Raw genomic sequence first — 72,089 nt, forward strand, 5'->3', positions numbered from 1 at the left:
TACTTAGTTTTTCTAAGTTAAGACAACTCAAATAAATGGAGTTTAATAAATGGTGACCCTGAATCCTCCCTTAGTTATGCTGCAATAGACAGGCTGCCGGGGATTCCCATGATGCATTGAGTTTTTCCCTTCCAGTCACCTTTCTCACTCACTATGTGCTAATAGACCTCTCTGCATCGAATCATATCTGTTATTAATCTCTGTCTCTCTTCCACAGCATGTCTTTCATCCTGTTTTCCTTCTTTCACCCCAACCGGTCGCAGCAGATGGCCGCCCCTCCCTGAGCCTGGTTCTGCCGGAGGTTTCTTCCTGTTAAAAGGGAGTTTTTCCTTCCCACTGTCGCCAAAGTGCTTGCTCATAGGGGGTCATATGATTGTTGGGTTTTTCTCTGTATTTATTATTGTGCTATCTACTGTACAATATAAAGCGCCTTGAGGCGACTTTTGTTGTGATTTGGCGCTATATAAATAAAATTGAATTGAATTGAATTGAATTGAGTTTATCAGCGTTTTTGCATAAAAAGTACTGGTAACTTATTTAAATTGAGTTCTAATAACAATTTGATAAAAATTGAGTTCAGCCTATTTAATATTTTTAATTAAACACAATATTACATTTTACAGTGTACAACATTCAAACACTTGGTATGCTCCCCACACTAAAATTACAGCCGCCAATTTCCTTGTTTACACGAGGAGTGAGTGTGAAGTTTATTTTCCTGGTCGACAGGCTTCTCAGAGTGAGATGTGCGTTTGTAGTGGTAAAGCAATGGTATTAATGACACCTCTTTCAAATGGTCTTTGATCAGATTGTCTTGTTTAATATCCTTGTTGTACTGTACAAGCTGACACTTAAATGACAAACAACCGTAAAATACAGCCAACATAAGTTAATTTGACAAAATGATCATAAAACTTATTAGATCATTTAATCTTCTGTGTACTCAGAAATACTTTCTTACGCTTGGAAACCAAATCTACCAAACTAATGTGTTGTGGACATTGCTTCGTGATCCCTGCAACACAGCTGATGTCTTGTATTCACACAACATTAAACATATATGTCATGACTTGGCTTGTGGCAAACTGCAAACAGGACTTCTTATGGTTTTCTGTTAACAATGGGTTTCTTCTTGCCACTCTTCCATAAAGGCCAACTTTGTGCAGTGCACGACTAATAGTTGTCCTATGGACAGATTCCCCCACCTCAGCTGTAGATCTCTGCAGCTCGTCCAGAGTCACCATGGGCCTCTTGGCTGCATTTCTGATCAGCGCTCTCCTTGTTCGGCCTGTGAATTTAGGTGGACGGCCTTGTCTTCGTAGGTTTACAGTTGTGCCCTACTCCTTCCATTTCTGAATGATGGCTTGAACAGTGCTCCGTGTGATGTTCAAGGCTTGGGAAATCTTTTTGTAGCCTAAGCCTGCTTTAAATTTCTCAATAACTTTATCCCTGACCTGTCTGGTGTGTTCTTTGGACTTCATGGTGTTGTTGCTCCCAATATTCTCTTAGACAACCTCTGAGGCCGTCACAGAGCAGCTGTATTTGTACTGACATTAGATTACACACAAGTGCACTATTTAGTCATTAGCACTCATCAGGCAATGTCTATGGGCAACTGACTGCACTCAGACCAAAGGGGGCTGAATAATTATGCACACCCCACTTTGCAGTTATTTATTTGTAAAAAATGTTTGGAATCATGTGTGATTTTCGTTCCACTTCTCACGTGTACACCACTTTGTATTGGTCTTTCATGTGGAATTCCAATCAAATTGATTCATGTTTGTGGCTGCAATATGACAAAATGTGGAAGAGTTCAAGGGGGCCGAATACTTTTGCAAGCCACTGTATGTGGTGACATGTGTGCATAGTAACCTGTTACCTTGTAAACTGCTTGGGTGTTTTTGGGAAAAGAGACTTAAACTTACTTTTAAGATCTATTTATTTTTTTTACTGTAAGATTTAGACTTGACAATTTTTCAATTAGATCCTGAATGATAAAAAGTGGAGTTACCTGTGCTGGAGAGCGCCCAGAGGAGAATCAGAGAAGTCAGCTTCATTGCAATGAACAGCTCAGTCCTGCAGTGACTGTGATACTAAAGCTTAGACCTGCACTTTATATAATGAACGTGTAATCTCAAACTTAGATACTCACCTCATCTTTTGTCAAATTGTCATGTCAGCTTTACCGCACCCTTTTTTTCTATTTTCCATTTAAACAAAACAGGTTTGCTAACATGTTTTCATTTCTAAAAATGAATAGATGAGAATGACCTTTAATGCGTCACCGACACTTCATTTTCACTTTTGGTCTGTGAATTTGTTTTAGATAGTTTTTTGTTTTGTGTATTTTGCATTTTATTTAATTTACTTAATTAATATGAGTCAGTGAATTCCTCTTAGACTTAATAAAGGCTGGTACCCTATAAACTTCAGTGAGGAAATATACGGTGACTCTGAGGAGGGATCTCACCACTGTCACACACCACTGACGTCTTATGGCTACAGTGTTGCACCATTCCTTACAACAGCAGTTCTGACCACTTACTTTTACTTTTATTCCGCACTGTTTTTTTTGGAAGAACAAACAAAATCAGGTTCGAAAATATTGATAAATACACACAAGTCATGCACAGATTTACTTGTGGAAGTGTAGATGGAAAAATCATATAAGCCTTATATATATGAAGTAGGCCACATCTGATGCAAGTCTTTTATAAGTTTTTTCTATTTCTTTTCCATATGGGTAGATCCAAAACCGAACCAAAACGCACATTTTATGTATGTATTTATTTTATTTATATAGCACCAAATCACAACAACAGTTGCCTCAAAGTGTTTTATATTTTAAGGTAAGGTAAAGGTAATAACTAATAATTCACTAGCTGGGCCTAATGTCCTCATTTTAGGTTTGACAGCATTTACGGAAAGGTGAATGCTTGGACATGAATTGAGCTGCGGTTTGAGGAAGGCCTCGAAGGGGACTGGCAACGGCTCCCGGGCCTGGCAAATCCCCATGCACTAAATAGAAGTGAAGAAGTTAAAGAGGTGAAAACAAGGAGGGAGAGAGGGTAGGGCACGTGAACAAGAATGAGCAGCTTGCAGAACTGGGGGAACCTATATAGATGAGGCATGGTCCTGCTCCTGAAATTCTGATACATAATCTCCCATAAAATGCAGAGAGGTGCATGAAAACATATGTTACCAAACCAAAATGTGTTAAAAAAGTGACTGAAGAAGAAACACTCAATCCAAGCAGCCTAGACCTATTGCAGCATAATTAGGGAGGATGCAGGGTCACCTGATCGAGTCCTAACTATATGCTTTATCAAAAAGGGAAGTTTTAAGCCTAATCCAGTATAGGAGAAATCTGCTCTCTCTTTCTAGTCCCTGTCAGTACTCTTGCTGCAGCATTTTGGATCAACTGAAGGCTTTTGTGGAACGTTATAATAAGCCTTAGTGTATCAAGAAGACTCTCCATTTACATGAAGAAATTGGAGTCTCTAGGATAAATATGATTCAAACCACTGCAGCGCAGTACCTGTAATACCTACAGCATGCTCTAATCGCTCTAATAGAATATTATGGTGGACAGTATCAAACGCAGCACTAAGGTCTAGCAGGACAAGCACTGAGATGAGTCCACTGTCAGAGGCCATAAGAAGATCATTTGTAACCTTCACTAAAGCTGTTTCTGTGCTGTGATGAGCTCTGAAACCTGACTGAAACTCTTCAAATAAGCCATTCCTCTGCAGATGATCTGTTAGCTGTTTGACAACTACTCTTTCAAGGATTTTTGATATGAAAGGAAGGTTGGAGATTGGCCTATAATTAGCTAAGACTGCTGGGTCTAGAGATGGCTTTTTAAGTAAAGGTTTAACTACAGCCAGCTTGAAGGCCTGTGGTACATAGCCGATTATTAGAGATAGGTTGATCATATTTAAGATTGAAGCATTAATTAATGGCAGGACTTCTTTGAGCAGTTTTGTAGGAATGGGGTCTAAGAGACATGTTGATGGTTTGGAGGAAGTAATAACTGGAGTTAAGTCAGAAAGATCAATTGGAGAAAAAGACTCTAAATAAATATTAATGTTACTGAGTAGCTGAACTTAATTTTAAGTAATTGTTGCTCTAATAGTTAAAATTTTACTTGAGAAGAAATTCATGAACTCATTACTAGTTAAAGGAATACTTGTCTCAAAAGAGCTCAGACTTTTTGTCAGTCTGGCTACAGTGCTGAAATGAAACTTAGGGTTCTTCTTATTTTCATCGATCTGTGATGAATAGGAAGATGTTCTAGCTTCACCAAAGGCCAAAGGTAAATGATGATCTTCTAGATTAGTGAGACACTTGCTGCCACACACCCAATCGGCCTGTGCTTCTAGGATTCTGTATAACTTGGAGGTGTTGATTCATTTAAACTAACATAATCATCCTGCTGTAATCAGGTTTCTGTTTGGCAGAGTAGATCAGTTTGTTGATCAATTATTAATTCGTGTACTAACTGGGAATTAGAAGGAAGAGACCTAAAGTTTAATAATCCACATTTTGCTGTTTTACTATTAGGTGCCGATGTGATAATGGGAGGAGAGAAGCTGCAGCGAGGCGTGTGAGACTGCAACTCTCCTTCCTGGTCTCAACTCTGGACAGTCACTTTTTAGAAATGAGAGCTGCTACATGCAAAGTGAGATGGCTACCATCTCTTCTAACAAGATCCATTTTTCCCCAGAAAGTTTCCCAAGCATCTATAAAGCCAACATTGTTCTTTGGACTCCACTCAGACAGCCAACAATTTAATGAGAACAGTCGGCTAAACATGTTATGTCTTCATGTAGACTTCCATCCATGCAAAGTGTTTATGGGCCAACTCTCACTTGTTGAATGTTTGTCACAGAGAGACTGTGGGCTGTTCCATTCAGGATCTGGTTGCTAAAAAACTAACGAGAAAGAAAATACAAAGAATGTTTATCTCATTTTCTTATCATTCAAAGTAAGTTTAAAGAATTAAAGGCAAAGCAAACTTGTTGTAAATAAGAGATAATTAGGCCTACCTCTTGAAGAAGTCTGATGATTGTTGCATTGCTGACCGCTCCATAGGTAGTTATCCTCATCTTCATATGTGCTAGTGCTTGCAGGGCTTTAGGGTTTAAAATATTACAATTAGAATTGAATAAAAGAACATAAAATTGTGGAACTTGTAATTTTTTTGTCTTTTCATGTGTGAAAAGTGTTACATATCAATTACAAGTGAAAACTTCTATCAATTTGAAGTTTACCTTTGTATTTGAGCCCTGCACTAAAAAAAACAATGGGGCCAAATTAGCTATATAATGTATTGTAAATGCAATTCAATCTTACTTTGTAACATATTTATGGTTATTTTTCAGTTGGCAGCTGAAACTGGCAGGATTTTGGATTGTCCATCCTGTAGGTTCCTCAAAACTTGTGTTACTGGGCCATCTAACAGCAGGATGTGGTTGTGACACTTGGTTAACACTGTGTATGCACAGGATGTTTAACTTTTAAAGCAGTGACTAAAGCATGCTTCCTGAGAGTGGTAGCAGGACCATCTCAAGGCTACGTGCCTTTCTGTAGCCACCCGCTCTTGTCTAATGCCTCAATGGGGACATGGAAGCTTGCTGGGGCTTCGCCTGTTTTGAAATTTTGAAATCAGCGAGGGGCAGGGAGACAGTTTGTGCAAAGGTCTCTCATGGGTCTTATCTTTAGAATTTTTAAAAATTATTTATTTCTTTATTTTTGTATTTTTTTTTTTGTAATTTCTGACTGAGGGTGCATTTCACTGTTACGGAACATGGATGGTGTTAAAACAAACAGATGCCTTAAAGCTGAATAGATTCTTCGCTAAGTCTCTCTATTATATCATATGCTCTGTATATTTTTTCAAATAAATTGGAGTCACCTTCTGTGGTGGTTGTTTTTGTGAGTGGTGCTGAAGTTGTGATAATTGAAGTTGCTGCTGTAATGAATGTTATTGCAGTTGTAGTGGTCGGTGCAGCAGTTGTGGTGGTTGGTGCAGCAGTTGTGGTGGTTGTTGTGGCAGCAGTTGTGGTGGATGGTGCTGGTGCTATAGTGCTTGGAGCTGCGGTCATGTTGATTGCGGTTGGTATAGTTATTGCAGTTGTGGTGGTCGGAGGTGCTGTTGTAAGGAATGGTGCTGTAGTTGTAGAGGTTGGTGCAGCAGTTGTGGTGGTCGGAGTTGCTGTTGTAATGAATGGCACTGTAGTTGTAGTGGTTGGTGCAGCAGTTGTGGTGGTCAGAGCTGCTGTTGTAAAGAATGGTGCAGCAGTTGTGGTGGTTGGTGCAGCAGTTGTGGTGGTTGGTGCAGCAGTTGTGGTGGTCGCAGTTGCTGTTGTAATGAATGGCACTGTAGTTGTAGTGGTTGGTGCAGCAGTTGTGGTGGTCGGAGCTGCTGTTGTAAGGAATGATGCAGCAGTTGTGGTGGTTGGTGCAGCGGTTCTGGTGGTCGCAGTTGCTGTTGTAATGAATGGCACTGTAGTTGTAGTGGTTGGTGCAGCAGTTGTGGTGGTTGGTGCAGCAGTTGTGGTGGTCGCAGTTGTTGTTGTAATGAATGGCACTGTAATTGTAGTGGTTGGTGCAGCAGTTGTGGTGGTTGGTGCAGCAGTTGTGGTGGTCGGAGTTGCTGTTGTAATGAATGGCACTGTAGTTGTAGAGGTTGGTGCAGCAGTTGTGGTGGTTGGTGCAGCAGTTGTGGTGGTCGGAGTTGCTGTTGTAATGAATGGCACTGTACTTGTGGTGGTTGGTGCAGCAGTTGTGGTGGTCGCAGTTGCTGTTGTAATGAATGGCACTGTAGTTGTGGTGGTTGGTGCAGCAGTTGTGGTGGTCGCAGTTGCTGTTGTAATGAATGGCACTGTAATTGTAGTGGTTGGTGCAGCAGTTGTGGTGGTTGGTGCAGCAGTTGTGGTGGTCGGAGTTGCCGTTGTGGTGGTCGGAGTTGCTGTTGTAATGAATGGCACTGTACTTGTAGTGGTTGGTGCAGCAGTTGTGGTTGTCGCAGTTGCTGTTGTAATGAATGGCACTGTAATTGTAGTGGTTGGTGCAGCAGTTGTGGTGGTTGGTGCAGCAGTTGTGGTGGTCGGAGTTGCTGTTGTAATGAATGGCACTGTACTTGTAGTGGTTGGTGCAGCAGTTGTGGTGGTCGGAGTTGCTGTTGTAATGAATGGCACTGTACTTGTGGTGGTTGGTGCAGCAGTTGTGGTGGTCGGAGCTGCTGTTGTAATGAATGGCACTGTACTTGTGGTGGTTGGTGCAACAGTTGTGGTAGATGTTGCTGGTGCTATAGTGTTTGGAGCTGCGGTCATGTTGATTGGTGTTGGTGTAGTTACTGTTGGTGCTACTGATGTGGTAGTCACAGCTGCATTAGTTGTTGTTGGAGGTGCAGTTGTGGTGGTTGGTGCTCCAGTTGTGTTTTGTGCTGTTGTCATGACTGTTGATACAATAGTTCTTTTATTATCAACAGTTTTGAAGATTATCATCAAGCAGTGTGACTTTCCAAACTTTACACGATTCTTTACTGTATCATTCTCACTTTGCCTAAAAGTTTCTCTTGTACTGTAAATATGCATTTTGTTAGTATATGACAGTGTTAAATATTTTCCGTCTACTTTCCTTCAACATGGTTTAAGGTGCTTTAGAGCATTCACATTATTAGGTACAGTTGAACCGCTTTACAAATTAAATATATTCTCTATAATGTAATTAGGTTTATTTAAAAAAAATCCTTAAACTGTATTATGTCTGCAGTAGGTTCTATGCCATAAAGCACATTTACCCTACATCTCAATTGGTATTGATCATTGCTTTACCATCTTTTTTACCATTTATTTTATATAGGATCTTTGGTTTTCTATGCACCTTCTGTCTCCATGGCTATTATCCAAAATTACATAAAGTATATAAAGGCAGTTGTTGATTATTAAGTATTATTATTAAGTAATATATTGTTTTATACCTGTAATCTTTTTGCTGTCAATACCCAATTTGTGTAATAGGGCTTCACTGATTCCCGTAATGTGAATAATTTGATTATTTTAAAAAAAATCACAAATTCTTTGCTTTGATGCTTAATGCATGGATCTGTAGCGCTCCGCTGTCACCATGAAAATGGAAGTTTTTACCCACACTAAAAACAGACATGCAATAGAAATGTATTTAGGAGCAGTGTATGAATTAAAAGTTCAACAGAAAAAACACAACAGCAGCAGTGAAGATGATGGCACTGTTTAACGTGGAGCTGGAGTGTTTTGCGAAGAGCAAAGAGGCGGAGGCATTACTGAGAGGGTGAGCCCAGGCTGAGTGAAGAAAACACGGTTCTAGCGTCTAAAACTGCAGCACTGTTCCTGATCCACTGGCGAAAAAACGATCGGGAATCCTTCATAGAACAACCTAATTTTTTTTACACAGCAAAAAAAATCTGTTGTAAGCCTCCAAAAGTATATTAAAATACAGACGAACTGTTAGCTTAGTCTGATACCATGTTTAAACTATATGATATAAATTATGACGCAGCCATCCTATTTTACATGGAAGCGACACCTGCAAACAGTGGTTAGTCTAAAGCAGAGCATAGGGTGTAATAGACCATATTCATTTCAAGGCTTTCATGATTTTTTAGAGATTGAAAGTGAAACAATATAAAATATTGTGTTAATTAAATTGCTTTCATATTTTAAAATATAAAAATAAAAGTAATTAATGTCTACACCATTATAAAGTCTCTTTGTCACCGACACAAAAACTGGTATCAAAGCACAGAGCAAACTGATATGCTCGCTTTTCTTCATTGCAGCCACTCATTCACTTTCACACTTAAATTTAGCCTTCCAATTTTGTTCAGATTATTTATATATTGTTGCATTTAAGAAAATGCTTTCTTTAAAAAATGTAATACAGTCAAAGGTTTAAGGTTTTTTTTGACAGATGTTGTATGCAGTTAAACTTTAAAAAATCGCAGTTTCTAAAATGGAAACTAATGTGCAGTTCATTTTGAAAGAGCTGTGTTTTTTATCTTTTGAATATTCATTTTTGCTCATTATTAATCCCAAATGATTTCTTATCCAATTAATCGATGGAATAATCGATAGAATACTCAACAGACTACTCAATTACTAAAATAATTGATAACTGCAGCCCTAATGTCGAACAGAAAAAAATACAATTCAGTAAAATTTGGGTCTTGTTTAGAGTAAAACGGAATAAATATGGAAGTCATCTGGACATTAGTTGACATTTTGTTTTTATGAGAATATTAGTTTTTTTTTGAGGATGCACTGAAAGCATGCAAATATCTAGCAACATTTATTTACTTTATAATAAACATTGTTTAGTTATTAGTATCCCACATTGTAATAAATACTTACTCTGTGCTGCATGAAAATGTCCAAGCAGTATTATCCAGCAAATAATTTTTCTTCCCATGATGGTTGTAGTTACTTGTCACTGCTCTCAGGACAGACTGTTTTTATGTCTGATTATGCATTGTACTTAGATCATTAAATGCTCCTCCCTCCACTATTCAAAGGGAGTGTTTAAGAATTAGTGACAGAGACTACTTTCATAGAAACTGAAACACGGGAAAATACATGTATTTGTAATGTACAACAAATTATTTTTTGTTTTTTATTAATAATATTAAAATGCATTACACTTTAGAAACATCAGAAGGCCCTTACACTATGCAGCATTACAGGGTGACAGTCCAGTTTTTAACAGTTAATGTCACTGCAATCTCTACTAGTTTAACTTAGTTTGTCATATCTGGTAGTGTCTGATTTGTAGCTGCTTCTTGATCTTAATGAGTAAAATTTTCATTCTCATTGTAGGCTATGAATGGAAGCACTCTGTAAGAGTACATCACTTAGAGTTTATGAGTCATAACAAAGATAAAATTAATAACACACAAAAAAACAAATTGTAAATTGTATATTAGACTTAAGAAATGCAAACATTATGTGTGCATAAAGTTGATTTAGTTGTTTTATTTTGACTTTAACACTGATGGGCCGGTTTAAAATAAACTGAAAGTATGCAGCTAAAGCTTATTCATATAACCAGAATTTTGAAAGCACAACTGGGTTAACGTGCTTGTGCTGTCAGCCAACTAAAGTGCCATTGCAATTAGCAACTAAAGCTATTAATGTGGCAGACGAACAGGTTTTTTATTATGTGCTGGAGGTTCTCCCTTCATAATGAGTTTTACTCAAAGACAAAGTTTGTTACAGTCAACTTTATTAATTCTATGTTTCTTTTATTTATAGCTACATTTATTCCATGATGTGCCAAATGTGTTCAGTTGGTGAATTGTCTAGAGTGCACGTAGAGCAGTTTAGCAGCCAGACTCTTCTACCACAAACAATGATCAAATCACCTGAACTATACTTATCTAACTAAGCTACTCTGAGCTGCAGGTTCACAGATCAGGCTGGGTCAGTCCCTCCCTCCCTGTTCATTATACTTACTTACATCGGTATTAAGTAATAATTACACATAATAGTCCTCAGCAAAACCACAGGATTATGTGTATGATGAGTCTTCTTGTCTTCCTGCATTCTTCCAGACACACAAAAAACAAGGTTGAAGCTGACTCATGCGCGCGCGCACAAACACACACACACACACACACACACACATACACACACACACACACATATACATACACACACACACACACACACACACACACACACACACACACACGTTTCATTAAGAATAAAAATGCTTTATTATTAGAAAACAGGGAAAAGCTCTGTTTTTGCACTTTGATCATTTTTATTCACATAAGGCTCTCAGCTCTGATCACAAAGGGCAGGGACAAATCAGTCTTATCAAACTCTCTGTGATTAGATCCACGATGTGAAGTTCACATTGTGAAACAAACGAAGTTGGTGAACTGCTGTGCTTATTTCTGAAATTATATGAATGTTTCTAAACTTATTTTTCTAATACTCATTTTATTAATTTACTGTAAGTAAATATTAAAGTGGACTAATAATTCTTGTTAGAACATATGTTAATATTTACACAAGAGTCTACATTTGTATGCTGAAATCAAAACTGTGGAACCTGTGTTGATGGTAAAGAAAAAGTAAACATATGTTTTCTGTCATGGTCCCTGTGTCTACCCGGCTGGCTCCTCAAGGCTACATGTTTTGTTTTGGTTTTGCTCTCTCTCTCTCTCTCTCTTATTGCTCTACCTGGGTGGTGCTCACTGTGATCTTCTGCTCCTTTGGCCCATGCTCCTGCTCCTAATCACGCACTGGTGATACATCATGTTCTCAGGCCACTTCTTAAGGCAGTGGTTCTGAGCTCCTCGTTGTTGGACTATTGAGTTTTGATACATTATTGTAAATCCAGCTTTGTAAATTTTAGTGTGTTTGTGTGTGTACCTATTTGTGACTTTCGTCTCTCAGTGCTTATACTCCCCGAACCTTGGAACCTTAAGCGTGGATGTTTGCAGTTTGGAGTGGCTTGTGTGTGGGATGCCTCAAGCAGAGCAAACGAGTGAGAAGAATCAGTTTCTCTTCCCCGAATCTTTCCCGTGGACCACTGGAACCCCTTATGGCATCTCTGTCTGGCAATTCTTCAGATGATAAGCATTTTAATCAAGCTATTATTGTGAGTTTGGAGAGTCACATGTGAGCAGCAAACCCACAGAATTTGAGTTTGATTATAGCTTTCCAGAATTGTCAAATCAGCATAAAAATTATGCTTTAAATCTCTGTGATGAGTATGACACATATATTGCATTAACTGGTTATCCAAGACCGGTTTCACAAATTCTGTAACATGATTATGTGGCTGATGTATTTAATTTTGTGTTTTATTTTCAGTTTTTAGTGCAGAAAAAGTGTCAGTTCAACAGATACTACTGGAGAAAAATTAGCAAAAAAACCAAAACAAAAACAGCAGTGCAAATTTAATATCAGTTGCTCTGCTGTGTAGAAGGGAGCCTTGCATGGTTTCCAAAGGATATCTTATGATCGCAACTTGATGATCTGTAAACAATTCTCAGATAAAATAAGCAAAATTGAGGAAGAGGTTGATTTAGGTGGATGATCTTTTCATCTATCTTCAGAAGGGAGCAACAGAAGAGCTGCTGAGGAGATGGTTGTTACCTTCTGGAGAGATTTTTTTCCAGGATGCAGAAAGTTATTGACAATTTAGTTTACAATAAACACATGTAACTATTTAGTTTAGCATTTCTGAAATTTTTATATTACATAACATACTTGTATAACAGTGACTACACAGCTTCCACTGCTCCTTAATTATCCTCTCAGTTGTAATAACATTGTTACATATACATTTTTACGTAGACTGTTGAAAGATGAAACGCATGAGTTACTAAAGTGAAAGGAGGAAGCAGTTGTGTTTACGGGCATCTTTTGTAACTGGGAGGTTGGGGATCAGACAGCTTGAAATTGTCTTTATTTGCAAATCATTCACTATAAATAAACACAATGAACTTAGACATCGTGTCTGCATTTTGTGTCCATTCAGGAAAACAACTCAGACATGACACACTGGCAATTGATTTAGGCCAAATGAGATAATATAAAGATACCTTAAAGCATATTGTTTTCCTTTTCTGTTTTGCAGAATAAGAAGGACCTTCCAAATTACAGAGGATATTGGCCTTTGCAAAAAGAGCAACTATGGTGCCACCTACTGGCTTTTTCCCAGCACCCTCCATTGAGCTATTCATAGAGGAGATGACTTCTTTTCTACAGTAGTTTCCCTCTTGGCGACACGTTTGTTAACTGCATTAGGTTGCCACTGACCTTTCGTTCTTGCATTACGTAACACTTCCAGGTCTGACAGAGTATGAACACATTATGCTGTTTGAGTTGTCATGTTTCTCTTTTGTCTTAGTCTCTCTTGGAAAAAACAAAATTAAAAATGCAAAGCCATACTTTCCCTGAAATTGTGCATTAACTTGTCAAGGTTTTAATATTTCCAAATTCACCTGCCTCAGTCAAGTTCCTTGTCAAATAAATTAATTAATTAATACAAATAAAATCAATATAATCTATAATGTAGCTCAATCAGTGAATCCAAAAAGTTTAAAATACTTATATGTCTTCATACAACTCTGAGTTTAGTTTTTCATGTATTTTAGTCTTTCAAGTGAGTATATGATAGTTTGGCTGAAGCCATCAACACAGCAATGCAGGTCCAAGCGCCATCTAATCAACTTGTGGTTGCCATCAAAATGAGTGTTAAGAGATCAGAAAGCATTACTACAGTCCAGCATGTTTATTCATATTATTTAGTAGCAAATTATAGAAACCTGTATTTAAACACAAATTTGATTGATGAAAATTTTGTGCACGTACTTCAACAACACCACACGTCAGTGGCATTAATGATATTTTTCCACACTACATTTACCTTGCACAATTGATGTTATAGATTACAATTACGATGTAAAATAAAAGATTAAGCAACTCAGCAGTATATACATTAGAAGACATGTAAATTAATGTACTAAGAATCAGAAAGAATTGTTTAATATACTTAAGGCAATTATTGGTTTTTGTTGTTCATTTACCTTATGTTAATCATACATATTACCTTCAGTAATGTTTTGAATGAAGGGCCCTTAATTATACTGGAGTCTTTTTATATATTATGTTATTACCTTTAATCACAAAGCATGACCACTTCCTTCAAGCCAGTTTGTCATGTAGGCCTGTATGGCAGGAAGGATTGGACCCAAACAAAGGAATGAACCAAGGGAGGCATCTTTACTGCTGTATCAAAATATCTTAACATAAAACTCAAAAAACTAGAAACACATAACTCAAACTAGGAAACTACGCCAGGAACAGAGAACTAGAAATTACCAGGAGCACGGAGGAGAAAGCAAAGCACAGCAATGTGGGGTCGCAACGCAACAACAGACAGAGAAAAACACAGGGCGTAAATACACAAGGGAGTAACGAGGGAATAAGACAAGAGGAGAGCACAGCTGGGAGTAATCACACATAACAAGACAGGGAAGAAGGAAAACTGAAAACAACTGTTGCCATATCATTTTTTGATTGGTCGACATGGTACATTTTTCCACCAATAGGAAAGGGTGGGGTTTTGGTTTCGTTTTTGCTCACAGGCGGAGAGTGCTTTCTAGCGTTTTCCTTATAAAACGCAGTTTTTACCGTTTCTTCCCGCAGTAAATATAAACAACGATAGTATTCAGGAAGAAAACCAAACATTGCATATATTTTTTATCATGACTCTGGTTTTACGTGGCCTATCAACACAATTTAAAAACTGGTATAAAGTCCACACTTTTTCCGTCAATTGTTCCGTCTGTCCTGCTCACATCTCCAATGGTTGTACACGTTGTCATTAACGTGGCTTCACTCCACATCAGCCACGCCGCTTTGCTAGCTAAAACACCAGTATCGGCATATAAGGACGCTGTCATAGCCTGTCAACGTTGATTAGCTGCGTATATACGAATGTGAATCGCATTATTGGCTGGACTATGGGATAAGGTGGGCGTCGTTCTAATCCCATACGGGAGCAGCCAGTCACTTACTGACTAACACTGCAAAACAGAATTGTTAAAGTTTTAATTTTAATTTCAATTCAGGTTAGATTTTTTTTTTCTGTGCGCAACGCAGATTTTCTGTGCGCAGAGACCGTGCCAGCGGTGCACAATTGCGCACGTGTGCAACTTAGAGGGAACATTGCTCACAGGTATAGGCATTAGTTCACTTTTATTCAAATTTATCCTATATCAAAAGAAGCACCCAAATAACTTAATTTTGTCTAATATGGTGGGGATTGCCTTTTCTGGCTGGGTGATATATAATAACACATCATCTGCATAGAGTGAATTATTATAAGTGTTGCAACCCCCCCAAAAAATTGGATCTTTATGTATGCTTCCATATCCAGTCTTATCTGGGTGTACTCATCGTGTTTAAAAGAGGCTTAATCTATTGGTGAGTATTTTAGAGAATAGTTTCACATCCAGATTTAGTAAGGAGATGGGAAAAACCAACATTTTCAGCATTCGGGTTTTTTTTTTTATAATTAACAGTTATAATTGCCTCTGTAAGAGTGGAAGGGAGGACTTTCTCAACCAAAGCTTGAGTAAATCTTTTATGCAGGTATGGGCACAAAATCTCACTGAGTGTCTTGTAAAATTTGCTCGGGATACCATCTGGTCCAGGAGACTTACTGTTTTCTCTTCGGGCTGTTGCCTCTTGATATCTTGTATTGTTATTTTTGAGCCATGCAAGTTCATCCTCCTCTAGGTTTAGAATGGTGCTTTTATCCAAGAACTTTTTCATAGAGTCACAATCTATATCATGTGATGTTGATAAAATTGGAAAAATTGATTGTTAAGGTCTCTGTCAGGGGGCTGGTTATGTGACCCAGCATTCTTGAAGTTGTTGTCATTTTGTTAATTCTTTGTGTTTGGTTTACATGGCTTCTCCCCATGCTTTGTTCCATGTCTCCCCTGTCTATCATGTGTATCCATGTATTTTTCTGCAGTATGAGTGGCAACAACCCGCATTCATCAAGAATCTAATATGGAATTACATCATACTATATTGTTGTCATCAGGTGGGGACAAATTAGCCTGTACATATATGGAATTATGCAGTAAACAAAAAAGTGTGAAATAACTCAAAGCATGTTTTATATTTTAGATTATTCAAAATAACCACTCTTTGCTTTGATTGTTGCTTTGCACACTCTTGGCAATCTCTCAATGAGCTTCATGCGGTAATCCCCTGAAATGGTTTTCCAACAGTCTTGAAGGAGTTCCCAGAGATGCTGAGCACTTGTTGGCCATTTTGCCTTCACTCTGCAGTCTATCTCATCTGAAATGCGTTTAGGTCAGGTGACTGTGGAGGCCAGGCCATCTGGCGCAGCACTCCATCACTCTCATTATTGGTCAAATAGCCCTTACACAGCCTGGAGGTGTGTTTGGGGTCATTGTCCTGTTGAAAAATAAATGATGGTCCAACTAAACACCAACCGGATAGAATGGCATGTTGTTGCAGGATGCTGTTGGAGCCATGATGGTTCATTGTGTCTTCAATTTTGAATAAATCCCCAACAGTGTCACCAGCAAAGCACCCCCACACCATCACACCTCCTCCTCCATGCTTCACAGTGGGAACCATGCATGTAGAGACCTTTTCTGCATCGCACAAAGACATGGCGGGTTTCACCAAAGATCTCGATTTTGGGCATATCAAACCTAAGCACAGATTTCCACTGGTCTAATGTCCAGTCCTTGTGTTTCTTGGCCCAAACAAATCTCTTCTGCTTGTTGCTTTTCCTTAGTAGTAGTTTCTTAGCAGCTATTTGACCATAAAGGCCTGATCCGGACAGTCCCCTCTGAACAGTTGATGTAGAGATGTGTCTGCTACTGGAACTCTGTGTGGCATTTATCCGGGCTCTAATCAGAGGTGCTGTTAACATTGCGATATCTGAGGTTGGTGACGCTGATGAATTTATCCTCAATGGCAGAGGGGACTCATGGTCTTCCTTTTCCAGGGCAGTCCTAATGTGTGCCAGTTTCAACGCAGTGTTTGATGATTTTCCAGACTGACTGACCTTCAATTCTTAAAATAATGATGGACTATTGTTTCTCTTTACTTAGCTGATTGGTTCTTCCCATAATATGAATTCTAACACTTTTTTTAAATAGGGCTGTCACCTGTGTACCAACCTGACTACTCATGGTCAAGAGAAAGTAAACATATGTTTTAGAACAATATTCAAGAAATGCCTTTCCTCATTGCTAATAGACTGACTATCATCGTTGCATCCTATTGTACATTATTAGCCATGCATACAACTTCCAAAGTTGTATGCATGACCTTGCTGCGGCTGCATGGTCCACAGCAACTATGGTGCTTTACCTCACCATGGCAATTCAACTTACTACCACTACTACTACTAAAACCTTTAAAGTATCCGGTAAAAAATGGAAATGTAATTGACTAGAGATTTAATGATGAAAACAGGAGATATGCAGTTGACGGTTTACAATCCAGAATGACTCCTTGGACATTCACATAAATCACTGAAGTGGCGTTTAGAATGAACATTGCATTCAGCCTCCAGTTTTAAACTTCAAATATGTTTATGTGTTGGAGGTTTGATGGACAAACAGGTGGATTATACAGTCAAAAACAATCGTGAATGCTCACAGCCATCTTTTAATTTTCCTGCAAGAATTCTGCATACGCTCTGCATGCTGCCATTTTGCTGTATAAGGAAAACATATTTATTTCCAGGTGATGCAGAGAAAGCAGAAACGATGCTATAAGAAAAAAGCCTAGACCTTTCCATTTAGTGTTTTGTGTTATTTTCTTGTAACTCTGAGCATTTTGTGGCGTTATGATTTTTTGGGGGGAAGTTTGTAAATAAAGACCGAAAGGCAATAATAAACATAATTATTATTGTTATTATAATAAGTAGTAGTATTCATTTTAATGACCTCATAAAAAAGGATTGTCAGTGGTTGTCATCTCAATAACTATCAAGTCAGCAGTTTTCATCATGGTTGTGGTTGTAGATACCGAACTTTTCACAATATTCTAACTTTTATGAGATTAACACATATCATTTACTCAGGATATACAGTAGAAGTTTTAAAATCAAGCCTGATTTGGCCTAGGTCAGTATTTAGTCTTAGTATTTTAAATGCAACATAAAATTGTTCAAAAATAGCCACTTTTGTTGTGCATGCTCTATCGATTATCATGGTCAATAAATTTGTTATTGTACATTATACTTCTCAGCTGGAGCATTTAACGCCACACATTAACTGACATCAGCTGATGGTAGTGCCAGTGCACAGGAAGAAAAAGACATATTTGATGCTTTCTATCTGTCTGTCCCTGCAGACAACCGAAAAACCTTTGCAAAGTAAGTAATGGCACAATTGTAACTGTAATGTGATTATTTCATTTAGCACAGTAACACATTGTATTGCCATGTGACTAAAAATTGCAATATGATTAGAGTAACACATTACTCAGGAATGCATTACAGTTAATTTTAGGTTACTTATAAAGACAAGTTTACGTTACAGTACAGAATTTTAGTGCAAAAATAATAGTACAATAGAAAATCCATGTGTTGCATAGGCTTATTGCTAAAAAAATAAATTTTCTCCCAACATTAAAATGTACCTGACATTTGAATAGCAAGAGAGGCAAGTTTGCCAAATAACACATTTAAACAATCACTCATCAATGTGGGCTTGCATGACAGAAACTTTCTCAGAGTTCCTCTGCACACACAGTGTGTTGGACATCCAAATTTTAGTTATTCTTTAAAGTAAAATACAAAGGAGTGCTTTCAAATTCTGTCTTGCCAATGAACTGGAAAGGTGACCTTGAGTACAACAGAATCACTCATAATAACAAGTTCTGTCAGTAATACCTGACAGACAATTGATTTTCCCGATTTGAGGGACAATATTCATGTACTTGGTATGCTTCGCTCACTTTTCTTTGTTTATATAAGCAAGAAGCACTCTTTACAGTTTTCTGGTTACCAGGCGTGTCAGAGTGACCTCTGCTTCTCAAGCTGAAGAACTGATAACGCCTCTTACAAATCTGTGACAGATCAAATTTCCTGGTTTGAGATTTCTATTATACTTTGCAAGCTGACACTCACACCAGGAGCACAGTTCCAATTATCACATTTATGTAAAATACAAGCAAAAGTGTGGAATTACAAAGCTGTATGTAATTTAATTTCATTTTTTGCTCAGAAATTCTTGTCTTGACTTGTAACTTGGCTTGCTTTATTTGAAGATATGCTCAAACAGCTCAGTCATACCGCCTCTTCACATTATGTTAAACCAAAGACATCCTTGAATTGTTGTCTTCATTCAGTCACTTTTGACTTCTGTCCATACGGAGCTTTTATGGGCCAACTCTCACTTGTTGAATGTTTGTCACAGAGAGACTGTGGGCTGTTCCATTCAGGATCTGGTTGCTAAAAAACTAAAAAGAGAGAAAACACAAAGACTAAACATCTAGATGTTTACCTCAGTTTCAAAGCAAGTTTAAATAATCCACAAAGCAAACAAATTTTAAATATATTATATAAATATAATAATATAATTTTATAGGCATACCTCTTCAATAAGTTTGATGATGGTTGTATTGCTGACCTCTCCATAGGTAGTTATCCTCATCTTTATATGTGCCAGTGCTTGCAGGGCTTTAGAGTTTGAAAACATTGCATTTAGAAGTCAATAATAAAACAATATAAAGAATATTTTTAAATGCAATTCAGTCTCACTTTGTGACACACTTCTGGTTCTTTTTAGGACAATGTGATTAATTGATAAACTGAAACTACTGATTTAATTTACAGCTAAATCCACATATATTTTTGCATTTTAAGGAACAAATGTGTTGCCCGTGGCAAAAGGACAATGTAAAGATCAAGTTATTTTGGTAACAATTTCATTTTAAAAATACTCATTCAATCTGTTACTGAAACCGGTAAAAACTTTATGTTACTCGTGCAACCCCAGTTCTCAGAGTAGCACTGTCTCACTATGGGATGCGCCTCCCTGCGTTTTCCCCACAAACATTTATCTCATTCCACAAATTCTGATTAGCTGGTGATTGGAACGACTTTAGCAGAACAACACACAAGTAGTAAGTAGCTTGTGCTACTGTGTGGTGAGACATCTTTAAGCCTGGTTACAAATATAACAGCAATACAACAGAGGGTTGCTATCTCCAGTTAATGCAAATGCATATGTCCATTGGTATTGATATCATCTTCACATAACAATGCAAATTATGGTGATTAAAAGTATTTTAAATAAAGTTAAAATAGAAAAACAGCCCTCTGGCTGAACTAGTATCTGTGTTTCTCTGGGACATAAACAAAGCTGACATTCTCCTTCTAACACCACTGAGCAGCTCAATGGCAACTAAGTTTAACTTTATCTGCATACAGCACTCTGTCACTCTTTAACACCTGCTGCCGATTTTTAAAAGCATACCCATGTTACCTGGTGATATTCACAGTTTAACTGCCTGCTCAATTATATGTATTATTTCCTCAGACAGCTGGCCTGCTTCTGTTTACTGTAGAGCACTTGGAGATGATCAGTGACTGTAAATGGAGCTGCCAAGGGGGGCACAAGTGGCTGCACTGGAGTCACCAGTTTATTTCTTCAAAAGAAGAAAAAGGGGACAGGGAGAATGCTTTTAAGGTTATATGTCAGATGATGCAAACACCTTGGGCTGGGTTGAGTTTTAGCAAAGTGGGTGCACAAGGGCATGAATGTCAATTGATGACTATCAAGTTAGTGATTTGTTTTTCACAGAAACAATCAACAGAGAAAGTTGAGTTTATATTCACTAACTGAAATGCTAGCAGTGAGAATAGTGTATGTTAATTGCATTGCTAACTATACCAGAAAAGGACAACGTTGTTAGCTGGCCTGCTAAACTGTACAAATAAACAACCTTACTTGAGGTTGTGTGGTACACTGTCTTAGTCTGAGTTAAATACTCAGGATGAAACAACAAAAAAGAGGCAGCTAGCACCTGGAAACAGAAATTAGCTAAACACTCCTGTCTACGGACAGTTAAGCTAGCTAGCCAGATCATTAGCAGGTTGAGATATGCCCCTAAGGGAGAAGATGTGTTTGAATAATGACTACATAATAGTGCAAATTACTTGGGTGGTAGGTCTGCCCAATGTGGTCATTGCAATTACTAGACAATCAGAACAGGTAGAATGAGATAAATACTTCTAAGGAATATACAGGGAGGCGCATCCCATTGTCATGTACTGTGTGACGCAGGCAAAGTAAGCACACAGAATGCAGACACACACGCAAAACTAACCTTGAATGCAGCTTTATTGCTGAATTACCAAACATGTTAACCAAGGAATTCACAAGGTAACTAAAGTGAGGTATTCTGAGCTATACCGAGTTATACTAAGCAGATGGCAGATGTGCACACAGAACCGGCAGATGAGCTTGTTTTACTTAGTGCACATCCTGAGATATCCATGGTGTGTATTAAATAAAAGACTGCTTTCAAAATAGTTGGCTGTGAATAATAGTACATAGTAGATAATACCCACATAGCAAAATTGGTATGGCCCGGTGTTCTGACAAACCATCCTACTTTGGCAAAACGTCCTACCGTAAGTAGTTTATGCACATTTATGCTGTCACAGAGTAATTCCAGCACCAATTTAGGTAGGTATGACGGTTTGCCACTTAACTTTGCCCATCAGAGTATACTTGTAGCTCATATGCATACAGCCAGGATGGTTTGCCACTTCATTTTACCTGTTAAAGTATGCTTGTAGGTAACATTCACAAAGGTAGCATGGTTTGGCAGTTAATTTTACCGGTCAGAGTATTTTTCTAGCTAATATTCACAAAGGTAGGACGGTTTGGCACTGAATTTCGTGTTGTGCGCATGCGCAGAAACAACGGGTAGGATGGTTTGCCAGGTAGGATGGATGCGCAGAAACAACAGGTAGGATGGTTTGCCAGGTAGGATGGATTCCCAGAACACCGGATCTGGCCCACACAATGTGCTTACACATGGCCCACATACCGCAAAGAATGACGGCCCTTTGGTGGTCCAGATCTGGTTTGCCAGAGGTGGCCCACACATGGGCCAGGACAAGGCCAGTTGCAGACACACTCGTGGTCCTGTGCTGGCCCATGTGTGGATTACCTCTGGCAAAGATGGCCACGAGCCAGTTGTAGACACACTGCTGGCCCTATGCTGGGCCAGAACAGTTTCATCTCTGGCCCCAGATGTGAGCATAATGTGTACTTTAATTAAGCCATGTAATAACAACAAATGCAACATGAGGAAACTCTGTTCAGCCATGAATAGACTGATTCTGACATAGCGCTACTCTCGCAGAATACTTAAAGTGCTCTATACAACACACCACATTTACCCAATCACACACTTTCTCTGAACTGAGTGCTTCCTAACTACATTCATTCACAGTCACACTCTTGACAGGCAGACTGGAGGAGCCAGGGATCAAACCACTAACCTTCCGATCAGTAGGTGACCTGCTCTACCTCCTGAGCTACAGCCACCCAGTGGTAAACATGAGTAAACCCTCACTAGGTTTTGGATAAAGTATACACTCACAAACCTGTCAAACCTGCATTTGAAACATTGCCTACCATAGCAGTATAGTATTGCAACATGGCATTTGGGTCTTCTAACAAAAATAGGGACATAGCCACATAAACCAAACCATAATCGGGCCAGATATGGCATGCCATCACATAAACAGTGCCGTCATTGCCAGACCTGGCCCACATCTGGTTGACATACACCCTGCCATGACACCAGTCAGTCAGAAGTGCCAGCTTGATGCTGGATCGGGGCCTAGCCTATATTCTGTGGCATGCCATCACATAAACAGTGCCATCTACACCAGGCCTGGCCCATATCGGGATGACATACCACTTACCATTCCAGAAGTCAGTCAGCAGTGCCGGCTTGACACCAGATCTGGGCCAAACCTGTCTGCTATGTGGGTAGCTGAAGCGAAAATCAAGGTTTCTCAATCAAGACATTTTTGTTATTTAAAGTCCTTAGCATTTCCAATCATTGGGGAGAGTCTGCCTTCAAGTTATAAAACTGGTCTGCTTCAGACAGATGGCTGTTTGTATAATGTGGAAGTCTTAAAAAAATACCCTCATCAAAAAGAAATGCTACTGTTACTAAAAAAGAATTATCTGTGATGACGCTCCCCTTGTCACCCCAACTCTGTAAAATGTATTAAAAATTTGACCAAAAAAATGATGGTTCGAATTTCTAATAATAATAATACTAATAATAATGTCTACTTTATTAATACATGTGGGGAAATTCCTCTCTGCATTTAACCCATTCACTCTGTGTGGTATGTTAGACATTTATTTAACAAGCATAGTGTTAACCCACCATAGGACCTATTCAGCCGTAAGGTATCTGTTTAAGTCTCGGTGTATTATCATATGGTATATATTTTTCAAAGAAATTGGAATCACCTTTCGCTGCTGTAAGGGTTGATGTTGCTGTTGTAGTGGTTGGTGGTGTCGTTGTGGTGGTCAGAGGTGCTGTTGTGGTGGTTAGTAGTGTAGTTGGAGGTGCTGTTGTAGTCGTTGGTGTTGTTGTTGTGGTAGTTCGTAGTGTCGTTGTGGTAGATGGAGGTGTTGTTGTAGTGGATGGTGTTGTCGTTGTTGTGGTTGGATGGGCTGTTGTAGTTGTTGGTGGTGCTGTTGTAGTGGTTGGTGGTGTTGTTGTAGTGGTGGTTGGAGGTGTTGTTGTAGTGGTTGGTGTTGTTGTTGTTGTGGTTGGAGGTGCTGTTGTAGTGGTCGGAGGTGCTGTTGTAGTCGTTGGTGTTGTTGTTGTAGTGGTTGGTGGTGTTGTTGTAGTGGTGGTTGGAGGTGCTGTTGTAGTGGTTGGTGGTGTCGTGGTCGTGGTCGGAGGTGCTATTGTAGTGGTTGGTGGTGGTGTTGTAGTGGTTGGTGGTGTTGTTATAACGGTCATTGGTGTTGTTGTGGTTGGAGGTGCTGTTGTAGAGGTTGGTGGGGTGGTCGTGGTGGTGGGAGGTGCTGTTGAGGTGGTCAGAGGTGCTGTTGTAGTGGATGGTGTTGTCGTTGTTGTGGTTGGATGGGCTGTTGTAGTGGTTGGTGGTGCTGTTGTAGTGGTTGGTGGTGTTGTTGTAGTGGTGGTTGGAGGTGCTGTTGTAGTGGTTGGTGTTGTGGTTGGAGGTGCTGTTGTAGTGGTCGAAGGTGCTGTTGTAGTCGTTGGTGGTGTTGTTGTAGTGGTTGGAGGTGTTGTTGTAGTGGTGGTTGGAGGTGCTGTTGTAGTGGTTAGTGGTGTCGTGGTCGTGGTCGGAGGTGCTGTTGTAGTGGTTGGTGGTGGAGGTGTAGTGGTTGGTGGTGTTGTAACGGTCATTGGTGTTGTTGTGGTTGGACTTGCTGTTGTTGTGGTCGAAGGTTCTGTTGTAGTAGTTGGTGGTGTCGTGGTCGTGGTCGGAGGTGCTGTTGTAGTGGTTGGTGGTGTTGTTGTAGTGGTGGTTGGAGGTTCTGTTGTAGTGGTTGGTGGCGTTGTTGTGGTGGCTGGAGGTCCTGTTGTAGTGGTTGGTGGTGTAGTTGTGGTGGTCAGAGGCGCAGTTGCAGTGCTTGGTGGTGTTGTAGTAGTCGGAGGTGCTGTTGTAGTGGTCGTTGGTGCTGTTGTAGTCGTAAGTGGTGTCGTTGTGGTAGTTGGTAGTGTCATGGTGGTGGTTGGAGGAGCTGTTGTAGTGGTTGGTGGTGTTGTTGTAGTGGTGGTTGGAGGTGCTGTTGTAGTGGTTAGTGGTGTCGTGGTCGTGGTCGGAGGTGCTGTTGTAGTGGTTGGTGGTGGAGGTGTAGTGGTTGGTGGTGTTGTAACGGTCATTGGTGTTGTTGTGGTTGGACTTGCTGTTGTCGTGGTCGAAGGTTCTGTTGTAGTAGTTGGTGGTGTCGTGGTCGTGGTCGGAGGTGCTGTTGTAGTGGTTGGTGGTGTTGTTGTAGTGGTGGTTGGAGGTTCTGTTGTAGTGGTTGGTAGCGTTGTTGTGGTGGCTGGAGGTCCTGTTGTAGTGGTTGGTGGTGTAGTTGTGGTGGTCAGAGGCGCAGTTGCAGTGCTTGGTGGTGTTGTAGTAGTCGGAGGTGCTGTTGTAGTGGTCGTTGGTGCTGTTGTAGTCGTAAGTGGTGTCGTTGTGGTAGTTGGTAGTGTCATGGTGGTGGTTGGAGGTGCTGTTGTAGTGGTTGGTGGTGTTGTTATAGTGGTGGTTGGTGGTGTTGTTGTGGTTGGAGGTGCTATTGTGGTGGTTGGTGTTGTTTCTGTTGTAGTGGTTGGTGGTGCTGTTGTAGTGGTGGTCGGAGGTGCTGTTGTAGTGGTTGGTGGTGTTGTGGTAGTGGTTGGTGATGCTGTTGTAGTGGTGGTCGAAGGTGCTGTTGTAGTGGTTGGTGGTGCTGTTGTAGTGGTGGACGGAGGTGCTGTTGTAGTGGTTGGTGTTGTTATTGTTGTTGTTGGAGGTGCTGTTGTAGTCGTCGGAGGTGCTGTTGTAGTCGTTGATGGTGTTGGTGTAGTGGTTGGTGGTGTTGTTGTAGTGGTGGTTGGAGGTGCTGTTGTAGTGGTTGGTTGTGTCGTGGTCGTGGTTGGAGGAGCTGTTGTAGTGGTTGGTGGTGGTGTTGTAGTGGTTGGTGGTGTTGTAACGGTCATTGGTGTTGTTGTGGTTGGAGGTGCTGTTGTAGTGGTCGGAGGTGCTGTTGTAGTGGTTGATGGTGTCGTGGTCGGAGGTGCTGTTGTAGTGGTTGGTGGTGGTGTTGAAGTGGTTGGTGTTGTTGTTGTTGTTGTTGATGGAGGTGCTGTTGTTGTGGTCGGAGGTGCTGTTGTAGTGGTTGGTGGTGTCGTGGTCGTGGTCGGAGGTGCTGTTGTAGTGGTTGGTGGCTGTGTTGAAGTGGTTGGTGTTGTTGTTGTGGTCGGAGGTGCTGCTGTAGTCGTTGGTGGTGTTGTTGTAGTGGTTCCTGGTGTTGTTGTAGTGGTGGTTGGAGGTGCTGTTGTAGTGGTTGGTGGTGTCGTGGTCGTGGTCGGAGGTGCTGTTGTCGTGGTCGGAGGTGCTGTTGTAATGGTTGGTGGTGTTGTAACGGTCATTGGTGTTGTTGTGGTCGGAGGTGCTGTTGTAGTGGTTGGTGGTGTCGTGGTCGTGGTCGGAGGTGCTGTTGTAGTGGTTGGTGGTGGTGTTGAAGTGGTTGGTGTTGTTGTTGTTATGGTTGGAGGTGCTGTTGTAGTGGTCGGAGGTGCTGTTGTAGTCGTTGGTGGTGTTGTTATAGTGGTTGGTGGTGTTGTTGTAGTGGTGGTTGGAGGTGCTGTTGTAGTGCTTGATGGTGTTGTGGATGTGGTCGGAGGTGCTGTTGTAGTGGTTGGTGGTGGTGTTGTAGTGGTTGGTGGTGTTGTAACGGTCATTGGTGTTGTTGTGGTTGGAGGTGCTGTTGTCGTGGTCGGAGGTGCTGTTGTAGTGGTTGGTGGTGTCGTGGTCGTTGTCGGAGGTGCTGTTGTAGTGGTTGGTGGTGGTGTTGAAGTGGTGGTTGGAGGTGCTGTTGTAGTGGTTGGTGTTGTTGTTGTTGTAGTTGGAGGTGCTGTTGTAGTGGTCGGAGGTGCTGTTGTAGTGGTTGGTGGTGTTGTTGAAGTGGTTGCTGTTGTTGTTGTTGTGGGTGGAGGTGCTGTTATAGTGGTCGGAGCTGCTGTTGTAGTGGTTGGTGGTGTTGTGGTCGTGGTCGGAGGTGCGGTTGTAGTGGTTGGTGGCTGTGTTGAAGTGGTTGGTGTTGTTGTTGTTGTGGTTGGAGGTGCTGTTGTAGTGGTCGGAGGTGCTGCTGTAGTCGTTGGTGGTGTTGTTGTAGTGGTGGTTGGAGGTGCTGTTGTAGTGCTTGTTGGTGTTGTGGTTGTGGTCGGAGGTGCTGTTGTAGTGGTTGGTGGTGGTGTTGTAGTGGTTGGTGGTGTTGTTATAGTGGTGGTTGGTGGTGTTGTTGTGGTTGGAGGTGCTATTGTGGTGGTTGGTGTTGTTGCTGTTGTAGTGGTTGGTGGTGCTGTTGTAGTGGTGGTCGGAGGTGCTGTTGTAGTGGTTGGTGGTGTTGTGGTAGTGGTTGGTGATGCTGTTGTAGTGGTGGTCGAAGGTGCTGTTGTAGTGGTTGGAGGTGCTGTTGTAGTGGTTGGTGTTGTTATTGTTGTGGTTGGAGGTGCTGTTGTAGTCGTTGATGGTGTTGGTGTAGTGGTTGGTGGTGTTGTTGTAGTGGTGGTTGGAGGTGCTGTTGTAGTGGTTGGTTGTGTCGTGGTCGTGGTTGGAGGAGCTGTTGTAGTGGTTGGTGGTGGTGTTGTAGTGGTTGGTGGTGTTGTAACGGTCATTGGTGTTGTTGTGGTTGGAGGTGCTGTTGTCGTGGTCGGAGGTGCTGTTGTAGTGGTCGGAGGTGCTGTTGTAGTGGTCGGTGGTGTTGTTGTAGTGGTTGGTGGTGTTGTAGTAGTGGTGGTCGGAGGTGCTGTTGTAGTGGTTGGTGGTGTCGTGGTCGTGGTCGGAGGTGCTGTTGTAGTGGTTGGTGATGGTGTTGAAGTGGTTGGTGTTGTTGTTGTTGCGGTTGGAGGTGCTGTTGTAGTGGTCGGAGGTGCTGTTGTAGTGGTTGGTGGTGGTGTTGAGTGGTTGGTGTTGTTGTTGTTGTGGTTGGAGGTGCTGTTGTAGTGGCCGGAGGTGCTGTTGTAGTCGTTGGTGGTGTTGTTGTAGTGGTTGGTGGTGTTGTTGTAGTGGTGGTTGGATGGGCTGTTGTAGTGGTTGGTGGTGTCGTGGTCGTGGTCGGAGGTGCTGTTGTAGTGGTTGGTGGTGCTGTTGTAGTGGTTGGTGGTGTCGTGGTCGTGGTCGGAGGTGCTGTTGTCGTGGTCGGAGGTGCTGTTGTAATGGTTGGTGGTGTTGTAACGGTCATTGGTGTTGTGGTGGTCGGAGGTGCTGTTGTCGTGGTCGGAGGTGCTGTTGTAGTGGTTGGTGGTGTCGTGGTCGTGGTCGGAGGTGCGGTTGTAGTGGTTGGTGGTGGTGTTGAAGTGGTTGGTGTTGTTGTTGTTATGGTTGGAGGTGCTGTTGTAGCGGTCGGAGGTGCTGTTGTAGTCGTTGGTGGTGTTGTTGTAGTGGTTGGTGGTGTTGTGTAGTGGTGGTTGGAGGTGCTGTTGTAGTGGTTGGTGTTGTGGTCGGAGGTGCTGTTGTAGTGGTTGGTGGTGGTGTTGTAGTGGTTGGTGGTGTTGTTGTAGTGGTTGGTGGTGTTGTAACGGTCATTGGTGTTGTTGTGGTTGGAGGTGCTGTTGTCGTGGTCGGAGGTGCTGTTGTAGTGGTTGGTGGTGTCGTGGTCGTTGTCGGAGGTGCTGTTGTAGTGGTTGGTGGTGGTGTTGAAGTGGTGGTTGGAGATGTTGTTGTAGTGGTTGGTGTTGTTGTTGTTGTAGTTGGAGGTGCTGTTGTAGTTGTCGGAGGTGCTGTTGTAGTGGTTGGTGGTGTTGTTGAAGTGGTTGTTGTTGTTGTTGTGGGTGGAGGTGCTGTTATAGTGGTCGGAGGTGCTGTTGTAGTGGTTGGTGGTGTCGTGGTCGTGGTCGGAGGTGCTGTTGTAGTGGTTGGTGGCTGTGTTGAAGTGGTTGGTGGTGTTGTTGTAGTGGTGGCTGGAGGTGCTGTTGTAGTGGTTGGTGGTGTCGTCGTCGTGGTCGGAGGTGCTGTTGTAGTGGTTGGTGGCGGTGTTGTAGTGGTTGGTGGTGTTGTAACGGTCATTGGTGTTGTTGTGGTTGGAGATGCTGTTGTGGTGGTTGGAGGTGCTGTTGTAGTGGTTGGTGGTGTCGTGGTCGTTGTCGGAGGTGCTGTTGTAGTGGTTGTTGGTGGTGTTGTATTGGTCGGAGGTGCTGTTGTAGTCGTTGGTGGTGTTGTTATAGTGGTGGTTGGAGGTGCTGTTGTAGTGGTTGGTGGTGCTGTTGTAGTGGTTGGTGGTGTTGTAACGGTCATTGGTGTTGTTGTGGTTGGAGGTGCTGTTGTCGTGGTTGGTGGTGTCGTCGTCGTGGTCGGAGGTGCTGTTGTAGTGGTTGGTGGCGGTGTTGTAGTGGTTGGTGGTGTTGTAACGGTCATTGGTGTTGTTGTGGTTGGAGGTGCTGTTGTGGTGGTTGGAGGTGCTGTTGTAGTGGTTGGTGGTGTCGTGGTCGTTGTCGGAGGTGCTGTTGTACTGGTTGGTGGTGGTGTTGTATTGGTCGGAGGTGCTGTTGTAGTCGTTGGTGGTGTTGTTATAGTGGTGGTTGGAGGTGCTGTTGTAGTGGTTGGTGGTGCTGTTGTAGTGGTTGGTGGTGTTGTAACGGTCATTGGTGTTGTTGTGGTTGGAGGTGCTGTTGTCGTGGTCGGAGGTGCTGTTGTAGTGGTTGGTGGTGTCGTGGTCGTTGTTGGAGGTGCTGTTGTAGTGGTTGGTGGTGGTGTTGAAGTGGTGGTTGGAGATGCTGTTGTAGTGGTTGGTGTTGTTGTTGTTGTAGTTGGAGGTGCTGTTGTAGTTGTCGGAGGTGCTGTTGTAGTGGTTGGTGGTGTTGTTGAAGTGGTTGTTGTTGTTGTTGTGGGTGGAGGTGCTGTTATAGTGGTCGGAGGTGCTGTTGTAGTGGTTGGTGGCTGTGTTGAAGTGGTTGGTGGTGTTGTTGTAGTGGTGGCTGGAGGTGCTGTTGTAGTGGTTGGTGGTGTCGTCGTCGTGGTCGGAGGTGCTGTTGTAGTGGTTGGTGGCGGTGTTGTAGTGGTTGGTGGTGTTGTAACGGTCATTGGTGTTGTTGTGGTTGGAGGTGCTGTTGTGGTGGTTGGAGGTGCTGTTGTGTGGTTGGTGGTGTCGTGGTCGTTGTCGGAGGTGCTGTTGTACTGGTTGGTGGTGGTGTTGTATTGGTCGGAGGTGCTGTTGTAGTCGTTGGTGGTGTTGTTATAGTGGTGGTTGGAGGTGCTGTTGTAGTGGTTGGTGGTGCTGTTGTAGTGGTTGGTGGTGTTGTAACGGTCATTGGTGTTGTTGTGGTTGGAGGTGCTGTTGTCGTGGTTGGTGGTGTCGTCGTCGTGGTCGGAGGTGCTGTTGTAGTGGTTGGTGGCGGTGTTGTAGTGGTTGGTGGTGTTGTAACGGTCATTGGTGTTGTTGTGGTTGGAGGTGCTGTTGTGGTGGTTGGAGGTGCTGTTGTAGTGGTTGGTGGTGTCGTGGTCGTTGTCGGAGGTGCTGTTGTACTGGTTGGTGGTGGTGTTGTATTGGTCGGAGGTGCTGTTGTAGTCGTTGGTGGTGTTGTTATAGTGGTGGTTGGAGGTGCTGTTGTAGTGGTTGGTGGTGCTGTTGTAGTGGTTGGTGGTGTTGTAACGGTCATTGGTGTTGTTGTGGTTGGAGGTGCTGTTGTCGTGGTCGGAGGTGCTGTTGTAGTGGTTGGTGGTGTCGTGGTCGTTGTTGGAGGTGCTGTTGTAGTGGTTGGTGGTGGTGTTGTAGTGGTCGGAGGTGCTGTTGTAGTGGTTGGTGGTGTTGTTGTAGTGGTGGTTGGAGGTGCTGTTGTAGTGGTTGGTGTTGTTGTTGTTGTGGTTGGAGGTGCTGTTGTAGTGGTCGGAGGTGCTGTTGTAGTCATTGGTGGTGTTGTTGTAGTGGTTGGTGGTGTTGTAGTAGTGGTGGTCGGAGGTGCTGTTGTAGTGGTTGGTGGTGTCGTGGTCGTGGTCGGAGGTGCTGTTGTAGTGGTTGGTGATGGTGTTGAAGTGGTTGGTGTTGTTGTAGTCGTTGGTGGTGTTGTTGTAGTGGTTGGTGGTGTTGTTGTAGTGGTGGTTGGATGGGCTGTTGTAGTGGTTGGTGGTGTCGTGGTCGTGGTTGGAGGTGCTGTTGTAGTGGTCGGAGGTGCTGTTGTAGTCGTTGGTGGTGTTGTTGTAGTGGTCAGTGGTGTTGTTGTAGTGGTGGTCGGAGGTGCTGTTGTAGTGGTTGGTGGTGTCGTGGTCGGAGGTGCTGTTGTAGTGGTTGGTGGTGGTGTTGAAGTGGTTGGTGTTGTTGTTGTTGTGGTTGGAGGTGCTGTTGTAGTGGTCGGAGGTGCTGTTGTAGTCGTTGGTGGTGTTGTTGTAGTGGTTGGAGGTGCTGTTGTAGTGGTTGGTGGTGTCGTGGTCGTGGTTGGAGGTGCTGTTGTAGTGGTTGGTGGCGTTGTAACGGTCATTGGTGTTGTTGTGGTTGGAGGTGCTGTTGTAGTGGTCGGAGGTGCTGTTGTAGTGGTTGGTGGTGTCGTGGTCGGAGGTGCTGTTGTAGTGGTTGGTGGTGGTGTTGAAGTGGTTGGTGGTGTGGTTGTAGTGGTTGCAGGTGCTGTTGTAGTGATTGGTACTGCTGTTGTGGTGGTGGTGGTTGGAGATGCTGTTGTAATGGTTGCTGGTGTCGTTGTGGTGGTCAAAGGTGCTGTTGTAGTGGTTGGTAGTGCTGTTGTCATAGTTGGAAGTGCTGTTGTGGTGGTCGGAGGTGTTGTTGTTGTGGTTGTAGGTCCACTTACAGTTGTTGTTGGTGTCGTTGTGGTGTTCGTTGCTCCTGTTGTAGTGGTGGTTGCCGGCATTGTGCTTTGTGCTGTGGTCATGACTGTTGATGCAAAAGTTTATTCTTATGTTTTAAATAGTTTTGCAGAGCGCCATAAATTGGTTTGACTTCCCAGTCCTAACATAAACTTTTATTTCATCATTCTCACTTTGCCCACAGTTTTCATGTTGTACTGTGCGTATTATAGTAGAGTAAAGTAGTGGAACCGCTTTACTAATTAACCCTTTCATGCATTAATGAATTATGACAACCTCATTCTGTCCTTTTTTAAAATTATTTTTATTCATCTTTAGGCTTGAAAAGATAACTAAAAATACCGATTGAGTTTGTCATAATTCATCCATGACAGGGTTAATTAACAATAATTGCAATGAGTAACATTGAAAGACCAGTGGGTGGCAGGGTATGGAGTGACACATGAGTGTCCAATGTAGTGGTTTATGCGCAAGTATACCTTCAATACTGACACAAATACAAGAAAACAACCTTTGAATAGCTGTCCACTGTAGTGACCACTATGCATGAAAGGGTTAATGATACTCTCTATATTGTAATTTGATCTGTTTGCTCCATGTATAATTTTAACTACTTCCTTTATTTTATTTTAATATCCAAACTAACAGATCCTTACTTTTTGTGTCTACAGTAATGTCTATGTTTAAATGTATAAATGCCACAAGAAATTGTCTTGTGCTGACCAGTCTTTTACCATTTTATTTATATGGGATCTTTGGTTTTCTTTGCACTTCCCTTTCGTCTCCATGGTTATTGTCCAAAATTTGTTATCCAGAATGTAATCTAGAGCTGTTGATCCATCCATCTCCGACCCAATTTACTAAGGTACTGTATTATTTTATACATGTAACCTAAATGTGCTTTGGGTATGATACTTTCTTCAAGCCCTAGTGCATGTATTTACCCTGTCGTTACTCTGTACTTTGTAATGGCTAACAGCTAAACAACAATTCAGTCCAGGTTTGAGCTTGTTTTTGGAAATATGGAATAAATATGGAAGTTGTCTGGACAGTTGACATTTTGTTTTTATGAGAATATTAGTTATTTTTTGAGGATGCACTGAAAGTATGCAAATATCTAGCAACATTTATTTACTTTAAAATAAATGTAATTTAGTTATTAGTATTCCACAAACAATGATATTTTTTGAGGATGCACTGAAAGTATGCAAATATCTAGCAACATTTATTTACTTTAAAATAAATGTAATTTAGTTATTAGTATTCCACAAACAATGATAAAGATGTGACTTGTAATAAATACTTACTTTGTGCTGCATGAAAATGTCCAAGCAGTATTATCCAGCAAATAATTTTTCTTTCCATGATGGTTGTAGTTACTTGTCACTGCTCTCAGGACAGACTGTTTTTATGTCTGATTATGCATTGTACTTAGATCATGAAATGCTCCTCCCTCCACTATTCAAAGGGAGTGTTTAAGAATTAGTGACAGAGACTACTTTCATAGAAACTGAAAAAACTAGGTAAGTGCACGGAAAAATACATATCTGTGTAATGTAGGACAAATTCACTTTTACTTTTTAATTATTTATTAATGTTTTCACACTTACACTATGGGCCTTACACTATGCAGCATTACAGGGTGACAGTCCAGTTTTTAACAGTTAATGTCACTTCAATCTCTACAAGTTTAACTTAGTTTGTCGTATCTGGTACTATCTGATTTGTAGCTGCTTCATGATCTACGTAAGTAAAATTCTCATTCTCATTGTAGGCTATGAATGGAAGCACTTTGTAGGAGTACATCACTTACAGTTTATGAGTCATAAGCAAAGCATTTCATTCGATTTTAACAAAGACACAATTAATTACACAAAACATGGAATATAAATTGTTAATTGTAGAGTTTCCTTCACCATCAAAAGGCTCTCAGAAACTGGGGAAAACTCAGGAAGAGGTCTGGAAGACCCAAAGCCACAAGTGAGTCGAGGACATTTTTCTGAGAGGTAACAGCTTGCATGATAAGCAGCTCACAGGACAACAGCTTCAAGCACAGCTTAATAGTTGGTTTAGTAAGTAAGTCTCAGTTTCAACTATGAAGAGTGAAGACTTTGAGTATCTTATTCTCCAACATTGTGTTCAGCAATTTCACAGCCCTACCTAAATTTTAAAAAATGGATTGGGCAATAAAGTCAACCTTTGCTTGCTTGAAGTACACAATGGTCACATTAAATCAGGGACAAATAAATTATTCTGCATAACAAATCAAAATGTCCATAAAAAGAAAGCTGAATATTCAAAGATTATTACTAATAGGGGCAAGATAATACTTGTGATGAGCGGTATATATAAACACGAACTAAATAGCTGTGAACGCCATCGTTCCCACGTGGTTCTTGTTTCGCCCGACTGTTTCAGTGTGACACACACAGCGCATGCTCATTTGTCCATGACTCCTGGCTTATTAGTAAATTTTTCCAGCATTAGCTAAACTTTGAATAGCTGAAACAACAATTTTCCTTGTGTTGCATGAACAGCAAATCCGTGTATGTGCAGTGCCGTAATATTGGGGCTTTTTACGAAGACAAACAAACTCAGAAATGCGGAAACAGTGTTAGTTTGGCTTTTTTGCTGGTGGGCTTGCTAGCTAGCTAAACAACAGAGATGGGTTGTTATCTAACTTACTCGCATTAAAGTGGACTTCTCAGTCTTTTTCGCAAATAATTAAACGTTTTGCAAGTTTGAAAAAAATTGCAGTACTTCTTTTAAAAATGTCTCAACCTCAAGGTAAGCTCTAAAGTGTGCTTTCATCGCTAAAAGAGTGCTCGGCCGTTTCGGTATTTTTTGACTCAATAATGTGAGTTCAGTCCCATAAAGGCAGAGAATGGACAGAGACTTGTTGAGGCAATGTCTGACGTATCATGGACAATCCCTGTTCAACACGCTGAAATGTGAACAAACGGAAAATCCAGACTTCCAAGCGGTGGTGTCTGACCTCTGCAAAGCCACGTATGAGAGGTATGTCTGACTTTATGAGCACCACAGCATGCTGATGCAGGATGCCTGCAGACAAAATGCTAGCGCATCATTATTTCCCTTTTAAGTGTCATACAAAGATGATATTGCATATAGGCTGTGAATTAAACGCTCTGAAAACAAAGATGAATGAATATCACATTATTCTTATCTCCAATATAATTTTACAGTTTAAATCTCTCATTGCTCATGCGGCAGATTTTCAGTTAATAAGCTGACAGATGCCTTGAAATGGTGAAGCTACTAAGGAATTTTCAACTTTTGCTTAAAGATTCCCTGAATTTAAAATGGCTTATAATTAAATTGCACAAGAAATATGCAGAAAAGGGCTACACCACACCTGTCAGCTTTGAATTGAAGTATTTTCAGTTCCACTACCACAGATGTCTAAAATCAAGCACCTAGACATGCAGTCTGACTTTACAGACATTTGTGAAAGAGTGAGTCATTATAAGGAGCTCCCTGAAAATGTGTGGGGTACTGCAAGACAATGCCACTCCTGCAGCAAATCAGTTTATAAAATTTCTTCACTCCCGGGTTAGGTGGGAAGCAGACCATATGAACTAGACAGGCAACAAACTCTGGCAGGCAGCCATCGAGTCAAGTCACTTTGTGATTGCAATAAAAAACACACTATGAATATTTATAACTATACATGCAATGTACACTCATAAAGAAATGTAGTCACAGTTATAAAATTGCAAATATGTGTGCTCTAAAAGTAGCTGCACAAACTGATGAAGGACCTCTTTTACATTTCAAATCAAGAAAGTCTGACCTGCAGCAGCCCCTCCACTCTGTTCTTAGTCATGCTGGGTACAGTGATTGGTGCAGAAGAACTAAATTCATGTGAAACCATTAATTAAACTGAGCATGCAGCGCAGTAACACCAGCGATGTGGAACTTTAAGTTTGTTAATACCAAATTGTATGATTTACAATAACTAGTATATCAGTAGAATTCATCTTAGGGGGCACAGTGACTTTACTGGATGAGCTGTGAGCCCGACACTGCTCCTGAGTATTCTGTGATCAGCTGCTCATCAATTGCTGAGGCACATTGTGTCAGAAAAAAAAAAATCCCCAACACTCCTGACTTGATAACTGCAGTTTGTTTCTGACATTAACATCAGCACATGAAGTGCACACCAAGAACTTCATGGCTGAGAAACTCCTGTAGGTATAATCTGTCAGTGGCGCACTACTTTTGTCCATTTAAGCATATGTTTGTTTCCACATGTTTTTTCCTCCAATTATCAATGAATTGTGTAGTTAATCTAAAATACCATTGTATGAAAAGAGGAGCAAAAAGTATGCATCTGTTTTTGACAAGCTGCTGCAGCTGTCATTGTAGAATAAAAATCAGTAGTACAATACAATAACTCTTAATGAAGGTCTGTGACCAAAGAGCAGGAGTGTGTATTAATTCAACATTTTTTCTGTCGCATTATTTCATTTTCCTTTGCACCATTATACAAGAATTAGTTTGTCATAGGTGAATTCAGTCCAGCATAACTGCTAATTATTATTTTACTTGATTTACTGATCTTTCCTTTGTTGTTGCTGTTGTTGTTGTTGTTCTGTACAGTAGGTCTGAAGAGCAGAGCAACCCACTTGTGGAGCAGTTCATTGCCAGGAAGGCTGACATCCTGTTCAGTCCAGTATGGAGGACTGCTGGTCTTCGGGGAGAGGAGCACGAGGAGGAGGAGGCTGTAGGTGTGTGTTGTTCACACTTGTGCGTGTATATGAAGATGAGTATGACTTGCATATAGGCCCTCTCTGATGTTGAGAAAAAGTGTCTGTATTTTGTGACACACTGCATCTGATCTGTCTTCGCTCTTCCAGAGCCCTATGCAGTCATGCCACCGATGGAGGTATTCATGGAGGTGCCATATGAGGAGAGGCGATCCATGATCTACCGGGATTTGGAAAGAGGCGACATTGTGGTGGGGAGGATCAACAACATTAGAGAATACGGCTTCTTCCTCACTCTGTTTTGCACAGCAGGAGGTCTGAGAAGAGACATTGAGGACTTAGAGTTGTCGGTAGGTCAACAAGTTCAACCGTTTGAATGTACTTGAGTTATGTTATAAATCAACACTGTAGAAGCTGAAAATTTGTGACTGCTGGCCGGTTGTTGATGAAAAACCGGCTGTGTAGCTCTGGGAATACCCGAGTGACTGCCAGTTCTTTCTTTGCATGGAGTTTACATAAGAATAAAATCATGCTTGAAATTCATGTTATGAGTCCACGTAATGATATCTGTGCTATAATCTTCATTTAGTCTTGTGCTTTACGGGACATGCAGGAGTGGCAGTTTCAAAAAAATTCTGCTTTTCATCTTCATGACTTTTCACCTGTTGTGACAAAGCACCAGCATGTTTGTCATCAAGCCAGAATCAGTTACACCTTTCAACTCAGGTATTAGAAGTGAAAAAGTAAATCCATCACAACAATTCCTTAACAGAAAACTTCCTGGAGAGTTTCTGTTGCCAGACTTTGGTTGTAAATGGGGGCAAATGTTGTGTAATTAAATTTGTTGCTCTGTCCACCTGAACCAAACCTGCCATCCACCTTGCATTTTACTATTGTTTCATAAAGGCACATCTTTTTTCAACCTTCAGGCTCTGTGTCATGTCAGAGAAATTCCCTCCACTGGCAGCCATGATGATCCCCTGGCGTACTACCAGATTGGGGACTTCATCAGAGGTTTGTGTCTAACAGAACCAGAACGTTGAGGTCCAAACCTAATATTGGGTCATGACCTCTTTTTTTTTTTTTTTTTTAAATTATGTCATAGTTTTTACTGAAAGATCTTTGTGCTCTATCCCTCTTTTATTTCCAGAATCCTATACTGCAGTTCTTTTCAGGAGCCTTTAAAATATTTTTCTAATAATAGATTTATTAGACAGACAAACCCTGCATAAAGTATAATAATCTGGCTAACACCTTCATTCTGCAGAAAATTGGCCTATCATAGTGTTTTTTTTTTCCATTTGATGCTTTTTTTGTGTCTCAGCACAACCTATATCTTAAAGTTTTAGTCTTTTATCCTATTTTAATTTGCACGTTTGCGGTGCAGTTATAACCACAGAAATGCTTGCTGCTTTTTGAATTCCAAAGTGCTGCGTCGCAGTACTGTAATGGGATATGTAAAAGAATGACTCATCTTTTTTTTATTTTGTAGCTGGAGTGAAAGATATTGATCGCTACCAGGAGAAAATCACAGTGTCGCTCCATCAGGCTTGTCTTTCTCCGAGCTTGGAGCACATCAAACTTGGTGTCATTACCAAGGAGGAGCTGCCTGTGCATTACAGGTAAAGCAAAACAACACAGATTACTGAAAGAAGAAAAAAAAAAAACCTGTTTAGCTAGTTGGAGTGAATACTGTTGCATAGCATCGCATTAAGAAATGTCATACAAACGTGAACTAGTATTTCATATCAAGCTTCAGTTGATTGTAGCTGCAGCAGACCATCTGTATTCTCAGACACGGCTCATGTAAAGTGTAAAGTTTGGGGATTTAAAAATATATTTTGATATTTATGCTTTTTTCAACAATATGATGTATTTCGTTACACAAATGAGCAGGCTGATATGTAGCCTGAGCTTAATATAAATGCTTTAAATGCGGCAAATGAAAAAGCTTAATCTGATATAAATATATATTAATGCATTAACGTGTGGTTGCAATGACTCTGTGCTGCTCTCTCCTTAGTCGTAGTGTTCGGGCAGCCACTGACTCCAGTGAGACATATGAGCGTATACTGACAGGTTGCCATGGATACCACAACCCCTCTGTAGTGGACTACTTGCTGGAAAAGGTGGGAATTAGTGACACCCACCCACCATCAATGATGCGAGGACTGCAGAGGTAAACTTTTAGTTGGTGCGATTACACAGTAATTCCCCTAATTTCATAAAAATTTGCAAGCAGATCCATGCAGTGGTTTTTACACATGAATCCTAAATGAGATTTTCTTTACTCTTCAGATAATGAAAGTTTGTTTATCTAGCAAGGGTGTTAAATAGTGTGGTGCCTATGATTCTTTTCTCCACAGTAAACTTTTCCAAGCAGAGGATTTTGCTTCTGCAATCAGGAAGAAACAGTCTGCATCCTGGGCCTTAAAGTGGTAATGCTATTAGCTATTAACTTTGACCACAGAAAATGGATGGGATTGTGCAGGGGTGTCGAACTCCAGGCCTCGAGGGCCGGTGTCCTGCAGGTTTTAGATATCACCCTGTTTCAATACACCTGAATCAAATGATTAGTTCATTTCCAGGCTTCTGGAGAACTTCAAGACATGTTGAAGAGGTAATTTAGCCATTTAAAACAGCTGTGTTGGATTAGGACACATCTAAAACCTGCAGGACACCGGGCCCTCAAGGCCTGGAGTTTGACACCTGTGGGATAGTGCATCTTTTTGTTTTTGGACCAATTATTCCCCCTGGCTAAGACTTCACAATAATACAAACCTGACTTGTATTTTTCATGTGTATTTTTCAAGTGTCCGTGCAGGGGTGGACCACTTCAAACATGGTCGCCATGTGGAAGCCATGAATGAATACAACAAAGCCTTGGAAATAGATACTAACAATGTAGAAGCACTGGTGGCACGTGGAGCTCTGTGAGTCTGCTTTCAGTTCAAATGAGGAGAAATGTTTGTTGTATAACTCTGTCCTTGTTTGAGAGGTCTTTCATGACCCTGTAGACATCTAACTGATTTAAATTACAGAAATGCATATTATATATACATATATATATATATATATATATATATATATATATATATATATATGTATATCTATATATATATAGTGTATATTTACAATCGTTTATTTATTGGATGCATCAAGACATTTTAAACCACTTTGGCAAGTTCCTTCATACCATTGCCCATACCAGAATGGAATGAGGAACACTAATTAAGACACCACACCTGTTCCTTTACTATTGTCCTAGCTCTTTGGAATGAAAAGTTGCTTTTGGCTTAGTACCTGTTAAACACACATGACACTTGATGTTACCGAAACCTGGCATAGTCCTGAAAATGAGAGAAATCTTATTGTCTTTTTTGTGTTTCTTTCACTTTGCACACAGGTATGCTAACAAAGGCAGCATCATGAAGGCAATAACAGACTTTGAACTAGCTCTGGAGAACTGTCCCGATCACCGCAACGCCAAGAAGTATCTGTGTCAGACACTAGTGGAGAGAGGAAAACAGTAAGCGCTGCTTCGCTTAGTAGGCAGATGGGAAATGAGAGCGCACAGTTCAGTAGTGATCCACTAGTTGAAAGACTCAGATCAGAGAGAAGTTTAAGAATGTCAATGAGAATGCTTCCATCAGCTCCACCACCTTTTTCTTGTTACAGTGCACAATGGGCATGATATATCAGTATAGAAGTACTATTGATTTTAAATCCAGCTAGGAAGAAAGATGTGCAAGGTAACTATAGACAGAACAACCTTGATTTTTCCCAAGGAGGAAACAAAGCTTTGTCTGGCTTGCTCCTTTTTCCCTGTTTAACCATGTCACAGCCTGATTATGGTGCACTGCTAGTGTTTATGAATAGAAGCTTATCAGCCTTTATAGAAGGACGAAGTTATATTAAAGTAGGTAAAAGTTCACAGGCTATTCTGAAACAGGTGAATGAGCATCAGCTCAGCTGCTTGTTCCTGTGAAAAAGGGAGGCCAGCAAAGTATTAACAGGAATACTACTATATAAATAGCATGTATTATCATTTACTCAAAGGATGTTTGTTTGTGCTTGCAGGCTCGAGGAACAGGAAAAGCTAGTAACAGCAGAGGGATTGTACAGAAGAGCTCTAGCTTTAGATGGCTCAAACCCTGAGGCACAGGAAGCCCTGCACAAGATCACAGACACTATACAGGTGAGCGGACACAACGCACACATGCACACACTCACGCATGCGTGCCTGAGGGGTTCAAAAAAGTTGGCAGGTATGCAGTGTGTGCACATGCAGAAATAATGGGGCCATCAAAGTTTAGATTCAAAATGGTGTTATTTCTGTGTGACTTCAGAAAAATTAATAAAAAAGGTGGAAAAAGTGAGCAGCTGCTTGTTGCTCTGACAGCACAGAGAATTGGATGGTATGAAGACAGATTAGTGTCTCGTAAAATTAGTTGACAAGTTCCCAGAACTGTATTTATGTGTGCTCTGCTTGAATATGTTTAACATGTTTTTTAACAAATATGCGTGGCTCAGTGTACTGAGCACGAGAAAACGGGCACACTGAAGTTAGCAGCTAACCGGTGACCACTGGGCACTAAGCAGCTACAGATCCAGATATTTCTGATAGCAGTAAGAATTTTTTCTTGCTCAAAATAGGCCTTTTGGGGTGTTTACGCACATGATCACAGTAGAATTCAGTTAAAAAAAAAAGAGTCAGTTCTAAGGCCTTCTTATACCTGCTGCATTGGTTGCTTTGTCCTACGCTGGGAACACCATCTCACAGTCACATCCATTTCTGTTTGCTGTTGCAGTGCAAGTAGCTGCTGTAGTATTAAACGATATCCTGAACGATAGGTGAAAAAACCTCTACATCAGCACTGATAAGGGAAGAGAAGTCAAAATTGGAAGCAAAGGAATTGCAGAGGTTGTTTTTACACAAATAACTACACATAAAAAATGTGAGGGAAATCTGTTTGTTTCAAGTAACTGAAAAAACAAAAGAAAACTGTCCAATATATCAGATTTTTAAATCCCCAAATATTAGTCTGGAAAATCCTCTATTGGTTGGGCTGTGCTTTTCACTCCCATCAACATTCAAAGACTGAAGAAAGAACTGTGAATATTACAGTTTTAGTGGAAACTTGACAGGTCAATTTGAAGTAGTTGATAAAAACGGGTGTTTGTAGTAATATTAATGAAGGCTGTGTTATATGCAGGTACTTCCCCTAATTATTGTTACTACCTGTGACCTTGTGTTAGAATGGCTGCTGTGAAAAGACTGCTGTTGACAGATTATCATAAGATTGTCTTACATGAAGCAGTAGATTTTGTGGTTACTCTGAGGCTTGTGAATTAAACACTGAACATTTGCACAACTTTAGCAGCTCAATCAATAAGAAACACTTCCTGTACCAAGACAGTGTTAATTTTATACATGCAGGCCTTTGACACTCGTTCAGCGTTGACCTCTGTAACCTTTAATATAGGACATGAATTTAGAAAGGTTTACTAGTTATTAACTTGATTATTAGCAGTTTTAATGTAAGGCTTTTATATGTAAGGTGTAGTGTGCCACAACACTGAAAGGGCTAAGGTAAGTCTTTGGTAAGAAATGCGTTAATATCAACAAAGGTTGGGTGTGTGTGTGTATGTATATATATATATATATATATATATATATATATTTTTTTTTTTTTTTTTTTTAAACAAAAAGCAGAAATTGTTTTTATAATTGATTGCCTTATAAAATGTTTAATGTAATAGTGAAATGGCTAATTATAAAAGACTAACTCATCAGTCTGTAGACAATCATAACCATCATCATTGGCACTTAAGTGTTTCATTCAATTAATTTGCATAGCAAGACAATGAACTTTGATGGTAAAGGCAAAAATAATACAACCTCATACTTAGGGATAAACACTGCTTGGTGCTCTTTGTTTGTTTTTTGGGGGGTTTTTGTGGGGTTTTTTGGGAGGCAGGGGGTGAAAGACTAAAGAAGGGCAGAGTGAGACGGCAAACAGTATAACATTAAACAGTGAATGTGTGCGGGTACACTTGGGTGGTGAAGAAAGACATGAGCTCCTGGTGTTGAAACCAGTTGGAGCACATTTCTAAAGCGCATATTATTCATGTAGAAATGTTGCAATGTGGTTTGTAATACTGATGAAGTGTTTTGGTGTGTATGTGTGTGTTCGCAACCCTTGGACTCTGACCCTCTGCCCCTCTGACTGCCGCGGCCTTGTCACCTGCCTCGTGGGGGGGGGGAAATAATCTGCACAATGCCAACAATGACTCCTCTTCTCCTGGACACTTGTGTTCCATGTCCCGGGTTCAAATACGGTAATGTTGAAACCTCCTCCATCTAATTCTGGGACAAATACCATTTCTTTGCACATCTCTGCTTGCACCTCTGTCCTTCCATCTGCTTTGATGTAAACAATTTTTTTATTTTTTTTAAATCTGCCCCCGCTCTGGGATCATACCACATCATTCTCTATGGTAAATCTGTAACTCATCACACATTTCTCTTCCTGCGATCTGTTTGGTTTGTGACGGCTATGTATGCTCCACAAACCTCTTGATTTGTTTCTTTCCCTCTCCATACATACTTGCTCTGATGCAAATGGCTGAATAAATGAATGAATGAATGATTGTTGTTTCGGGATTTTTGCGTGGTTTTGGGTCATGGCGTGTATGTCTTTGAATATGTTTCTGTGGACTTTTGCCTGCCTGCCATTGTCATGTCTCGTCTTGCCTCGCCTCACCCGGCGACTAAAGAAATCGATTCGCCTGCGAGAGGAAGCACTGGCTAAGGAACAGGTCAAAACTAAGAGTGGCCAGAGCAGTGCTGAAAAATTACGTAAGATCTTAAAAGAGGAGAAGAGGTAAGCAGACCGATTGATTTATTTACGTAAAGCTAAAAGAAAAGCTACAGCCGTTAAAGACAGCCTCATAATACCCTATCTGTTTTACCAGAAAAAGATTATCAGTACATGTCTTCTATTTTTCAGGATGAAGAAAAAACGGAAGAGATCAGCCTCTTCCTCATCCTCCACTTCTTCAAGGACGTCCTCCTCCTCCTCCACATCATCATCGTCCTCTCGCAGGCGGTCCAAAAAGAAGAAAAAGAAAAGGAGGAAATCAGAGCGTGGAAGTAAGCGCCATCGCAGGATCTCCTCAAAGGAGAGCAGGAGAAGCAACGAGGGTAAGAAAGATAGGAAGGAGAAAGAGGAGGATGACGAGGTGGAGTGGTATCCCGCACCTTCCAATACCTCCGCTACTTTTCTCAACCAGGCGGGAGGCCTGGGGTTTGGAGTGAGGGACGAGGAGCAGGTAGAAGGGAAGGATGCAGATGATAGAAAGAGTTCCAAGCTGTACTCGCTGTCAGCAGCTTCAGAAGAGGAAGAGTCTGACTCCTCACGGAGAGAAAGAAAGGGAAGGGACAGGGAGGAGAGCAGGATGAAGAAAACAAAGAGCAGCCTTAGCAGAAGCCCAGATAGAGAGAAGATTAGGAGCAGGAGTAGAGAAAGGAGGGATAGAAGTAGGGATGGTGACAGGAAGAAAGACAGAAGGGACAGTGACTCCAAAAGGAGAAGTAGTTTAGATGAAAATTCCAAGCGGAAATTATCCTGCTCATCAGGAGAGTTGGAGTATTCAGGTTGTAAATCTAGTTACCGACCTGAGCATTCAGGAAATTCCGCTTCAAAACACCCAGAGAATAGGAATGACTCATCATCGAGGAACTTCTTTGAAGGTGATAGGTATGAGAATAGAGGGAGGCTGGAAGTTCGTGGAGCAGATCAGGTGAAAAAAGAGAAGGAAAGTCGAAAGGAAGAAGGTACCATGCCAGATCAAGGACACAGTAAGAAAGGAAGTGCTGGAAATCAAAATGAACAGTGCAGCATGGGAGCCAAAAAGGACCTCCCTGCGAACCTGTTGGATATTTTTAACCAGATTGCTCAGTTTGAGAAGGAAAAAGGAGTCAAACCAAAAAAATAACAACAGGGTATGATATCCATACAGGTGTTCGGAAAAGAGGTGAAAGTAACATTTGTACCATGAAATTACTCTCTGGACTTGGCATCAATACTCCTGATCTATGGCCAAATCTGTTGCTGATTGAATGTCACCAGCTATTTTTTTTTTTCAAAGTTTCTCTTATTGCAGAAAATGAGCCGTTTTACTTTGAAAGGTTGTTATTCTCTATGTCAGACTTGAGTCCTGTAATAATTCCCGAGTAACTGTTTGTCAAAATGTCCTGAAATGTTCACCTTAATGGGTTCAAACTGGTTTAACACTTTAAAATAATGCTACAGTAAATTCATATTTTTAAACTGGAAAACAGTACATGTCATATCTAAGCATGAGACTATCACATTCAGTCCATATTATTACATTATCTTCGTAAGCATCCCCTTTAGAGAATAGTGAACATTTTGACAAGCTGTTGCATAACTTTGCTCTGTAAGCTTTATCATCTGTTCTGTGACGTTAAGTTGGCTCTTTTTGCTGTCAAAGAAGTTGACTGCCTTATGTTTACTGCTGTGTGCCATGTTGTACGTTCCTTTTGTGGCTTGTTAAACCTCTGTCCAAACAATCCTTAAGACTGTACTTAGCGCAGAAGTTCTAGCTGTATTCTGACTAATTTTCTCCTGTAATAAAACAAAGTCAGTTCAGTCAGTAAAGCATTTCAAATATCAAACCTGTAAGTCGTTGAAGTCCTTATTTTCTTTTAGTTGTCGTCCAATACATGTCTGCATTTTATCTACAGTGATGAGCACTGTGTTAAAGAAATGAGACCGGGTGCAGATATAATCAATTAGGAGAGGCAGTGTTGTGAAAACGTATTTGGCCCCTTCATGGTTTCTTTCTTTTCTTTTTTTCCTTCTACATTTGTTGTACTGAAATGTTTCAGATCACCAAACAAATTTTAGTATTGGACAAAGATGACCCAGGCCCATTGAATTAAGAAATCACTTAAATAGAACCTCTGACATAGGCTTAAAAAATCTCAGATAAAGCAACACATCACACCACTATCTAAAGGCATTCAAGAACATTTAAGAATCAAAGTCACTGACATTTAAAGGATTACAGACCATTGCTAAGACTTTGGGACTCAAGTGGTGAATGGTAGTGAATTTTTCCAGGAGTGGCCAGCCTACCCAGAATAACATCTAAAGAGATGCAGACATCACTTGCCTCAATTAAGGTCAGAGTTCATGATTAAACTATAAAAAGAGGCTGGACAAAAGTCAAAGACAAAAATCACTGCTGCCCAAACGGAACACAAAGGTTGATCTCACATTTGCCAGAAGACATCAAGACCTATAGGAAAACATTCTGTGGACTGACGAGACAAAAGCTGAACCTTTTGGAAGGTCTGAGTCCCGTTACAGCTGGCACGAAAAATATGTTGGTGGTAGTGTGATGGTCTGGGGTTGCTTTGCTTCTTCAGGGTCTGGATGACTTGCTGCAATTCTGCTCTCTACCAGAAAATCCTGAAGGAGAATCTCCATCCGTGAGTATGTGCCCTGGGCCTCAGGCTTACTTCGGTTAAGCAGCTGGATAATGATCTGAAACACAACAGCAAGTCCAACAATTTTAAAAAATAAGAATGTTTTGGCTTAGTCCAAGTTTAGTGTGGTTGATATGCTTTGGCGTGACATTAAACAGCCCATTCATGCCGGGAAAACCTCCAGTGTCACTGAATTAAAACAATTCTTAAAGAAACCTTGGGCCTTCATGGTGATGTGAATGACTCATTTCCAGTTATCACAAACATTTGATTGCAGTTCTTCCTGCCAGTGGTAGCACAGCCAGTTATTAGGTCATGGAGGAATTAATCTTTCATATAGGGTCAAATAGATTTGGAAAAAAAAATTATGTTTTTGCTCAGGATGTCTTTGTCTTATATTTAACTTTTGTGATCTGAAACATCAGATCAACAAGTGTGAAAAATAAGCCAAAAAAAGTAAGAAATTCTGAAGGGGGCAAATACTTTTTCACAGCACTGTAAATGAATAAGCATCACCTGATCTCAAGGTGAACACACTGTTAGATGAAACCTTCAAAGTGGTCATTCCATCCTGAAGGTCTAATCCTCACAGGGATAAGAAATCACAGCTTGTGTCTGTGCTCTCAATAAGCAGCTAGGCCGTCCTTCGTAGAGCCAAAGTAAACTATGCCAAACAGAACAAAAGTCAGGGGCTTTAAAAAGATTCCACTGGGCTTTGTCTTCCACAGGACTCCCAAAACATTGAGAACTCATCAATTTGATACAACGATTTTAAATCAAGGTCAAATCAGACTTGGGGAGGCTTTGTGCTTGGGGATAAATTAAAAAAGTCACTTTATAATCACACAGTCAATGGTATCCATATCACTGTAATGTTAGAACAGTCGATATATTGAGAGTATCAAAGAGCTTATTAAAATCTGAATCAGCTTTATTGAACAGGTACGTGTATACATACATTACTATTGCTTTGCTTTCTCTGCCTATTTACATGATGTAAATGCAGCGGTGCAGAAAACCTTTAAACTTGGTGAAAATATTCAGCTGTGGGGTTCTTTCAAGTGAGTTGCACTACTCTCTTCCACAGAGAGAAATACCACTGTATTTGCAGACACATTGCTAACCTCTCCTGGCTCAATAATATGTGTGGAAGAGGATTCATTTTCCACCAACGTATTGATCCTCTACATGCATGGAGGCTACTGTATATGGGCCTGTTTGAAGTTCTGGGAAGGTGTCAGTACTGCAGGCCTGTGTAGCTTTCCATCGACATTCGTGAAACCTCAACTTCATTCAAAAGAATCAGGATAAATCCAAAGGTTGGGAACACATGGCAACATCACAAGAAGCCGATTTAGAGGGTTGGTTCACCCAAAATCCAAGAGTACAAACTGTGACTGTATTCTTATAATCTTAGTAATATCAAAGACCTTCCTCATGGTCATAACACATTGTATTCATCGGCATTTAAAGTTTATGCGTTAAACCACAGTGATCAAAGTCAGGGAAAAGCTTGGAAAGCTTCCTAATAAGTAATTAAATGGGCCTTGAGTGGAGATTTTTGTGGAATCACATTTTTAATGATTTGGGCAAAGTTAATACCAAGCTAGAATACCACTGAAAGCATGATAAAGGCATGCAAGATCTCAAATATTAAAACACTTTAACTTATAGCTTTTAAAACAGTAAGATGTCCCATGTAATATTTTACAGTTTTCATCAAGCATTAACAGTAAAGCAACACATTTGAACTGGTTTTGGCTCCATAATTTTCCTCTGGTCATCGAGTGCATCAGTAGACTGACATGTACTAAAACATCTGATGTGTTCTAGTTATTGTTGTATGTTTTTTTTTTTTTTTTAGTTAACACATTATTTCTTCTTCTGTGGTTTTGTCATACAATCTTTAAATTGAGGCAACACTTCCCCAAAAGTCATGCCATGTAACTCACATGTGATTTCATCATTGAACAAATTAAAGCCAAAGTGGCCTTGTGGCTTATTGGTGCTTTAAGCTACTTGGTGTCACATATTTGATTTAATAACTGGACACACACGCACACTCTTTGGTGGCTGTGGGACCAGCCGTGCGTCACCCCGTGCCAAAGTAGCTTACTTCGGGCTTAGCTGCCAGCCTCCTGCTTCCCTCCTCCATCATTACTGGTCCCGTCATCAGTGATGCAGTGGAGAATGCTGTACGCCCCAGTCTATCTTGTTAGGGCAGATTAGCCACTAATATACAGGCAGAAAAGAAGCCTCTTCATCTAATGCTGTTCACCACACACTCCTGATCCTGTCCTTCCTCCCCTCAGATGCCTGACATCTTAATATTATAAATACTGAATACAGGAGATCTCGCTAAGTGCTCACTCGGTGGGTCATTAGTCCCGTAAAGAGCCACTGGAGAGGAGTTTTTGGTCCCCGCCAAGACGCCTCAATGAACACATGGATTATTCCATCCTAAAAAATTGTGATAAATGGATTCTCGGGCAGATTATGCTCTTCACTTTCAAATATAACACTGAATGAGGGAGAGCAGATGTCTTTTCAGAACAGCAAAAACATTTAGATTATGTTATTTATTTATTTTTTGGCCAATGAATCCCCGCGATCTTTTCCTTCATCTTGCACACCTTCACTTAATAACATGAATATTTAACACGAGCAGAGGGGAAGAGAAAACCTTGTTTATCTTTAATGAAGACACACTATGTACATGTCTTTCCTCTGCTTTTTACAGCATCAAGGGAAAAGAGTAAAAAAAGATGGTAAAATATAGTTAAAATGTCTTTACTACCAGATAAAAAATGAGAAAAGTAGGGTCACATTCTATTTATTTATTCTATTTATTTATTTTTTAACATAAGTAAATAACATATTGCATGTCTTTAAATAATTTTTCTACAATTCCTAGCTGGTTAATGCATCCTAAGATGGCAAATTATCCACCAGTCAAAATGCACATGAGATTACTTTCAATTATAATCTCAGTTTTTAATAAAAATACTTAAAGAAGGCACCAACCCACCGATTCCACCTGGAACGTCACTATCTTTTAAAAGGGGACATGGTTTTTTTTTTTACTATTTACCTCTTAAAGCCTACTTGGAGTAAAGACTGTGTGTGCATCAGAAGTTAGTGAGGATGGTCTCTGCCTCCGCAGCTACCCTCGGATAAGCCCAGAAACTATTTTAATGGTCTGATTATGTCATTAATGGTATATACGAAGGTGTCAGAAGTCATTATTAAGAGTACGGGGATATCGTCTTTATGGTTAGTCATTAGATTTACATTTTGAATAGAAAAAAAAGTTCTTTATTATGTGTGCCTATGCCAAGAGGCACACATATTACTATTCCTCGGATTTATTATTCTTATTATTATTATTATTATTTTCCTTTTTCCGCCTGAAATTTTGCAGTGTATCTCGACCCGCAGTTTTTGGACAAGCTTCATATATGTTACCTCATTTTGTGCGGCTGGATCTGGAATGGTGTGCTATGACTTTTGGTGTTTATGAATATTATAGTTTTTTAAATATTAATATTTTAGTGAAAATTTTCCCGCGCTCCTCTGCCAAACAGTTTTGACAATAGGGGTACATATGTTACATCATTTTGTGCGGCTGGAGCTGGGCTAGTATGGTGTGACTTTTGGTGTTTATAACTTTTATAGTTTTTGAAATATTTAGATTTTAGTGCAAATTTAGGCCAATTTCTAGGCTCCTGAGAAAGATTCTGCTTTTGGCACCATAGAAACAGACTTCATTTGTGGTGTCTTGGCTCTCTCTAGTGGTATACCGGGAGTAGTACAGCCGAAAAGATTTTATCCTTGTGTTGAAAACTCCATATCCCACAATTCATAGCACGCCTCTACAGAGTGAACAATGGCGGCCACCACTTCGTTTTATATGTCTTTTATTCGTGTTTCTAGGTCACAAAATAAACTTTTAAGATATTTTCAGGCGAGAATGTAGGTGTGTAAACTTCAAATATCTGCTTGTTTTATCAAGACATCCCATATTTAGCGACAGTGCTCTGACGACGTCGGTCCTGCCTGACAGCTAGCTGGCTACCTAGCTAGCTGCTGCACTTGGCTGCAAATGGATAGCGAGGGGACTCTCTCTGTCGTTTCACCTCCCCGGTCTCTCGCAAATGCTCGCATAGAATCGGAGTTACAGCTGGATGTGGAAAAAATAACAGTTGTTTGGTGGTGCTATAACGCGGAGCTACAACAGTGGGCAGCTATCCACCGGTGTATGACAGAAAGGACATGCCGCGACCGCCGATCGACCGGTGTTTGCTAACGCGGAGGTCAATCGTGGATCAGGGAAAGCGAAGGCAGGAGCGTGAGGTGAACTGAATTTGAGGTAAGAAGTTATGACCTGCACTCTATTTGGGTCAGATATAAACCGAGTTTAGGTGTAGTTTATTTAGCAGCAGTTCTCTTATGTGTTGCTGATAGCCGGCTAGCTAGCTAGCGCCGCTAGCATAGTTAGCTAGCACCGCTAGCGACCCTTCGTGAAAAAGCACCCAGGCTTGGCTTATATTGAGGCGGGTGAAACTCGTGTCAGCACCCGGTCGCTCGCCGACAGTATGTGTTTTAGCTGGACTTATTTTTCGTTTATATGGACCGATGATTTATTTATTTATTCATTTTAGTAACGGTATAAACAGTGAAAGGTGGTGGATTGGCCAGATGTAAACTTCAAATATCTGCTCGTGTTACCAAGACATCCCATATTAGCTCTGATGTTTTCGGTGCCTGCAAAGAGCTAGACAGGTAGCTAGCTAACCCGAGCTGGCTGTCTTTTTGACTCAGGGTCATAGCTGGACTTATTTTTCGTTTTTATGAGCCGATGAGGGTTTTTTTTTTAGTAACGGTACAAACAGTGAAAGGCGGTGGATTGTCCAGATGCTGGTCGATGTGGAAAAAATAACTGAGTTGTTTGGTAGTCGCTGACGCGGAGCTACAACCGAGGGCAGCTATCCACCGGTGTGTGTCAGAAAGAACATGCGGGGAACGAGGCGGCGAGGCGACCGCCGATCGACCGGTGGTAGATCGTGGATCAGGGAAACCGAAGGCAGGAGAAGCAGGCGGCTGCCGGTCGGAGCGTGAGGTGAACTGAATTTCAGGTAAGAAGTTATGACCTGCACTCTATTTGGGTCAGATATAAACCGAGTTTAGGTGTAGTTTATTTTCGTTGTGCTGACTTTTTACAATCAGTTATAATAACTCGTACTGCGTGGTAGCTAGCACGATGGAGTTTCTATACAGCTGTGTGCCCGCTAAGTTACTGATGTTGAACTTTATGACAGCCTCCCCTGTCATTCTCTCGCCTGTTCAAACTTCAGTCATGAAACTGATCAATGATCGGCTTTTCTCTCTTGTTTGTTTATCGCGCTAAACAACAGCAGCACGTTTAAGCTTGATCAGCTGTTGTTAGAATTCATTTGATTTTAATTTCTAGTATCAGCTGATGTTTGCTGGAGCCACAGCTGTAGAAGCGGCTGGTCGAAACCAGGAGATGACTTTACTGAATCATCAGAGCTGAACTGGTGATGGAGAAACAGGTTTACCTTTTTTTTAGGTGACATGAATGAGTTGAAGGGAAGTTATGAACTGTTTCTGAGAGAAATAAACACCAAGCTCCTTTTTTTATTTAGCTGACAGCTGGTAACTGTGCAGGGGCGGATCTAGCAAAGCTTTTGCCAGGGGGCCAGGTAGGGCATTAACAGAGAAAGGTGGACACAAAGATATACTTTTCTTTCTTACTCTCATACAGGGAGTGCAGAATTATTAGGCAAGTTGTATTTTTGAGGAATAATTTTATTATTGAACAACAACCATGTTCTCAATGAACCCAAAAAACACATTAATATCAAAGCTGAATGTTTTCGGAAGTAGTTTTTAGTTTGTGTTTAGTTTTAGCTATTTTAGGGGGATATCTGTGTGTGCAGGTGACTATTACTGTGCATAATTATTAGGCAACTTAACAAAAAACAAATATATACCCATTTCAATTATTTATTTTTACCAGTGAAACCAATATAACATCTCCACATTCACAAATATACATTTCTGACATTCAAAAACAAAACCAAAACAAATCAGCGACCAATATAGCCACCTTTCTTTGCAAGGACACTCAAAAGCCTGCCATCCATGGATTCTGTCAGTGTTTTGATCTGTTCACCATCAACATTGCGTGCAGCAGCAACCACAGCCTCCCAGACACTGTTCAGAGAGGTGTATTGTTTTCCCTCCTTGTAAATCTCACATTTGATGATGGACCACAGGTTCTCAATGGGTTCAGATCAGGTGAACAAGGAGGCCATGTCATTAGTTTTTCTTCTTTTAAACCCTTTCTTGCCAGCCACGCTGTGGAGTACTTGGACGTGTGTGATGGAGCATTGTCCTGCATGAAAATCATGTTTTTCTTGAAGGATGCAGACTTCTTCCTGTACCACTGCTTGAAGAAGGTGTCTTCCAGAAACTGGCAGTAGGACTGGGAGTTGAGCTTGACTCCATCCTCAACCCGAAAAGGCCCCACAAGCTCATCTTTGATGATACCGGCCCAAACCAGTACTCCACCTCCACCTTGCTGGCGTCTGAGTGGGACTGGAGCTCTCTGCCCTTTACCAATCCAGCCACGGGCCCATCCATCTGGCCCATCAAGACTCACTCTCATTTCATCAGTCCATAAAACCTTAGAAAAATCAGTCTTGAGATATTTCTTGGCCCAGTCTTGACGTTTCAGCTTGTGTTTCTTGTTCAGTGGTGGTGGTCTTTCAGCCTTTCTTACCTTGGCCATGTCTGTGAGTATTGCACACCTTGTGCTTTTGGGCACTCCAGTGATGTTGCAGCTCTGAAATATGGCCAAACTGGTGGCAAGTGGCATCTTGGCAGCTGCACGCTTGACTTTTCTCAGTTCACGGGCAGTTATTTTGCGCCTTGGTTTTTCCACACGCTTCTTGCGACCCTGTTGACTATTTTGAATGAAACGCTTGATTGTTCGATGATCACGCTTCAGAAGCTTTGCAATTTTAAGACTGCTGCATCCCTCTGCAAGATATCTCACTATTTTTGACTTTTCTGAGCCTGTCAAGTCCTTCTTTTGACCCATTTTGCCAAAGGAAAGGAGGTTGCCTAATAATTATGCACACCTGATATAGGGTGTTGATGTCATTAGACCATACCCCTTCTCATTACAGAGATGCACATCACCTAATATGCTTAATTGGTAGTAGGCTTTCGAGCCTATACAGCTTGGAGTAAGACAACATGCATGAAGAGGATGATGTGGACAAAATACTCATTTGCCTAATAATTCTGCACTCCCTGTATAAAATATTTAGCTTTTATTAAATAGTTATCTGAATCTTACAACCAAAGTTTGTATAATAATACACAAGATTGGCTGTAGACCATTGTTCATCATTCAGAACACTGTGTAAAAATAACAAAAAACAAAAAGTGAATGCAAAAGTGCATAAATATTTATTTTACGTGTTTGATATGTGTGGCGGGGCGTGGTCTGCAGTGCCGCTGCAGGGGAGGTGGACCCACGGGTGTAAAGTCTGTGCTCTCTTGGCTGTTTTTTGGGTGTGTGTTGGGCTATGAGTTGAAAAGCTACAGCTGCCTGTGTGGGTACACCAACCATGTGTGAAAAGTCGTCCATAACGTAATGCTTCAAAGCGTGTTCATGCAAACATTGTCGGGTCTGCCGTGGTACAATGGGACTTCTGCTCATGAACCTGTGTGCACAGCGTCTGCAAATCGGCGCTGTACGAAGTAACTTCATCTTTACACAAAACTGTAAGCTGTCATCTGTGAAGCGTGAGCGGTGTTTGTTTTTACCATAGTTCATGGTGGAGAATGGCTGCTCTTCTGAGTTTTGCTCTCTGTAGCCGTATGAATGGCAACTACAGTGATTAGCAGCGGCATAGGCACACATAAAATTTCTTCTGAAATTTTCGCTTTCTAGTTCATACTTTAAAGATTAAACTGTTTAACTGCAGTTCTGCATGTTTCCACTGGAGGGCAGTGGAACACCGTGTTTGTCCACACCAGAGGTCGAATTTTTGGAAAGTGAGCAGAGCACAGCAGGCCGCTGTGCTCTCCATCCATACCGCTGGAAATGCCTGGCTTTGTTTGAGTCAAGAATGGCATTTCAAGTAGGACAAATGTGATTTTTGTCTCTTGATGTGAGCAAACCTGAAACAGACATTTGCACTTTATAAACAATGTTTCACTTGTTTAAAAAAATGACCAAACATACATGTTTTGACTGACATTCATGAATACCACAAAATATCCAAGTCTTTAAGACATATTTCAGTTGAAGTTTTCTATTTATTTGAATTGTTCCTCTCTACTTAATTTGATTTTTATGAATTGTGACCCATTTTTAAGAACACTCGCATTAAATAGGTAAATACATAGATTTCTTTTTAAAAGAAAACTTTTATTTTATTGTTATCTAAGGCTAAAAAAGAGTGAAAATTTGGTCTTTGTGAAGCCACAGAATGGTTCAGTTCAGGCATTTAGCAATAAAATGTCTCAATAATGTATTATCTGGTGCTCTGTTTGGGAAATGTACTTTCCATCCATCCAACTCCATCGTCCGTCAGCCATCAGTAAAGGGAACAGATTCACAGCTGATTCTGTGAGACAAACACATGGAGGTCTGCTGTGTTTCAGGCCCAGAGACACCACATCACTGTACTTTTTCTTCTTTCCTTTTGCAGACCTGAAGGACTTTGTTTCTCCAGGTCATGTCCTGAGCCTGCAGTGTTGCAATAAGAGAAAAAGTGTGAAAGAAAAAATAGCAGAGGGAGGGGGAAAGGGAGGAAGGCTGCTAGAGGGAAAAGAAAAAGAAGACCTTTAGTCCTTGAAGGTGCGAGTCTCTCACTAGTTCGTGAGGTCAACGGCAGCAGCTGTCCTGCTTGACCGACTCTGATGAAGCTGCAGATTTCTCGCCTTCATGAATCATCCCACTCCTCGTTCTCCTCCTCCTCCTCTTCCTCCTGCTTTGCTCCCACCTGGACTCCTTTTCACAAAGAGGGGATTCCTCCTCTTAGGCCTCTTTCTTCAGCACTGAGGCAATCAGACTGTTGAACACGCGGAGGGAGATGAGACATTTTAAATTAGTGTTAGGAGAGGGGGAGACAGAGAGAGGGAGAAGAGGAAAATGACATTTTTCATTTTCTACAATAAAAGGTACTACATTGAATTCTCAGAGCATGACAATACAGAGGAGTAAGTAATGGAATAGGAGCAGACGTGGTGCCTGTGTGTTAGTGGATAATGAGGAATTTAAAGATGTATAGTCCTCTGCTGCCATTCAATCACACTCTCACCCCGCTGCTGTCACTGGCCCTCGTCTCAGTGCTGTCACAATACTCCACAGGGACTCAAACTTCTTCTGCTGGAAGACACATTTGTAAAATAATTTCTTGGGCCATTCAACGCTGGTCTTTAGGGGGTTTGGGCTATCAGCTAATCAAGGAAAGTGGACCCTTGTACGACACTTCTAATGTCCTCTAAGCACTGTATTTATCTGCAGTTTTAACTTTTACAGGAGCCACAGTGGCAGAGTACACCAGTGCCCTGCAGCCTCCTAACATGAAGGGTCCTTAAAGAAAATACAAATAAGGGTCGTTAGAGGACTGCATGGAAATCAAAGACCACCACTGAAAATCTTTCTCACGGCTCCCCAGTGACGGAAGAGTGTTTGAATGTGACTGATGATGAGGACTTGTTTCTCCTGTTAGTGACAATATCTCGTGGAATCTTGGAGAAAAGATGTGTTTTACTATCAAAGAAGTAGTGAAAGGGGGCAGTCCTTTACTTGGGATTCTCCGAAAACATTATGTGAAATACATCAAGTTGGGACTGTCTATCTCTTGAGTTATTGCTGCCTAAGACAAAATAGCCAGCGGACATGATAAATGTAATCCCTTTTTAAGTAATCAGTGATCTAAAATCAAACAAAATGTCTTTCAGAGGCACATAATATATGACTTTATGATTCAAAGTGCTTCACAGATATGCATAAAAATACAAAGTAAGCAAACCAACCATATTGTCTTTCATTTACATATGGAAATATATGCAATTTAAATGGAAACTCTTGTAGGGAAGAGGTTAAAGAGTATTTCATCAAGTCCAGGTCTGTTAAAGTGTAACCAAGGTATTACAAAATAACTATTAAGATACAAAACTCTTAAGTTATCTTTAAAAAATATGAAGAAAAAGCATAAACCTCTTTATTTTTGATCGTATTGGTGCAAAAACAGACGTATGTTCTGCTTGGCTAAATTGTTATTATATTATTTTTAAGTATAAAAGAGTTTAAAGTTCACTTCTTGAATCGTGTGACAATCCAATGAAGTTCCCCATATGACTTTTCATATAGAACATATTACATTATTTCCACATACACATCATAACCAGACGACAAGACAAATAGTGGCCACACATTGGCCCATTACAGACTTTAATATACATATGTTTGATTGTTTGTTTGTTTATTTGTTTTTGTGCCCTTTTTTGTCCACTTGAATCCAGCTTCTTTGCTATTTATCATTCTTATTGTTTTTCACCTGTAGTGTATGTAATACATTCAATTAATATAAATTTCAAATCAACTTTTTTTCACATAGAACTAAACATCTCAAGGAACTAAAACATGATTAAGAAAAGAATGTGCCGTACAGTGTTGCCATACTAAGCGAACACTTGGTTATATTTTGTCAACTTGCAGGAAATTTTTGCACAGTTTGTGCCGTTTTTGCATTAATGCACTTGAACACGTTATATTAACAAGAAGACACTTGTGTTTTTATGGTGTTTAACCGTAATTATTGTGACTGCAAAGTTGTTTTTATATTTTTCAGCGTTTGTGTAATCCAGAACTGTGTTAGGGTTTTAGCTAGCCATTGTGATCCATGTATTTATAAGGCACAGAGCTGCTGTTCATCTGTAGGGAAATTTATAAAAAATTGCGAATATGTTTTAAAAGTACCATTCAAAGAATAGAGGAAAGTCAAGAAAGCGAGCAGGAGCAAGGACATGCAGTTATATCTTGGAGATAACAGTATAACCAAGAGCTAAGAATAATATTGTGTAGTGTATTCTTTACAGCACTGCAACATTTTGTTTTTTACAGTAGATTACAGCTGTAGAAAAAGCAGCTTAATCTAGCTGTCAGCACTTTAGTGCAATGTAAGATGGGGAAAAATCTTGGTGTACATCCCAAATTTGAATTTTTAAACCCTTTAATATTATTTCCAAGAGGTGGTGTGACCCTTCACCTTCCCCCATCCTACTACTCTCTCCACCCTCGCCCTCCTTAAAAACATATATTTAGTGTTTGCGGTCAAAAGAAAGACTTTCCACAAATTTGATCCAGCTGTGATGCTTTTGCCTGCTGTAGAGCAAAATACAGCCCTTAGCACAACACTGCACACGATAATTACATTATAAGAACATTATTTATATTCTTAAATAATGTGTTGCAGACATCACATGCTCAAGTGTGTCAACACAATCACGTGCATTCAGGCTTTTACTTTCTGTGCTCACACTGACAATAATAACCATAGCATTTGCAAACTATAGGTTAGCGCATTATAAAGTGACAGAACCACACAGTAATTTCAACTTCAGAAATCCTGTCAAGAACCAAAGGGCCCGTCTACAGAGGGCAGAAAAATTCTTTACTGTTACAACCATAAACACTGTTTTGACATAATTGCTGCCCTGAGAGTGCATGAAGTGGAGAGTGAACCTCATTTATTACAGTCTTAACGTCCCCAAGGGGCTGTTTTCCCTCACAGCGAGCAGTCATTAGAAAGCGCATACACACAGCAGGAAGCCTCAAGACAAAATGCAAACATGTTAGCGCATCATTATTCTGTGTATCTTTCAAGTTGTCCCTAATGGCACATTGTTTATTTTATTTCCTCCTAAACATTTTGGCAGAGATATTAATGTTAAACTATTTTTGCTCTGTACATACAGTACAAACTTCATTTTTTTTAAAAAAAATATAAAATGCACAAAGCTTATTACATTCTTCTTGTTATCCAGTTTTGGCAGCTCTGGTGTCAAACAGTGTTAGGATGTAACCTTCAAATGTTCAGTTCACTTCCAATTTGGATTTTTTTTTCATCTAATGAGTTTGTGTGTTGTTTTTCTTTTCTTTTTTCACCCTCTAGCTCATTATTGAATCACAGCCACAAAGAAGGCAAAGGGTTCAGTGTAGAGAGAGGCTGTGCAGCCAGTCATCAGAACATCCTTCAACTCATCTGGATGAAAAGGATGAATGTTCTGGAAGTGTTCAAGGCCAAAGTGAGAGATGAGAGGAATCTGTTGATTTGCTAATGGAGCAGAGGTGACAGAGAGCATACAGCAACCTTTGAACAAAAACACTTCCGCCATGACCTCTTTTTTCCTTTTTTAATAGAAGATTTTTCTTACACTTTGCTTCTGTTCCCTCTTGCCTTTCCCAATTGTCATCTTTCTGTCTGTATTCCTCCATGCATACATAAATATTTGAGTCACCACTTATGGCTGATATTTTCTAAGTCTTCAGCATTCTATTGTTATAGCCTCAGTTACTCTGAAGATGCAGAGACGAGCACATTGTGCACCCAAAGGAAATTTCCTTCCAACAACAAAATTACATTCGGATACAAAAACAGGCGTGCAAGCCCAAGAGTACAAATGTACGCTCTAACACACACACACACACACAAACTCTCCCGTCGGTATACAAGTGCATATTAGCATGCACGCAGACAGACACTTGTGAAAATAGATGTTCTCACAAAGCTTGCAAAATTCCATTACACTGAAAAACTCCCGACTCAAAAAAATAAAAAAGGGGATTTGGGTTAATTTAGTAAATACAGGGTCAGAGCTTGCCACAAGAGCTGAGAGGAGGTGAGGTGCATCTGCTCGGGCTCCTGTGTTTGCACATGTGTGTGCGTGTGGAAGAATCGCTGACTGTGTGAAGCAGGGAGTCCTGGCGGCAGCAGCTACCAGCAGCGGCAGTCTAAAACCCAGCCAGACTCTCCAGAGATAGCGCTTCTTTCTCATTTGCTCTGGCCCTATTTTAATAATAGCTGTGCATAAGTAATTTCTAAGAGGCCAGGCAGGCACATGGGCACGAGTGGAGGGGAGGAGGGGGGGAAATTAAACTCATTTTATCTGTGAGCAGGTGGATTCCTATTTATCATTAACATGCATAGAATTTGCACAATGTTATTTCTTGCTGCTTCCACTGATGGCACGTCATCCAAATAATGTCAGAGGAGGGTCTGCCCCCCCCTCCTTTTTTTTTTCTTTTTTTTTTTGCTTATGCTGGAGTGAAATTCATAGATAAAGGTACTAGGGAGCTTTTTTTTCTTGCAATTTTCTGCAAACGGAAACTAATTCTGGGAAGCTTCTTATTACAGTGCAGGCTCATTTGGTTTGCATTAAAAGAGGGACAGGAGCGACATTAGGATTTCTGCCAGATTTCCAGGAGATGCTCCAACATTCACTCTTATATCATTAGTAACGCTCCTCCCCCCTGCCTTCCTTTTTTTTAAACAGAAGCCCCCTTTCCACTTTTAACTGGCATTAAACAATCTCAAGTCATTATTGAGCCAATAATAAAACTGGAATATATTTGACTTCCTGATTTAGATCCTATCAAAATATTGGAATGTAAATGTGTAATTTTGAACGCATGATATGAAGCTTAATAATTGCTGGATATTCTCAGAGTGCTTTAAGCATAATTCAGCAGCAGGATTATTTGTCATTTATTTAAAATTAGGATTGGTCTTTCTTCATCTGTTTGCATTATTGATCTTTTTTTTCTTTGTTTTTTTTGGGTTTTTTGCACCACATCTAGAGCTATTTCTAGTTTATCTAAATTTAACGTGCTACCCTTCAGATGCAATGAGGGCTTTGTCAATGAGTCAACATGTTCAGATTGACAGATTCTGCCCAGTCATTAAGCTTACCAAACATTCATGATGCAGGAAACAGAGAATTGATGATCAAATTATTCTTTAATTTTGTATTTTTAAGCATCAAACTTCATGTTTCAGTTTCATGTTCCCCCAAACACTTTGTAAATCAATCAAATCAAAATGTAAAAAATGAAAAAACAAACATGAAACTTCAGATCAAAGCGCATTTTAAACTGATCCCTCTTCAATCACCCTTCCTGTCACCTCAGCATCCTGTGCTGTTGTCATGTAGAGGAACAACATCACGCGCCCACTTTGCCGAGGGGGATCATGGGAGACGCGTCTGCAGGCGGGATTATACTCTCTGTGACCAGTCATTCACACCAGTGTTTACGGCGATGAGGAGCGAGATGATGATGTGTGTCTCTGTCTCCTTTTCTCTTCCCCCCCCCTGACAAATAACAGCATGGCAGCTCATGGCAGCTTCCACGGCTCCTCCTGACAGCCAGCCAAGCAGCCAAGCAGGCAGGCAGTCAGCCATTGTTTTGTAATGTGTTTCACTCTGCCAGCGCTGATCCTTGCTAAGGTACTTACCACGCCATTGTTGTCTAAGTATGCTATTTTCTGGCTGGGCACCTCCACTATAGAATAGGGCGCTTTCTCCCCCTTTTTTCTTTCTTTCTTTCTTTTTTTTTTTTCAAAAGAGAGGTTTGTTACAGTCACCGTCATACTAATCCCGGTGTGTGATATGTATATGTGTCAACACAGAGAAAGGGAGCGAGAGGGAGAGAGGGGAGTCTTAACCCATGAGAGAAGTGGTGTGAATGGCAGAGAGGCAGATAGACAGACAAGTCCCATTCAATCCTTACTGTCCTCCATGACATCAAATTACTGTTTATCAAAATAAGACGAGCAGTATAATAAGGATACTTTAGGAGTGTATCGACTAATGCGTCTCAAACGTGTACGGGCCTTATGGTATTTTCTGCAGAAACATTCACCAGCAGATTAAAGGAGCAGGGTCAGGGGAGGGCTATGAGCTGCCGCAGGGATTGATTATTAATTTGTGAGGTAAAGAGTCTTGTTAAAGCAGCTATGGCTACGTCGCTAATCCTAGAACTTTTAATTAGACATTATGCTAAGTGTTTATTTGCTTTCTTACTGGGAACTGGATGGGAAAGTTGATGCCAACCTGAAATGTGAACTTATCTAAGCGTAGCTAGCCCAAAAAGTAGAAATGAAAGGGAAGAAGCTAGCCTGGCCTAAGCTGGACGTCACTTCTAAATCAATTCTGAACAAGAGTCATTAACCATGAACTATTTCCTGATTCGCCATAGCTTTCTATTTTAGATTACATACGACATCTGAGAACAGGACATCATCTGACCACATGGGTTCAAAGCTGAGTAGGAACCGCCAGGTATAACTTGCCTAGCAAATATACATCAACTTTTTAGCAATTTTTCATTTCTCCAAATAAACGTCCAAAACAATTGAGAATATTAGCTCCCACAAGGCCCTAAATTCTCAGAGACAATCCTTGCAATACACCTAATGTTTGCGAATGTAGCACCATAAGCTATATTTTAACTATGGCATTTCTCTCGGCTGTGTGACAAATCACCGCACAATCTCCACTTTGATTAATCACCACTCAGGGGGACCTTTTATTTTCCCATTTCTGGTTAACTGTGCATATTTCACTCAGCCATTCTGACAGTGGAACAGAAAATCTGTGGGGAGCATTAATAAGCTTAATATAGGAACATATTTGAACCCTGGTCTTCCACTAAGTAGATTATAAACATTTATTATTGCATGTTATCATAATATCCTGCACAGCATATTGCAAAAGTTCTGTGGGCCAGTTTTCCTCCCGGTGCAGTGGAAGATCATAGTTAATTCAGCAGCGTTATGGTAATGTAGAGGTCCCTATCGGTCCCGGCATCACACATACTAACAAGCTTAGGATAAGCCCAGCCTGGAATGGTATGAGGTTTGAATTTCTGGAACCAGCGCGGTCTCTGCAGCCAAATCTCGCTTCAGCAGAAACCAGTGGGGTGATTCCTCTGCTTAAAAAAATTAGTGCTAGTGCATATATTTTTTTTTGCAAGGAAAGGAGGTTTGATACCTCGCAAGGGGGAAAAAAATGCACTGTATGTAAAAAAAAAAAAAAAAAAAAATTTAAGGATGGCAAAAATCGTCTTGAGAGGGCTAATCAGCTGGCAACTCTGAAAAGCCTGTAAGGTGCATTAAGAGATTTATACACAGCGCAGGGGTAAAGCCTCACAACATTGTTGACTCATTTAAAGATGCCAACATCTCAACTTTGTGCACCGCTAACAAATGCACACATGTTAAGTTGGTGTACTCTGCACTTCTCCTGTCTCTGTAAATCGCAGTGTATCTGCCATAAGCATGTTATGCCCCGGGGCTCATCAGTACCATGTGATCCAGTGGCAGAGCTGCCACTATGAGACAACATGCTAAATCCTGTTTGTGAGACTTGACTGCTCTCAGCTCTTAGACTAATCTAACCACCCTCAACCTCCAACACCGGAGAGGATCGTCTGTCGATCCGAGCGGAGGGGGGGGAGCCGGAGTGGAAAAAAAGGTGCTGAGGAGTTGGGAAAAGGATACATTTGGGGGGTTTTTTGGTTTGGTTTTTTCCTTCCATCAGTTTAAGAGAAATGAAGAGTGCAGAGGAAGCTTTCAGCATAACTTCCTGTTCATAAAAGACTATTAATGAAGCTGATTATGCCTAGCACAACACTAACTGGGACTTTCTGCAATTCATATTATTTAAGTGGCAAAACTTGCTTCGCCCTGCAGCCAGTTTTACAATCTCAGAATCGTAAATTTGTCAAACTGGACGCGATGCCCATCACTGAAGCTACGATGCATTTCTATTCATATAATGCTATCAAACTATAACAAATTACCAGTGAAAAAGTGCAATCTTACAATAAGGCATAGGAAGAATTCCTGTGGGCTTAGTTTGACTATACAGTGAATCATCAAAACCATTAGATGGCTGTAATTTTGCTCCTCATATGTAGGTTCCCTCTCCTCCGCAAAGTGTGCATTTTAAAACAAAACCAAACATCAGCTCTGTGATCGAGCCTGACATGTCGTCAGTGGCAGATGAATAAAGTTAGTATTTGTCTCGCTTTGATTCTTCCTCGCTGTTTTCAGTTAACTGTCTTCCTCTGTGCCCGTCTCTCCGTCCGCATCTGTCTGTCTTCCATTTCTCTCTAAATGATAATTCAGAACATCACAGATTTGGCACTTGTAGCAGGTCTCGCAGAAAAATTAATTAATGCAAACTCCAAGTGCTATCAAAATTATACATTTGGAGCGAGCGCAGATACAGAGAAAGAGAGCAAGGGGGAGAGAGAGAGAGATGTGAGGACGTTCTGGTCTCATTAAGAGAGCAGGCAGAGTGGAATTAGTCTGAATATAATGACAGGCCACACTATCTCATGTAAAAACAGCCCTGTTTTCCTCTCTCATTCATTGGCACTAGTAATTAGTTTTGGCCCTAAAACTGTCACCCTTTACTCTAGAAAAGGCAGATGTGATTTGAGGTGCAATTTAATCTTGCTTTAATGAAGAACTAATGGACGCATTGCAAATTACTTTTTCTCCCCCCCTCCTCTTCCAACCCTCTGTGTGATTGAACGGGGGGGGAGAAAAAAAATCTATTTCCTGCTTTTGAAAAGATCAAGAGTATCTTTGATAATGGTGAGAGCGTCACCGGCAGCTTCATTGCATCGAGCCAACAAGCTCTTTTAGCCGAATCACAATTCAGTGGAGAGGAGGCCACAATTAGTGACAAAGCACAGAGAGCGCTGCGGGGCCCGGGCAAGCAGAAAGCCTCCCGGTGCTCCAGGCTCCTTGTTAGAAACAGGCCCTGGAGGTGTCACACAGGAACAATGAGGCCTGATAAATTACCCCTCAAAAAAAAGAAAAAAAAAAAGATGTACTACTAATTTTCAATTACACCTATAATGCATTCCCAATTGGAAAGCGAAATTGGACATGTGTGGAGGAGAACAAACAGCCATAGGCTCAACACTCGTCCCTCTGTTTGTAACACTGGCGCTCACTGAGGGCTTATGATATCCAGAGTCTATTAGCAATAAATGACACGGTGTTTAATGTGGCAGCTCGCTGGTGATTTGGCTGCACAGATACAGAAAGAGAAACAGACAGAGGGGAGCAAATATTGGTCCCCGATAATATCTTGTCAATACATTCGATTTTTGTCAAAGGATAATCACTGGCAAAAGAGACAAAATTGCATTCTTATCTAATTTAGCCCAATTTCTAAAATGATGATGTTGTTTGGAAAATGAACATTTGTACATGCCTCTTTCAGAAGAGAGAAAAGAGAGGAGGAGATGTGTGTGTGTGCGTGCATATGTGTGTGTGTGTGTGAGAGAGAACTGCCTGTCTGCAGCTCTCTAAACCACTTAAGGGGCACTGTGTTTCAAACTGGCATCGCTAACGGATGATGTTGTAGAGAATATATCAAGGCCAAATAATAGTCCTTGAAATGGGTGAAAAGGGGATGTGAGAACTGAGGAGGGTCAGACATGTGGAACATGTGTATCTGTCTTTTTGTGTGTGTGTGTGTCTGTGTGTGTTCGTGTATTTGACTACAGCCAGAGCTAGAAGGCAGAAAGCCTAATGGGAGTGGGCTTAACTCCTGCACACAGCCTCACTACATATCTGATTACTGGGACCAGTAATTTTCTTTCCTTAAATAAGGAAGAAATTGGATAGGATGAATGAAATTTGGCTGTCATATTGCAATGATGGTGCAGCAGGGAGATTATGTGTTTCACATAATCGTTCATCATTTCCCAACCAGTGTTTGGGCTTAGCATAATGGAATTGGTAAACTGGTTTAAATCAGAACGTGAGGACAGACTATCAGGCAGACTGTGAGGGTCTGTGGTAATGTCTTCAGACCAAACAGAATATTTTCACCACAGAGCTGCACGCGAGCTGAATTACACACAGTGCGAAAACTACAGGAACACGGCGTTTTCATCTCTGCCTCATCACAGTGCAGAACACGTTGAAAGATACCTCAGCACATCCTGAAAGATGTATCTTTTTATTTTTTGCTATGTACAAAATATATATATATATATATATATATTTTATTTAGATTCATGCACCTGGTTTTACATTTTTTTTATACATGCATTTAAAGCTAAACAGTGTACGTCATTAGTCATTTCACCTAATAGCAAAGTGTACTGTCTTATTCTGAAAGAATTTGTCCTTGGATCAAGGCTTACTAGAACAAAACATAAAACTGCAATTAAGAAAAAAACAGATTTTTATAAATCCTTATGGGGTATATTGATTAAAATTCAGCCTGTGATTATTATGTTCCACATAACACATTATACGTACCACTGTGCTTTTAGGGTAAATCCATATACTGTATATTTATTTTTTACGACTTCACATTATTTATTGAATTGTATTTGGACGCAGTGGACGTTTTGAAGAAATAAATGTCATAATTAATTCAATTATATTATTTTTGTTTTATTTTGTTTTTCAGGCATGTGTTGACAGAGCCCTCTGAAAGGTCATTTTGGAAAAAAGACCATTTCAAATAAATCTTTGGTATTTAAAGTGTAGTGAATTATATGATGAAATAATTGCTGTCTGATAAATAAATACTGTGATTTTAATATTAAACTTAACCTTAAGATTTAAAAAATATACATTGTCAGCACCTGTTGAAGTGTTAAGCAACACTTACATGGTTCCGAGTACATTTCTGTGTCTACAGTCAGTATATCTTTACATAATTCACACTTAGTTACACACAATGATATAAGAAGACAAATGTTCACTTTCTATGTGTTTCAGTTCTTTCTTCTTAAAAATAAAGATCATTGTCATACGCATCATTCTGTGAATTTTTAATGAGATTCTGTTCAATTCATCTGGGAGTAAAAAATCTTTCCAGTTATTGTGTGGATGCTGGAGGCATCCACACTATTGAGTTCCTGTTTCTCTTTATTCTTTATACTTTATTATTATTATTGTGTGGATGCTTTAGGCATCCACACTATTGAGTTCCTGTTTCTCTTTATTCTTTATACTTTATTATTATTATTATTATTATTATTATTCTAGTTGCCACTTTTTTGTACTTTTTTGGCACTTTTCTACTTCCACAATTTTCAGCCGATTTTCACCGTTCAAATTTTAAACTATTCTGCTATTTCTGCTAATGATCGCTATGACTTTTGGTATTTTTAACTATTATACTTTTTAAAATATTATGCTTTTTATGCTTTTTTTTGTCCCATTGAAATGAATGGAAAACTTCCAAAATTCTGCTAAAACTTGCTTGTTTTTGAAACTTAACTACTTTGTCCTACTTTCACCTAGAACAACCATTCAAACTTTAAAATGTTCTCAAATTATTGGGCTATTCATGACTGATTCAGCTTTTTCATATCTGTTACCATTTTCATCTTATCCCTGTTTAAGTTTTCAGTTTCATCTTTGTGATTTTTCACAAAATACATGCGTTGTTATGGTTGCTATGCACTTGGCTTCCAGTGTGCCACTGTAGGTTTCGCAGTCTTCTCTTCATGTTCGAACAACTTCTTCCTACTTGCTCAATTTTCACTTAACTTCCACAAATTATACATCAAAACGTAGGTATTTTTGCTGGCTTTCAGAAAATGTCACTATCATTGTTGTGGGATTTATAGAATTTTGGCAAATCTCCTCAGACCAACACAAAGTCTGAAAACTCTCCATAGAAAGTCAATGGAGAGTTTGTTCAAAATCACCGCTGGATTTCTCTAATGAGAGGCATTTTCGAATCGTCATATCTCCTTAACGAAGCGAAGTTAAGACATGAGGCTTGTGCCAATATATCTTCAGACACTCCTGACGCTCACAATTCAAGAATTTTTTTCTCATCTATTACCATTTGGCCATGAATTGGGTTTGTTTGAGGGTAGGAAATTTGTCCCTCGCTCAGATTTCTTCAGATTTCAAACTCTGGAAATGAGGCACTTTTTTCTCTCGTCATATCTTTTTGATGGATTTCCACAGAGACCTGAAAATTTCCATGATTGTTCACCAAAGCCTGCTGTCTCTTACGGTGAAAGAATGATATCAATACTCCAAATAGATTTAGAGTTAGAAAGCGTTGTTTGAGGGCAAGCCAAGGCAGTTTTTGCTTGCCTCTACTCAGTTATGGTGCATTAGAAGTCAAATATCTTCAATAATTCATATTTTAATGATAAAGTGTCAACACTTTAAGATTCCCCCATCTCTTCTGAACAAAACGGTGTAAGAATGACTGTTCTAGCCCCTACGGTTAGGAAATTATGGCCATTTGTTTGAGAGGAATCCTCACTATGAGAAATTCACTGCAGAAATCCTGTCTCTGTGCTCTGTGTGTGTAAAAACGGCTGCACCTGTTTTGGCGGGAAAAAGTACACAGCCTCTCTGATTGGTGGATTCAAATTTAGCAGCTCCCAGGCTGCTTGACTGAGCTAGAAACTTGATTTTCTCTCCCTGTGTGTGTGTGTGTGTGTGTGTGTGTGTGTGTGTGTGTGTGTGTGTGTGAGACAGAGAGAGAGAGAGAGAGAGAGGGCGAGAGAGAGTTTTTATTGGAGCATCTTATTGTATGATTTAAATTCAATATATTTAGACTGGTTGACTGAATTTGATCCTGTGTGTGTCTCTCTGTGCTTGTGGGACTTTTTGCAGCTGTTCATTTTGCTTTTCCAATTTTTCTATTTAAGTTATTACTATTGTGCTAAGTCATAGCATTTGTGCTGCTTTTCAGTATTTGTGCTAAATACAGCATTTCTGCTAAATCATACTATTTCTGCTATTTTATAAGATTTGTGCTAAATACAGCATTTGTGCTAAATCATACTATTTCTGCTATTTTATAGGATTTGTACTTAATATAATATTTCTGCTTAATTATAGTATTTGTGCTAAAACATAGTATTTCTACTAAACGCAGTATTTCTGGGTAATCATAGTATTTCTATGTATTCCTGCCAGCTCCTCAGGAAGCCAATCCTCTGTGAGGACTGTAATTTTCAAATTGACATATCAAGTCATGCACGGCTTCCCAGCCAGCCAATCATATCTGAGTCCTGGCACATTCAAATTTGCATATTGGGACCTTCATGGCTTCCCAGCCAGCCAATCATATCTGAGTCCTGGCACATTTAAATTTCATATTGTTCCCTTCATGGCTTCCCAGCCAGCCAATCATATCTGAGTCGTGGCACATTTAAATTTGCATATTGGGACCTTCATGGCTTCTAAGCCCACCAATCATCTATGTCATATATCTCTAATATTTCATATTTTTATTTTAAATGTCTTCTGAATAAAATGGTCTAAGAATGACTGTTTTAGCCCCTACGGTTAGGAAATTATGGTCATTTGTTTGAGGGGAGTCGTCATTATGAGAAATAGACTGCAAAAGTCCTGTGTCTCTCTGTGCTGCGTGCACCTGTTTTGGCGGGAAAAAGTGCACAGGCTCTCTGATTGGTGGATTCAAATTCAGCAGCTCCCAGGCTGCTTGACTGAGCTAGAAACTTACTTCTCTCTCCCTGTGTGTGTGTGTGTGTGTGTTTGTGTGTGTGTGTGTTTGTGTGTGTGTGTGTGTGACAGAGAGAGAGAGGGAGAGAGAGAGAGAGAGAGAGAGAAAGCCTTTTTATGGGATGATCTCATTGTAAGATTCAAATTCAATATATTTAGACTGGTTGACTGAATTGGATCTTGTGTGTGTGTGTGTGTGTGTGTGAGAGAGAGAGAGAGAGAGAGAGGGAGAGAGAGAGAGAGAGAGAGAAAGCCTTTTTATGGGATGATCTCATTGTAAGATTCAAATTCAATATATTTAGACTGGTTGACTGAATTGGATCTTGTGTGTGTGTGTGTGTGTGACAGAGAGAGAGAGAGAGAGAGAGAGAGAGAGAGAAAGCCTTTTCATGGGATGATGTCATTGTAAGATTCAAATTCAATATATTTAGACTGGTTGACTGAATTGGATCTTGTGTGTGTGTGTGTCTGTGTGTGTGTGACAGAGAGAGAGAGAGAGAGAGAGAGAGAGAGAGAAAGCCTTTTCATGGGATGATGTCATTGTAAGATTCAAATTCAATATATTTAGACTGGTTGACTGAATTGGATCTTGTGTGTGTGTGTGTGTGTGTGTGTGTGTCTCTGTGCATGTGTGTTTCCATATGTGTCCATATTTGTGATTGTGTGGCTGTTATATATTTTTTTTATCGATTTTTTTTCATTTAACAAGTATATTTGAAGGACCCTTAGCATGTTCAGCATTTTTTCAGCTGTCCATTTTGCTTTTCCAATTTTTCTGTTTAAGTTATTACTATTGTGCTAAATCATAGCATTTCTGCTGTTTTATAAGATTTTTGCTAAATTTAGTATTTCTGATTAATTATAGTTTTTCTACCAAATCATAGTACAGTATTTTTGCTTTTTATAGGATTTTTATAGGATATTTATATTGCTTGATATAGTATTTCTGCTTATTATAGGATTTGTGCTTAATATAGTATTTCTGCTAAATGTAGTATTTATGCTTAATCATAGTATTTCTATATATTTCTGCCAGGTCCCCAGGCAGCCAATCCTCTGTGAGGACTGAGGCATTCAAATTTACATATCAGGGCCTGCACGGCTTCTCACCCAGCCAATCTTATCTTAGGGATGCAACATTCAAATTTACAAATCAGGGCCTGCACGGCTTCCCAGCCAGCCAATCATATCTGAGGTCTGCCCTTTCTTCTCTCGTCATATCTCAGCGACAGATGTACAAAGAGCAATGCAAATCACAGTCAAAGCACAAGTCCGCTGATTCACCCAGTACAAGAATTATGCTTCTAGTCCAACTAGTTTTTGAGTTACACGACGTTTTATAACTCCAAAAAACGGCGTTTTTCGCCTCTCACCGCAATCTAATTCTGACTGCTCATCACCCTGTTTTCCAGGCGCTCGCTCTCTTTCCCAATTCTGCAAACATTTATGATTTTAGCAGCTTTTCTAATATGGACCTCAGATTCTTGTTAACACTCCATGGCACAAATACTGTTCCCTTTAGGCTCTGTGTATGTGTGTGTATCAATATTTCTCCCATTTTAAAGTATTACTCCTCCATAATTGTATTTCTGTTAAATCAAAGTACTTTTACTACATCTTAGTACTTCTGCTCAATCATAGTATTTCTGCTAAATCATAGTATTTTTGTTAAGTTTAAGAATGTTTGGCTAAATATATTCTTTCTGTTATCTTATACTATTTCTCCTAAATTCTTGTATTTTTGACAAGTTATCGTGTTTCTGGTAAGTTACAATATTTCTGCTAAGTTCTGCTATGCTATTGTATTTCTGCCAAGTATTATGTTTCCTCTAAGATATTACAGTTCTGCTAAGTTACTACATTTTAGCAAAGTTCCTTTGCTTCTGCAAAGCTTTTACAAATTCTGCAACTTTTCAGCTTTTTCTGCTAGTTTCAGCAGACAGCTTCAGCATTACAGCATCCACACTGCATTTTCGCAGGAAATGCAAATTTTTCTAGTTATGTGTGCCTATGGAAAGAGGCACACATATTACTATTCGTCGGATTTATTATGTGTGCCTATGCCAAGAGGCACACATATTACTATTCGTCGGATTTATTATTCTTATTATTATTATTATTATTTTCCTTTTTCCGCCTGAAATTTTGCAGCGTATCTCGCCCCGCAGTTTTCAGAGAAGCTTCATATATGTTACCTCATTTTGTGCGGCCGGATCTGGAATGGTGTGCTATGACTTTTGGTGTTTATGAATTTTATAGTTTTTAAATATTAATATTTTAGTGAAAATTTTCCCGCGCTCCTCTGCCAAACAGTTTTGACATTAGGGTTACATATGTTAGATCATTTTGTGCGGCTGGAGCTGGACTATTATGTCATGACTTTTGGTGTTTATGACTTTTATAGTTTTTTAAATATTAATATTTTAGTACAAATTTAGGCCAATTCATCTTTTGGCGCCAAATAAACAGACTTCATTTGTGGTTTCTTGGCTCTCTCTAGTGGTATACCGGGAGTAGTACAGCCGAAAAGATTTATCCTTGTGTTGAAAACTCCATATCCCACAATTCATAGCACGCCTCTACAGAGTGAACAATGGCGGCCACCACTTCGTTTTATATGTCTTTTATTCGTGTTTCTAGGTCACAAAATAAACTTTTAAGATATTTTCAGGCGAGAATGTAGGTGTGTAAACTTCAAATATCTGCTTGTTTTATCAAGACATCCCATATTTAGCGACAGTGCTCTGACGACGTCGGTCCTGCCTGAGAGCTAGCCGGCTACCTAGCTAGCTGCCGCACTTGGCTGCAAATGGATAGCGAGGGGACTCTCTCTGTCGGTTCACCTCCCCGGTCTCTCGCAAATGCTCGCATAGAATCGGAGTTACAGCTGGATGTGGAAAAAATAACTGAGTTGTTTGGTGGTGGAGCTACAACAGAGGACAGCTACCCACCGGTGTGTGACAGAAAGGACATGCCGCCAACGAGACATATGAGGCCGGGCAGGCGATTGCTAACGCGGTGGTCAATCGTGGATCAGGGAAAGCGAAGGCAGGAGCTTGAGGTGAACTGAATTTCAGGTAAGAAGTTATGAACTGCACTCTATTTGGGTCAGATATAAACCGAGTTTAGGTGTAGTTTGTTTTCATTGTGCTGACTTTTTACAATCGTACTGCGTGCTAGCTAGCACGACGGGAGTTTGTATACAGCTGTGTGCGCGCTAAGTTACTGACGTTGGACTTTATTTTATTCATAAGGGTTCGTTCGTAGAGTTGCCGTACAAATGGAATCGTGCCACATTCAGAGAAAATATTACGATTTATTCTGTCGTTACGAAGCCTCCCCTGTCATTCTCTGCCTGTTGCAACTTCAATCATGAAACTGATCAATGATCGGCTTTTCGCTCTTGTTTGTTTATCGCCTAAACAACAGCTGCACGTTTAAGCTTGATCAGCTGTTGTTAGAATTCATTTGCTTCTAATTTCTAGTATCAGCTGATGTCGATGTGGAAAAAATAACTGAGTTGTTTGGTGGTGGAGCTACAACAGAGGGCAGCTATCCACCGGTGTGTGACAGAAAGGACATGCCGCGAACGAGACATAAAAGGCGGTGAGGCTACCGCCGATCGACCGGTGTTTGCTAAGGCGGAGGTCAATCGTGGATCAGGGAAAGCGAAGGCAGGAGCGTGAGGTGAACTGAATTCCAGGTAATAAGTTATGACCTGCACTCTATTTGGGTCAGATATAAACCGAGTTTAGGTGTAGTTTGTTTTCATTGTGCTGACTTTTTACAATCGTACTGCGTGCTAGCTAGCACGACGGGAGTTTGTATACAGCTGTGTGCGCGCTAAGTTACTGACGTTGAACTTTATTTTATTCATAAGGGTTAGTTCGTAGAGTTGCCGTACAAACGGAATCGTGCCACATTCAGAGAAAATATTACGATTTATTCTGTCGTTACGAAGCCTCCCCTGTCATTCTCTGCCTGTTGCAACTTCAATCATGAAACTGATCAATGATCGGCTTTTCTCTCTTGTTTGTTTATCGCGCTAAACAACAGCTGCACGTTTAAGCTTGATCAGCTGTTGTTAGAATTCATTTGCTTTTAATTTCTAGTATCAGCTGATGTTTGCTGGAGTCACAGCTGTAAAAAACGGCT

At 40.5% G+C, this 72,089-nt stretch overlaps 1 protein-coding gene and 1 long non-coding RNA gene across 8 annotated transcripts; one reads left to right on the forward strand and one right to left on the reverse strand.

The window, feature by feature from the left end:
- Positions 1-18,992: 18,992 nt before the first annotated feature.
- LOC112842588 (uncharacterized) lies at positions 18,993-20,863 on the reverse strand. Its single transcript, XR_003214414.1, has 3 exons — positions 20,057-20,863; positions 19,163-19,248; positions 18,993-19,028 (listed from the first exon to the last, which is right to left on the reverse strand). It is a non-coding gene; the product is annotated as an uncharacterized LOC112842588 (long non-coding RNA).
- Positions 20,864-33,496: 12,633 nt separating this feature from the next.
- Positions 33,497-57,925, forward strand: ttc14 (tetratricopeptide repeat domain 14). Of its 7 annotated transcripts, none has more exons than XM_013265445.3 (13): positions 33,497-34,110; positions 35,716-35,843; positions 35,973-36,172; positions 36,752-36,836; positions 37,315-37,444; positions 37,846-38,001; positions 38,189-38,260; positions 38,636-38,755; positions 39,229-39,351; positions 39,903-40,020; positions 42,603-42,709; positions 42,836-43,029; positions 43,119-43,269. In XM_013265445.3, the coding sequence occupies exons 1-13, from the start codon at positions 33,977-33,979 to the stop codon at positions 43,178-43,180; spliced, it is 1,629 nt and encodes a 542-aa protein (XP_013120899.1). In that variant the 5' UTR covers positions 33,497-33,976; the 3' UTR covers positions 43,181-43,269. The 7 variants fall into 7 exon arrangements, with proteins under 7 accessions (XP_013120899.1, XP_013120902.1, XP_019202590.1 ...); XM_005462098.4 differs by having other exon boundaries at positions 33,498-33,879; positions 33,960-34,110; positions 42,836-44,526; XM_005462097.4 differs by having other exon boundaries at positions 33,498-34,110; positions 42,836-44,526.
- Positions 57,926-72,089: the final 14,164 nt, after the last annotated feature.

The sequence above is a fragment of the Oreochromis niloticus genome, linkage group LG17, assembly GCF_001858045.2.
Source record: "Oreochromis niloticus isolate F11D_XX linkage group LG17, O_niloticus_UMD_NMBU, whole genome shotgun sequence".
Taxonomy (NCBI): domain Eukaryota; kingdom Metazoa; phylum Chordata; class Actinopteri; order Cichliformes; family Cichlidae; genus Oreochromis; species Oreochromis niloticus.

Excerpts from the sequence above, each read along its gene's own strand:
- ttc14 (XM_005462097.4), top strand. The coding sequence starts at position 33,977 with ATGGACAGAGACTTGTTGAGGCAATGTCTGACGTATCATGGACAATCC. Across the intron at positions 36,173-36,751 it reads TTGAGGACTTAGAGTTGTCG|GCTCTGTGTCATGTCAGAGA; the intron begins GTAGGTCAACAA and ends TTCAACCTTCAG. Across the intron at positions 40,021-42,602 it reads AGATCACAGACACTATACAG|AAATCGATTCGCCTGCGAGA; the intron begins GTGAGCGGACAC and ends CGGCGACTAAAG.